Source organism: Xyrauchen texanus, chromosome 18 (assembly GCF_025860055.1).
Source record: "Xyrauchen texanus isolate HMW12.3.18 chromosome 18, RBS_HiC_50CHRs, whole genome shotgun sequence".
In the NCBI taxonomy this organism is placed as follows: domain Eukaryota; kingdom Metazoa; phylum Chordata; class Actinopteri; order Cypriniformes; family Catostomidae; genus Xyrauchen; species Xyrauchen texanus.
The window spans coordinates 28,933,852-29,005,940 of record NC_068293.1 but is presented as its reverse complement, the minus strand read 5'-3'; the positions used below and the strand labels follow the sequence as shown (position 1 = coordinate 29,005,940).

Sequence of the window (72,089 nt, the reverse complement as noted above, 5' to 3'; positions counted from 1 at the left end):
GTCTGCTCACCGAGGGCATCCTCCTGTGGTTAAGAAACGTGCAGCTCCGCCTCAACCCGGGCCCAGCTCTCAGCCCCTGCATCGAGCGCCCTGCAGGAAGCGCACACCCCCCCATCATTTCATTTTCATTTTATTGTTTATTTTTACAGGGACAATGCACAATTAAAAGTAATTGCGCCAGAATTAGCTAATAGCTAGTTTACATCTGCTGTCCCTGGGCAGGTAAACAAACAAAATAACATGCATTACATATACCCCACATAAAACATCACAATACATACATGTACAGAATATAAAATTTAAAACCAGAATATAAAACAGATAATGTACAACACAGTCATTAGTGGTTGCAGATCTGTTGTGATAGTAGCCAGTACTTAAGCTTATTTTTAAAAATTAAGAAGCTATTGAGGCTTCGAATGTTTGTAGGTAGGGAGTCTCACGGACCCGGAAGGCTCCCAGGCCCTCCTGAGATGATCGACCCAGAGACCAAGACGTTGGTAAGCAGACCACTCCGTCCCTCGGTGGAGGGCCGGGAGGAGAATCCTTGTTTGAATTTATTTCATTTGCCCACATTCTCAATAAAACAGCTATTTCCTTTGTCTCTGGGTCACCTGGCCCGCAAATGCCGTTCTCACTTCACTCTGCTGCCGCACCTCAACAGTCCCGGTATGCTGGACGCGGACCCCCCGCCTTCAGCCCCACGACTGTTCCCCGGCCGGCTGGTTCTGATGAGTCTAGAGGACGCCTCCACCGGACCTCCTCCACTCCACCGGACCTCCTCCTCAGCATGTGACCTAAAAGCCCATGTGGTGTATATTTCTTGTTTGAGAAAGCCACTTTTGAAACAGAATACAAAAAGAAAAGGTTAGCATGGGCAAAGAAATACAGACTTTGGACAACAGATAATTGAAAAATAGTGATATGGAAAAGAGCATTTGTAGGATCAGCTAGACTGTAAGGTGCATGAGAAGTGCCTGACAAGACGGACACATCTATGGCAAGTGCTACAGGAAGCGTGGGGTGAAATGCCACCAGAATGTCTGGATAAACTGACAGCTGGAATGCCAAGGATCTGCAAAGCTATCATTGATGCTCGTGGAGGATTTTTTGATGAGAACTCTTTGAAATAGTTTAAGAAGTTCTGTTTTTTTTTTTGTTTTTTTTTATTGTAATAGTAAGTTTTCATGTTATGTCACATGTATACTGACTATACATTGTGATGCCACTTTAGTGAATAAAAGTACCAATTTCTTTCCATAAGAGCAAAATCTGTACATTATACAAAACCTTTGGCCACCAGTGTATATATGTGTGTATGTGTGTGTGTGTGTGTGTGTGTGTGTGTGTGTGTGTGAGCGTGTATTTATGACTGTGGGGACCAAATGTCCCCATAAGGATAGTAAAACCCGAAATTTTTGACCTTGTGGGGACATTTTGTCGGTCCCCATGAGGAAAACAGCTTATAAATCATACTAAATTATGTTTTTTGAAAATGTAAAAATGCAGAAAGTTTTCTGTGAGGGTTAGGTTTAGGGGTAGGGTTAGGTTTAGGGGATAGAATAAAAAGTTTGTACAGTATAAAAACCATTATGTCTATGGAAAGTCCCCATAAAACATGGAAACACAATGTGTGTGTGTGTGTGTGTGTGTGTGTGTGTGTGTGTGTGTGTGTGTGTGTGTGTGTGTGTGTATGTTAGTTAATAAAAATGCATTTGTTCATTAGTTAGTTAGTTTGTGTCAGTTCATAGTGCATTAAGTACTGTTAACAAATACAACTTTTGATTTAAAATAAAGTATTAGTATATGTTGAAATGAACATTAACCAAAATTCAGAAATGCTGTAAATATGGTTCATTGTTAGTTCATGTTAACTAATGTTGTTCACAAATTTTAACAAATGGAACCTTTTTGTAAAGTGTTACCAGGACAAGAGATGGATGTTATTACATCTGCTCCCTCAGTTGATGCTTATATGTCTGCTTTAAATTATATATTTTCTTACAGCTGTTGGGCTCATCACCATTCAAAGGTTTGCAAGACAAGATAAGAAAGGACTAGGAAGGAACACTGGCCAATATCAGGCCTTCTTATTCACAAAACAGAACTTTTCATTATGATGTTTTCATTATGAGTCTTCGCCTTTTACTTTATTGCCTTTGTTTACAAAACAAAAGTTCATCTAAAGACACTATATTATATCAAAGGAAAGAAGTCGACCATTTGTGATCTAAATTAGAACAGTGGATGTCCTGAGAGTGCCTAAGGAGGATAATCTTGACACTCAACTCTGACAGTGTAAAATCGAACAGACAGTCTCCTCTCAACAGACTTGTTATTTGATTTGACCTTGTGTTTTAATATTCATCAAATGAGCTTGGAGTAGGACTCCTGTGTCCAGAAAATGCTGCACATACTGATGATAATAGTCTTTGTGACTTTGTGTGTTGCAAATGGGGGTGGAAATGCCATTAACCCACTGACAGAACCTTGCGGCCCCTCTAGGCAGAGCTCCTGACACTCAGGGCTGGCACATTTGCAGGGATCCTGAGAGAAAGTAGAAAGCAAAGGAAACATTAACTATTAAATAAAACACAGGAAGCAAGGTTAACTGCCACTCTTTGGACCTAAAGCCATTGGCAGGGTCTATTTTTTGCCCAATTATCCTTGGTTAACAGGATTAATTACAGCTACCTCTTTGATTTACACTCCCTCTAAGCCAACGACTAATAAATCCACAACTAGCTCTCACAGACTGGCAAGGCCATCATAATTAGCCTAACAAGTCACAAAATCATTACAGCCCTAAATTGCTTACAGAGACGATCAACATCTAAGGCCAACAGGATGTAGTATGGAGATTTTTGGAGGGGAGGGAACAGGGGCTTGCTTAATTGAATAAAAATGTTGTGGTGGTCCTAACATGGTCTAAGCCACAATAGGAGGTGGGACAAGCTAAATGATTGACACAGAGAATTCCGGGGGTACTCAGTTGTCAGCCACACCCACTTTAGAAAAGAGACTCTATTAGCAGAAGATGGAGTGAGTGTGCACACATGAGAGAGCGAGAAAGAGAGAGTTTGTATGTGTGTGTGCCAAAATTTGGAATAAAAAAATTTGTGTGCTGTTTCAGAGACAACATGACTAAACGAGGACTGATATAGCACAGTGCCATACATAATTATTCTGCCTAAATTAACAATAAGCAGCACTTGTTTTACACAGTTGTAAATGCTGCATTGCAATTTCTTCCTCTGGATTGCAATTGTTTCATTAAAAATTAAACTTAAAAGTAATTGAACAAAAAAAATCTTAAAATTTTAGCTTCATACACTATTTAGGAGTGATTTTGGTTTATTCTTTCAGGCTATACTGCCACGTTTTCATGTTGAAAATGCAGCCCCATAGTATGATGCCAGCACATCACTGCAGGTGTGGTATGACTTCTGGTGTGGGCAATGTTGGATGTGCACTACATATTAGGTTGAGACCTTATTGTTATAATTAACAATGAATCATTGTAATTGTAAAAATTAATATTCCAACCATCAGAGCAATTCATGCTTGAAGTACCACCTGTTTTCTCCAGGGGGTAGAAAGTGAATCTCCAGCTATTTAGGCAATGCGCATCTTATACAGAAAACAAACCGCATTTACCCACAGCATACAGCACAAGATGAGTCTCATTCTTGCATTCAAACACAGCTTGATGAATAACAAATCTGAATGACAAATGCAGATGTGTTTTTCTTAGTTTCAAACAACGTTAAAATAGACACAGCGACCTAAACATTTTATGTTTGTGACGCAATGCACCCAAAGTGAGATGCTCCAAAATCGGCTATCTGACACATGTGTTTATTGGCATGTTCTTAGACAAGCCATCATAATAAATATATTTCTGAAAGATTGACGAATTTAATTGCAAAATGGATTGCTGTGAACTGGTGACTTATGTCCAATAATATGGGAATAAAAAATATATTTGATTCTAAAGCCAATTTTTGTATTGTCTTATTAATTATTTACTTCGGGCTCTTCGGCGACACCGTCGACGACTTCACCCAGCAGTTCTCCGCAGTGAAAAAGTAGATGGAGGCCATCTCACACATCCTGCCCTGCAGGATTTATAATTTTTTATAATAAATATATTTTATATATAATTATTTAAATATAACTATAATTATTTAATCATTATTTATTGAATTATTGTTAATTCAGGGGCTTTCTCATCTAATTTTTTATATATGCGATTAATTGTGATTAATTTGATTAATTAATCGACACACCATGTAATAAAAAATGTCATCTATTTACAACCCTAATTTTAATATGTACCTTGATGTTCACTTATAATATTATTTTAAAAAAATGCAAAAAATAAAACAAAAAACAATCATATGTTTGTAAAACATGATCATTTTCCCCCCTCATTCTGACCCTCTGTCAGAAACGCTCAGTTTAGCTGCTTCTCCTTTAAGACAGTAAATGCCCACTGTTGTAATGGGCTCTCTGATCTTGACTGCCTGCTCTCTCCTTGTCATCTCAGCTACTGAAGTAATAAGGTTAAGTATTCATTGATGTGTTGTGGTAGTGTTGGTCATTGTGTGGTGACATCACAATGTGGAGGCAGTAGACAACGAGTTGTTTTGGCAGCTTGGTTTCATTAAATGCTCTTTTTACAGTGAGGAGAAAGTATTGAGATCTGAAACTTACAGTATGTTTTTTTTTTTTTTTTGTTTAGTACATTGACCTCAAAAGATCAAGGTCATTTTGATTCCTCGTGTCACAACCCCTTAAACCTCCTGAGTCTTGAGCATGACTGCTGTGTGCATTTTCCATTTCTCTTTTGGATTTGTAACTATCAGCACCTAATAAATAAGCAAAAAAAAATGTAAGTCCACATATGTGGACAGTAGGACTAAGTTGTGAAATTTTAAATAATAGCAAGCTATAGAAAGTCTGAAATTTTCATCAAATAATTTATTATATTTCCAGGAGTGTTGGTTATTCATATTTTTGAGAGAGTACGGTCATTTCATCTTATTTTCTGTAAAGCAGAATAAATAATTCAGATTAAATGTAATGGCCAGCATCATCCAATCACTGCCAACCATGTTAAAATAAAATTTTGCTTTAAACATTCTGAATCTTTGTACTTATTACCATTTTCATTTGTCTGCCAAACATATATAGTGGTCCAAACATCATCTGCATCCTGAACCAGAACTTTTGGTCAGATTTTAGGAGTGAATATACTGCATAGAAAGCTGTAGGGTGCATCCCTTGCTCCCTATTTAGTGAATGACTTCTCTGAACTTGTCTCAGAACAGTTTGAAATACACCTTACTTTAATTTAACAGAATTTATATTATAATGATGCGGAATGACCCACCGATGTGTTAATGTTGAAAGTTAACTAGCATTTATTCAAAATAACTAGCATGTTTTTTTTTTTACTTTTGAGGGAATAAGGTCCCAATTTCCACATGTGTAGACTTCATGATTATGAGCACACTGAAGGGCAAAATAATTGATGATTTTTTTAAAGAGGCATATTAAATGAAACTAGAGACACTACTCTTTACACCCAAACAGGTTTCAGTGAAAAAAACATGGAGTTTTTTTACCAGAGGCACTTTTGTTCGCTGTGCCCACAGAACCGTTTCACAGAAATTGACATCACGCTGTTGTGTCACTTGACACGGTGCCCCAGCAGTTTAACACTTAAGTGACAGTGTAGAGTCTTATGAACAATATTCAGTCAGTTTAAAATCATTTCAATTATGCCTTGCATATAGCGATGCCAAAATACAACATCCACACATGAAGGCATGGGGTCTCACAAAGAGGCCAGCATATTTTAGAGGCCTTAAAATAGTTGAAAATTTTAATTCTTTCATAATTTACTCACACATTTGATGACTTTCTTTTATAAGCTTAACACACCTAAAGATATTTTCAAGGACATATTTACATTTACATTTATGCATTTGGCAGTTGCTTTTATCCAAAGTGACTTACAGTGCATTATTACAGGGACAATCGCCCCGGAGCAACCTGGAGTTAAGTGCCTTGCTCAAGGACACAATGGTGGTGGTGGTGGGGAGAGAACCAGCAACCTTCTGATTACCAGTTATGTGCTTTAGCCCACTACGCCGCCACCACCACAACATATGTTGTTTAAATCCATACAATGCAAGTCAATGGGGTCCATATGGTAATCCATATAAGTGAGAAAAAGAGCAAGATCAAAGATCAAAATGTAACTCCTTTTTCACAATTCGTGAGATCTGCAGTCTCCTTGGTGCATTCATGAGAGAAGATCAATTACACTTCTTTGCGCTTGCTTCCTTGAGTTTATAGATTGCATAAGGGAGAGTAAGTGATGAGAATTATAATTTTTGGAGTAAGTGAGTGAACTATAATATGAATGACGACTATACCTCTCGTTTGTCAGCAAATTAACTACTTCAAAGTCACAGCTGCATCAAAAGTAAAGTTAAACACACCACAACTGATGCAAAAATGTCTGATGAGTGATGTGCTTGTCAGTAACTTGGAATAATGGAGTTGATATCAGGGAACTGGAACACTCTGACACTTTGGTTTGGGTTTTAAAACTAAAATATCACAGAGAATTGCAGTGTAGAATTTTTGGTTCCGAAGCTGATGGCAAAACAATTTTCAGTTTATTATTTAAAATATTTAGAAGTAAATGAATATATAACTCTTGACTTTAAGAGATAAATGTAAAATTATACAAGGCTGCTTGATAACACTTTCCCCTAGATGCCTAATTATAAATCTTGTACAACATTCTAATTTAAAAAAAATTATATTTTTGGAAACTGTTGTCCTTTACCATCAATTTATAGTCATTATTTTTGAGAAAATTATTCATGAAATGTATCAATTAGGAGAATGATTAAAAATAAACAATCTTATCACATGAAGAAACATATAGAAATTGGTATTATTAAGTGGAAGAGAAGAATAAATGCTTTTGTTCTTTTAGGTAAGGAAGCACTGCTTTTGATGGCACAGTGGCATGTTTCCATCTATATTTTTAATAGTTCAGATTTGTATGTCCATTGCAGTCCTGGTAGTCTGAAAGCTTCAATCTTGCACTGACCATGTTTGGCTATAAAAGCTTATGACTCTATGAAGCCTCTAATTAAGCCAGTCAGCTGGCCATTAATTTCCCTTATAATATTTTTATAGTTTATAAAAATATGTTGAGACCTCTCGAGGCCAAGGGATTTGCCTGGGTAAGTAGCTAACTGGAAAAAAAAATAAAAAATACAAGTTAAAAGAGAGCCCAGTTCATGCTGCCTCTCATGTAAGCGCACTGACATGTTCAAATTAAAGCAAAACCAATGAAGCTTATGATAAGTATTCTCTTGTAAACAAATCGAGCTGCACTTCCGGTTGTATTGCGTCAGTTCTCATGTGAACATGCCAACTTGCTTACATCACATAAGAGGCTGCATGAACTGGGTCCTCCCATGCATTGGAGAGAAACCTGAAGTTGGCCTAAACAATTATAGTTAAAATGACTTAAATATTGATCTGTTTCTCACCAAAAGTGATCATATTGCTTTTTTTTTTTTTTATTGCAAATTAACAAAAGAGTAACACATACAAGGGAGTGAGACACATATACAACAGCCCAACACAGTCATCGATAAAGTGGTGTATGTAGACAGATGAGATCCTTTCTGTGACGCAAGTATAGATAGGGGCAGTCCGGTAGTATCAGTATATTTTTAGTGAGGGTATTAATCACCCCAACAATCACAACAACAACAGCAATATATTAATATTAGTGGTGATAGTATCAATGAAATATTTATAATGATAATTCATGACAATAATAGGAGCATTAGCTCTAGCAATCTATAATAATAATAGTGACAATAGTACTAATAACAATACATTTAGGTCAGTCAATAATGTCACCGTACCTGTTCTAAACTCTAGGTCAGGGTGCTGATCCACTACTGCCAGTGAGCTCCACACAGATACCGACACCTCTCCTCTATTCAATATTCCGATTCCCCTCACACGCCAGCGACACCCAACCCCCGTAGTTAAGCTTCTAGGCTCCATTGAGGTGTCCTCTTTAAAAAAAAAAAAAAAAGAAAGTACGCCGGGCACCATAACAGGCACCTCCAAACCAAGCTCCCTTAGTCTGTTTGTGACCTGACGTAACCAAATGTTATGGGTGGTTGGCCCTCTTACCCCCTTCCTTTTTTTTTTTTCTTTTTTTTCCCTTTCCTTTCTAATCTTTTTTTTTTTCCTTCTTTTTTTTTTCCTTTTTTCTTCTTCTCCTTTCCCCCTTTCCTTTCCCCTTTTTTCTTTTTCCCTTCCATGGCTTTGAGCAAGATGTGCACTGGTTAGCTCCCCAGCCAGAGACACCACATCCAACCCAGGTATCAAATCAATGATTCTTTAACACGAGGGAGGGATCTGGCCAGAGGCAGTGAAAGGGAAGGGCCAGTCAGTCCAATCACTGATTCTGTAATGATTATGCCAACAGGATATGCCAGTTGCACCCACCAACAGCACCTAGAACAGACGCCTGACCCAGACCATTTATATTTTTAACAAAATTTTATACATATTTATACGTAATATTTTCTGAATTGTCATTTATATAGAAAGAGAGAGGAAGGGAAGACTAATCATTCTATAATAATAATAATAATAATAATAGTATCAATATCATCATCCCTACTACCACCATCTTTGATAAAAAAAAAAAAAAAAAATACAAAATAAAAAAAAATAAAATAAAAAAAAAAAATAGCAATAGTATGCAGATTTTAAATAAAATAAAAGTACAGCTTATCGAACATTATACATATACATGTATACATACATACATATGCACACACATACACATACACATACATGCATGTATACATACACACATACCTACATATACTTACACACGCATACATACAAATAGATACATATACATATATATATATATATAAAGGGCATCTATACTGAATAATTGTAGTACTGTACAGTAATGATATTACTGTAATATCATCAGTAGTGTGGTTGGGAGAATGCGTTGGTCCGGTTCCAGGTTATTGATTTATATGAAGATGAGTTAGGAATGGTTTCCAGATATCAAGAAATGTAGATATAATATTCTTGTTAGTGTATGTTAGTTTTTCTAATGTGATGTACTCTATTAGAAGATTATTCCAGTGATTGATATGTATACAGTTTTTGGACTTCCAGTTTTGCAAAATTACTTTCTTGGCGATAGTTAGAGAGATGAGGAGGGGGTTTTTGTATTTGATTGGGAAATTATCAACTTCCATGCAGTTATTAAGTAAACAGAGTGACGGAGATGGAGGGATTCCACAACCCATGATAACGGAGAGTTTTGTGGTCACTGATATCCAAAATGAGTGAACTGATTGACAGGTCCATAGGGCATGAAAATAGTCATCTGTGCTCCCCAGTGTGCACTGTGAACAAATGTCTGTGTCCCTCAAGCCCATTATAAACATCTTTCTTTCTGTGATGTGAATCCTGTGAATAATCTTGAACTGTATGACCTGGAGGTTAGTATTATTAGTCATCGAGAATGTGTTGTTACAGATTTCCTTCCAGAGGTCGGTGTTGGGTGAGAAGGCTAAGTCTTTTTCCCATTTATTCATGGGTATTATAATTGTTGTAATTGTTATTTAATATAAGTTTATGTAGTTTGGATATTAGTTTGTTGGTATTAGTGATTTTCATTAAATCTTCCATTAACTGAGAGGGATGAAGTGGGTTATTAATTATGTTAATCTTGGATTTAACTATGGATTTAATTTGTTGATATTGTAGAAACTGTTCTCCCCCAAGACCGTACCTCTGGACTAATATTTTAAATGATACGAATTGGTTGTTTTCAAATAAGTGATGGAGATGAGTGATTCCTTTTTGTTTCCAAGATGGAAAATTGATCGGTTTATTGCATAATTGAAAATCAGGGTTGAACCAAATGGGGGTGTATCTACATGATGTTAGTGGTGAATTATTAATTTTGTTTACTTTCCACCAGGCTGTCAGAGTTGATGCAATTGTAATATTATTAAAATAGAGCATTTTCTTAATTGATTTTGGTAGAAAGGCAAGGTCTGAAACTGAAGTATCTTTGCAATGGTTTTGTTCTAATTCCATCCATGAATTATTATGATTATTTTTATGAATCCATTTATATAAATATTGTAGCTGGTTTGCTAAAAGTAATATTGAAAATTTGGAGATTCTAGGCCGCCATGTGATTTTGTCTTTTGTAATTTTTCCAGTGAAATTTTAGGTGTTTTATTTTTCCAATAGAAGTGAGAGGTTAATGAATCCAGTGATTTGAACCATTTATCGGTGGGTGTTGTTGGAAGCATTGAGAACAGATAGTTGACTTGTGGTAAAGTTTTCATTTTAACTGTAGCAATGCGACCGATAAGTGATAGTGGTAGGTTAGTCCAGCGTTTTAAATCATCTCCAATTTTTTTTAAAAGTGGGGTATAGTTGAGATTAAACAACTCTGACAGTCTGGAGGAAATGTTGATACCCAAGTATGTAATGTTGCCAGTGTGGAGTGGAAGAGAAGAATCATGAGCTGTGGAATCCCAGGCACCCTCTGAAAGTGGTAATATTGTTGATTTATTCCAGTTTATTGTATAATCAGAAAGTTTTGAGAAAATATTGATAATTTTAAAGGTTTCTTTCAATGACTTATAAGGGTTTTGTAAACATAACAACAAATCATCTGCATAAAGACAGATCTTATGTTGTGTATTGACGTTTTGTATTCCTTTGATATTATCATTTTGTCGTATTGCTGCTGCAAGTGGTTCTATAAATAGGGCAAATAAAGAGGGAGAAAGTGGGCATCCTTGTCTGGTCCCTCTGTGAAGTGTGAAATTTTGTGATGTAATCCCATTTGTTGTTATTGTGGCCCTAGGTGAAGTATATAATATTTTTATGGATTCAGTGGATGAATGACTCTCCAAAGCCAAATCTATGTAGAGTATTAAAAAGAAATGTCCAGTTAACTTTGTCAAATGCTTTTTCGGCATCAAGTGATACAATTATTGTTTTGGTATGATTTTGTTGGGCAAGGTTAATTAGGTTGAATAATCTACGCATATTATCGGAAGCATTCCTGTGTTTAATAAAACCTGTTTGATCATGGTGAATTAACATCGGGATAACTGTTTCTATTCTAGTAGCTAATGCTTTGGTAATGATTTTTAAATCTGTGTTTATTAATGAAAGAGGGCGGTAACTAGAAGGGTGCATTGGATCTTTGTTTGGTTTTAGCAAAAGTGTCATAAGCGCCGTATTCATGTGTGTTGGTATTGTCGAAGTAATTTTTATCATATTGCTTTTGAAGACATTCACTTAACCAGTGGAGTCGTATGGATTACTTTTACTACGACTGTCTGTGATTTTTGGATTGAATGGATCTAAAGATCTAAAATATTCTTCTAAAAATCTTTTTTTGTGTTTTGCTGAAGAAAGAAAGTCATACACATCTGGGATGGCATTAGGGTGTGTAATTTATACAAATTAGAGAATTTTCATTTTTGGGTGAAGAATTCTTTTAAATTTTATAAAAAAAAATGTTTTTAGTATATTATGTTATTTTCAATTTTCATTTGAAATTAAGTTTTATTTTCAGTGTTTTTTGTTTTATTTTTTAATCATTTTTACTAATCAAAAATAATTCTATTTAAATATTATTTATTATTTGAGATTTAGGTTTAGTAATTTTAGTTTTATTCACTAATATGAAGTAATTCAGCTGACTGACTGAAAATGGAATACAAATTAATTTATGACACAGTTAAATTCTGGTGATACTCTTAAATTTACAGAAATAGCTCATTTCTTTAACAGAGATAGTGTAATAATTATGCAAATATACAGATATAAAACTTTCAAAAGGCAGTATCATTGAAAAAATCTTGCAGACATGCCCGAGGCGTGATCTTTCAAGACATGATGATAACATTTGCTGTGTCTTTTGTTTAGTTTGTGTAATGCTTTTCATCATTATCTCGTTTCTGTTGTCTTTGCCATAGTCTAGAAATGCCTGGTGAACATCTCTGTAAGAGCACAGGAGCGACTTTAAATTAATAGTGTTTTTACCCTTTATTTCGCTGCAACAGACAGTATTGTGTGACACAATGATGCATTTGCTTTTTTGAGTCATTGCATTCAAAGCACTACTACACAACACATGTTTGCTTTCTGCCAATCCCCATCACGATAGTATACGCTGTTAAATATATCTTGCACATTGACCATTCAAAAACTGCAGATGATTTCATATTGCTCCTTGATATTCACATAATTTCGGAGATAAAAAAAATTATGAAAATTACAAATTATTAAATATAGTTTCTGAATATAATATTTTATTTTAGTTATCAAAAAAAATGTTTTATTGGTTTTAGTTTTCATTAAAGATAATAACCTTGATCTTTACCCACATGGTTGTATTCTTGAGTAAAATAAAAAATAAATGTTTTAAAATGAGTTTGTACATGATCAGACAAAAGCATGGCAGCCCTCTCCACCAGTACTGGTATTCCTTTTGTGACAGACTGGTTTGTCTGCGGCTGAGCTGATTGCAGGCGACCCGTGCCAAATCTAACACTCCTAAGTCTGGGAGAAGACACCATGCAGCCAGCAGCTGCCAACCAGTTCATCATTCTCCACCTTTCGCCTGCTTTCACTAACCTGTCCTGACAAGTAACCAAATTAACTTAGTCTTCCATCAGTGCAGTAGAGCAGAAAGAACAGATGGATCTCCCTGTATATCTCTCCCCCTTGGCTTCAAGCTCACCACCACAATGCTTAGCTCGTACAATGGCAGAGGCCCGGCCCCGCCACAATCAATGTGCTATGAGTTAATTGTTGCTTACAGCTTTGCATAATGCTGTTCGGGGAATACCGATCTCAGTCTTCATATTCCCCTACACTCTCTCTTCTCCCCACAAACCACAAGCACATCGCAAACTTGGGAAATTGGCAAATGCATTTAGCCACACGCCCACCTCCTTAAAGGAGATCGGAGACCTGAATGATTAGGAAAAGTTTGACAATTTCAGATCTTTGAATTAAAGCTGTTAAATATGTGTGTGTGTGTGTGTGTGTGTGTTTGTAAGAGTGTACATGCCAGCCCTCGTTATATAAATATATATATATATATATATATATATATATATATATATATATTATTTTTTTTTTTTATCCAGTTTTTCTTCCAAATTTGGAATGCCCAATTCCCACTACTTAGTAGGTCCTCATGGTGGTGCGGTTTTTCACCTCAATCTGGGTGGCGGAGGACAAGTCTCAGTTGCCTCCGCTTTTGAGACTGTCAATCCATTTTATCAATTAAATACATCTTATCACGTGGCTCGCTGTGCATGACACTGCAGAGACTCACATCACTGGAGGCTCATGCTATTCTCCGCAATGCACTCACAACTTACCACACGCCCCATTGAGTGCGAGAACCACTCATCGCGACCACAAGGAGGTTACCCCTTGTGACTCTACCTCCCCTAGCAACCGGGCCAATTTGGTTGCTTAGGAGACCTGGCTGGAGTCATTCAGCACACCCTGGATTTGAACTCGCAATTCCAGGGGTGGAAGTCAGTGTCAATACTTGCTGAGCTACCCAGGCCCCCATGCCAGCCCTCATTAAGGCTGAGTACCAACAGATATACACATATAGCAAATGAGACACAGCAATGCTAATTACATAATTGAATGAATAATGTCAGAGTTGGAAATAGAGAGGAAAAGAGAGCAGACGGAGAAAACAAACAGCAATTTATAACACTTGTCATCTGACGGGAAAAACTGAGCTTGTCTTTTTACAGTTTCTCTGGTATGTATCAGTAAGTTTGCTCAAGTGAGCAGATGGGTGCACTAATTAGCTCAGTTCATGCTGCAAGTTTGTTTGTAAAGAGAGTATGGGAAGCAGACATTTTGACACATTTTATTAACATGTCACGCCTTAAAGCTCTGCCTCCTGATACCCAGAAGGCTTTTTGTTGTTTTCACTGTATGCATACACACACACACACACACACACACACACACACACACACACACACACACACACACACACACACACATGTTGTGTTTCCATGTTTTATGGGGACTTTCCATAGACATAATGGTTTTTATACTGTACAAACTTTATATTCTATCCCCTAAACCTAACCCTACCCCTAAACCTAACCCTCACAGAAAACTTTCTGCATTTTTACATTTTCAAAAAACATAATTTAGTATGATTTATAAGCTGTTTTCCTCATGGGGACCGACAAAATGTCCCCACAAGGTCAAACATTTCGGGTTTTACTATCCTTATGGGGACATTTGGTCCCCACAAAGTGATAAATACACGCTCACACACACACACACACACAGACACACACACACACACGTTGGGTTTCCATGTTTAATGTACAGAATGGTTTTATACTGTACAAACTATATATTCTATCTCCTAAGCCTACCCCTAAACCTAACCCTCACAGAAAACTTTCTGCATTTTTACATTTTCAAAAAACATAATTTATTATGATTTATAAGCTGTTTTCCTCATGGAGACCGACAAAATGTCCCCACAAGGTCAAATATTTCGTTTTTTCTATCCTTATGGGGACATTTGGTCCCCAAAAAGCAATAAATACACGCTCACACATACACACACACATTCATATATGCAGACAATGGAAAAAGGAGGAATACAGGTCTTGCAGCTATAGCCTTTATTATTCAGCTTCATAACAAATAAAACATATTTGTGCATCCCTCTTCATGTTTATTCTTTATGTTTACATTTATGCACTTGGCAAACACTTTTACCCACGTCCTTGCCGTTGCTAGCACCTAGATCTAACAGTTGAGTGTTTGTTCTTGGGCATTTGTTCATGGCTATAGTTTTTAATGTCTTGTTTTTGTTCCCTTGATACACACTGAAGGAAGTTGATGGTTCTAACACAACAAAATTGTGCAACATAATTGTATTTTTATTTTTCATTTTACCTGGGATTTTTAAACCCTCAATTGCTCTAATTCACTCAAGGAATATCAGCCAAAAATATTCTCAAATATTCACATATTTTAATCTTTTCAACACAAATAAGCAGTGAAAATTTAAATTAATGTTGATTAAAAAATACACAGGCAATATTTTATGCTGAAATTCCTATCCTATGAACAATACTTTTGCTATTATATACACAGTAGTAATCATGGAAACATTTAGATTTAGAATAAGCTGCAATTTGCGTAGAGTACTCACTTCAAGGGATGTGCCCTTTGGAGTTATTTGGGCATATTGTTGTTGACTTTAGAAATAACAACTGTTAATCTTTCTCATCTCTCTCCACTCTGCATGTACACATGGAAGAGATTATGTCACCAGCAGAAGAGTGTGTCTCTCTGCAAGCCTGGGGGATTCCTGCACACTGTCATATCTATGTCACCCAGAATCCCCACTGTGTATCACTTGCATGCTCTAGCTCTGACCAGCCTGCTATGACAAAACTAACAAGCATCATCTCACCCCTAGAGGTTTGTACATTTATTGCAGTTACAGAAACCATTGGAACAAGTCCAGACATAGAAGGATTTTATGATCTGACACAATAAACACTGAAAAATAGCTGTAGATATTCATGTCTACGTTCATTCATAGAAATACATTTTAAAATGTTGTTTTTTCTAAAGAAAATTTGTATGAATTCAGTACATGTTAATCATCATTAGCTTGAGATATTGTATAGCAGAGAAACAAATTATTAAAAAGAGATTTATCTGTTTATCAGGACACTTCCTTGATCAGCTGCATTTGCTGGTCACGTAAATTTACTGATCATGATGACACATGATGATGCTGACCAATCAGAGAGCAGCATCATCATAATTGTACTGTGAGAGGTGAAGTCAGGGTCATAGGCATAGTATATATCAACCTGATTTATCATCCTCTGTTCGGAATCAACCCATTTATTTGTTTAGGAAGGATGTGAAAACATTGAGCTTAGCAGAAATGATTATGGGCTTTTAAACAGCAGGGTATTCAAATTATTTAAAAAGAGTGTGAGTGTGTGGGGCCGTAATTGGTGAAAAATACTTTGTGTAGTCTACATTAACAAAGAATAAACATAATAATAATGATAATAATTGGAGGATGAGATACTTTGAAATCATGGGAACTTATTATTTCCTGAAAGGGAAACATTTATTTTTTATCTTGGTTAAAAACGTCATGGTTACTTATGTATCCTCCGTTCCCTAATGGAGGGAACAAGACGTTGTCTCGATATAGTGACACTAGGGGTCGCTCCTGGGAGCCCCAGACATTTCTGATCTTTGAGAAAGGGCCAATGAAAAGTGGCGAGAGGAATTTGCATGCCACTCCCCTGGACATACCCCCCCTGGGTATATAAGGAGCTGGAATGCAACAACTCATTCAGGTTTCGCACTGAGGAGCCGAGTCAAGGTTCCTATGGGGAGCTCCATTTGAGCCCCTAAAGTCAGCTGAGTTAAAGGCGCTCTCCTTGAAGACAAGAGTGTAGGGGACCTGCCGGTGTTCTCTGTTAGCGAACTGTGCCTGGAGTTTGGTCCGGGTTACTCTCACATCATCCTGAGATCCAGACTTGGGCACATGCCCAAGGTTCCCATGACTCCGTTCAGGGATCAGGTGAACCTGTAAGTGCTGCCTCAGGAGAAGGCAGACCCAGCCTTGGTGGGGACACAGACTGGACGCAGGACGTGAAAGACTTAAGTGGCCTTCCACCGGCAGTGGTACACACGATCACTCAGGCCAAGGCTTCCTCGATGAGGCGCCTGTATGACCAGAAGTGGTGTCTGTTTGCTAAGTGGTGTTCTTCCCAACGTGAAGACCCCTAGAGATGTGCAGTCAGATAACATTAAAAGTGTATGTTGCCGCTATATTGGCACATCACTATGCAGTAGGCAGTAAGTATTTAGGGAAGCACGACGTGATCGTCAGGTTCTTGAGAGGTACGTGGTCGTACTTCAGGTCGTACAGGCACCTCATCGAGGGAGCCCTGGCCTGAGTGATCGTGTGTACCACTGCCGGTGGTAGGCCTCTTAAGGCTTCCACGTTCCGTCCAAGGGCCAGACATGGAGATTCTAGAGGTCGCGAGGAGCGTGAGGTCCGAGAACCATGTCCGGGTGTGCCAATAAGGTGCCACTAGGATGACCTGCTCCTGGTCCTCCCTGAACTTGCACAATGTCTGTGCAAGTAGGCTCACTGGGGGAAACACATACTTGTGGAGCCCCAGGGGCCAGCTGTGTGCCAGCATATCTGTGCCGAGGGCAGCCTCGGTCAGAGAATTCCAGTGCGGGCAGTGGAAGGATTCCCAGGACGCGAACAGGTCCACATGCGCTTGACCGAATTGACTCCAAATCAATGAGCGTGACCTGCTGTGACAGCACGTCTGCTGCGCTGTTGAGGTTGCCCTGGATATGAGTGGATCGAAATCACTTGAGTCACTGCTGACCAAAGGAGAAGACGAGTTGCGACATCTGACGAGAGCCTATGAACCTATGGGCTCTTTAGTAAAACACCATTGCACTTACATGCTACTGTGGACTGAGCCATCATTACAAAGAACTTGAACACACATCTTATAACATTTGGTTTAAGTAGTGGGATGTAGGGGTGTGCAGTGCAGCCATTACCTGTATTTGCATCTGTTACTATTGCAAAATTATCAGTAACTGTCTCTGTATTTGAAGAAAACTGAATATGGGCAGGGCTTCAACCAGAATTGTGACAAAACAAAATGAAACACCCATTTTTTTTAATTTTACTCTATTACATGTTAAGTTTCTCTAAAATAATCACAACCCTAGTGTAAAGGGGTTAAGGGAAAGCGGCACCACCGTCCGTAGTCGGCTTTTATCCCTCTCGGAGGATTGATTAGCCTGATAAGGGACTGGGTGTGTAGAATCACGTCCCGTTCCCGCCCTCCACCCTGTCACATTCCTCCCTTGTTCTTTTAGGTGAGGTCCTGAACAGTTCTGATTAACAGTAATGTGCTTTAGCCCACTACGCCACCACCACCCTCCACTATCCCTCCTCTTTCCCGGGTTTCTTTTTTGCTAGGATGTGGACAGGGCCCTGGATATAGATAGAGAGAGGACTCCATTCACTGAGAGATATACACTTGTAAACCTTGAAGTAGAAGGAGTGTGTATAGAGAGAGACAAAATATTGTGGGAGTTTGTTGTAAATATATATATTTATTTACCTTTGTTTTGTTTTGTTTTTTATGGGGGGGTTGTATATATGTCTGCACTTTGTAAATAGTTTTACACCCCTTGGATATTTTCACTGAGCACTTAATAAAACACCATTGCATTTATATGCGTAGCCTACGTGTTTCCCAGTTGGAATACCTCGTGTTTCATTGCACATATCCTAGCAGGAAGTTGGAAAATCTGACTTTCTGAATTTAATGGAATTTAGCATAAGATAAGTTGAGGATGTGATGGTCCTTTATACTTGTTTTAGAAAGCATAATAATTGCTGGTACTTCTCGCCAGCCAATGTAATGCATATCAGCAGTGAAGAAATCAAAACTTTTCTGTAGCGAGCTAGTGAGCTATTCTAACTATCGTTAGCCAGTTCACTATCGTTAGCTAGATCACTAGTTAACAAACTAAAATGGAACATCATTCAGATTTGCCTTCTGTTAACAAGAAGGAATAAAAGAGCACTGGAAGGGGGACAGCATTAGCACTAGCACTGGACATTAGTGCGAGTTAGTCAGTCTTGCTAGCTAATTGTTTTTTGGTGATAGCAACTGCTTTTACTAGCTAGTCAAGTGTGTAAAGTATTACTCCTTGCTAGATAGCAAGAATAGAACCCACTATTTTACACGTGATTTATTTAATAGGGTTCGCCACAAGTAACAGCAGGCTGTAGTGTAATCTGAACAGAAATATTTATAGATATGGCTGTTATTTGGCATTATGCATTATGTAAGTTTGTAATCATGTACATGTTCATATATAATTGTCTTTAATCGGTTGAAGAGGTAGGTAAAAAGAAAACAAATATTTATTAGCAGTTGTTCTTTGCTTTCAGAATAGATCCATAGATTTCAGCCTAGTTGTGATACTTCATTGAAATATTCAGTATATATTTAAATATTCACAGGACTCCAGTTGAGGGGGGATGCAAGGGGATGCCATCCCCCTTGTTGCAAGACATACCAAAAAGTATCCCCCTCATAAAACCACCACCATCCATCCTTACCATGCCCTGTAGATCAATTGTGTCAAATATTTCATTTTTATTTTTAAAGTTTGATAAATAAGACTTCATGTTATTAGATTTCATGTGAGGTTGCCAGATTTCTATATGTGAAACCCCCCAATCAGATCTGGACACTTCTACACTGCCCTACAAAGGCAAAACGCCGTAACATCATGTTTGGTCAAAAATGAGTTAATGTCATTTTTGGGGTATTCAAGACCTCCTTTATCATGTGAATAAATATCGTGAGTCAATTTGATTGTTTTAACGAGAAATTAAAGGGCTATGACAACCGTAACATCCAAAACCATACGAGAAACCACAGCAGAACGCCGTAACAGTTGTTACGGCTCTTAGCCTTTGTTCCGGCACGCTGAATTTGAGTTTAAGGTGTTCTGACTTTGTTTCGCCTGGCATCAAGAGAGATGTTACGGTGCCGCTGTGATGTTACTGTACTCTGGCTTTGTCATACTGTCAAAGATTACCGCTCTTTTATTGTCACCAAACCGCGTAACATACACACGACACATCTTTGAAATAAAGTGTAGACTGCCGACTGCTTGTTTGTATTATTACTCTGTGATAGCGATGTGATAGGGCGATGGTTCAGATCTGTCAATGTCAGTGACAGCCCGGAGCTAGCTAAATTTAATCGGTGTCACGTAAATTAGCGCTAACGTTGACGCTGACACTCGCCTCACATCAGATGCTGAAAACCAAATATTAAATACAGAGGCATCCTACCTTTCCATGCAATCCGATATAATCCATAGAAGATATAATCCATAGCAATGCACGTCATCTGCTGTATCCACAACAATCCATACGTGTTTGAGCCATTCCTTCTTGCAGGTGTTCACGTCAGATTTTACAGCTCGTTATCGCTAACGTCCGTACAAAGTAGGCTAACCTAAATAGTAAAAGTACTTCCAACTTTTTTTCGGTATACTCTGTCTATATTATCTCAGAATTAAAAAGTAGTAATCCAAGTCAAGTTCGTTGACTGAGCATCTTGAGCAGTTTGGACTTCAAAGTTTAACCCTTTAACTGTCACCCCTCCCCCTTTTTTCGCATAGACATGAAAATCACTATCCAAACTTAAATGGTTGTATTTCAAGAATGCTTTGTCATATATACCTATTGACAAGTTGTGTTCCAAATTTTAGGTTGATATCTCAAAAAATTAGCTTTCAGTAAGATTTTATTTAGGCGCAGTAAAAAACTTGGAATGAGCAGTCTCTAATCTCTAATGTATTGGTCTAATGTTTAATTAATTATTTCTCTATATCTTGCATTTAAATACATATACCTTTGTATTCAATTATAATTAAATTATCTTTATTGTGAAAATATGTATTGTATTTATTCATACTGCACATACTGTACTGCAAAGTAACTTATCTGTTATACTGTTTAACTGTGTTAGTGTTGCCGCACTATCCTGATCATTATAGCACTAAATAGTCTTCTATATAATTTAAAACAAATACCATGATGACTAGACCTTGGTTAGGTGTTCTTATAATGGATGTAAGTATGGTGAACAGCAAGTAAATATTGATTATATGTCAGTTACGGCCTTTTGCCTTTGCATGACTCCTGATTTTTGGCACATGATACAAAGGCAGAGTACATTAACTGCCAAACAAGGGTCAAAGGTCAATTTTGAGCTCAAGATTTTTTGCATAAAAACATTTCTTCTGTATAGCAACTAGTTGTGAAATTTTGGGAGTCCTACCTATAATACTTTTGTCTGGACAAAACAGAAACTTTAAAGTCATTTTTCTCAGTTTCACACTCTAGTGAGTTAAGGTCTTTTGCTTTTGCAGGGCAGTACAGATATGCCACAATTTTAAAATGTTTCACACACATTCAAACATGGTCAAGTAGTAGATTGGAGTAAATAGAATGTGTGTCGGCAGTGGGCAAGTGATCTAGAAAAACAAAACCTGTTTCGTGATCATAAAGTGGATTCTTTTTACAAGATTCATCATAAAATAAAATAACAGAGGGTAACAGGTGCTTATTATGGCCATGTGTCCTAAGAGTTAATGAAGTGATGCTCATTTTTGTCCAAATCTATTAAATTCAAAATACATAAAACATTTTTTACATCTCTCTTATATATATATACATCTCTCTATATATATATATATATATATATATATATATATATATATATATGACTTTAAAGAGCAAGGTATATATATGACTTGGTAAGACCAAGGAGCTTGTAGTGGACTTCAGGAGGAAAGACAGAGGACACAGCCCCATCACCATTAATGGAGCATCGGTGGAGAGAGTCAGCAGCTTTATTAATATTTTCTAAACCCAACAAAATTTGTGTATCAATGAAAAGAGTGTATCAATGAAATCAAAGACTGGATGACCAGAAATTTACTTAACTAAATTCCGACAAAACAGAGGTACAAATGATTGGACTAAAAACCTCTAAAGATAAGCCGCTAAAATATAATTTGACTCTCATTTTGTCATTTGGTTGTACTGTTATGTCATCTTCTTCAGCAAAGAACTTAGGTGTTATATTTGAGACCAATCTGTCCTTTTAAAATCACATTTCCAATGTTTGTATAACAGCATTCTTCCACCTGAGAAGTATTGCTAAATTACAAGATAAGCTCTCTATTGCTGAAGCAGAAAAATTCATTCATGTTCTCTTACGAGAGGTTCTCTCGTATTGCATAAGCTAGCTTATGCTACGGGAAAGATTCATCTTTTCTGAGATATTGAAGCCAAAAAATTATCCTTAATTTTGTATCCATTGTCAACGCAGTGCGGCAGCTGCAGACCTTGAGCGGGCTAGCTAGCGAGCTCATTGGTTGCTCTGCGGCAACTGCTGCAGCCTATAGACGAGCTTGGGCGAACTCGCATCCAATGAGAGGCGTCCGCGTGCTCACTGCATCAAAGCCCGCCAAAAAGGGCGTGACTAGAGTGCATATAAGCGTAGTTCGTAGGCTGGAACCCTGATTTTCATCTCTTCAGCGAAGCTCTTCGCATCACTGAACCGAAGCCGCGTCGCCATTCGAGGGGCATCAAGCAAGCGTGGACAGCGCCGAAGAAGCCGGCCGTCTTCGCCACCTTCAGCCGTCCTGCGAGCTACGCCATCCGGCGACGTATCCTTTTAAAAGCAAGCTAGTTCTTAAAGAACTTCACAAAAGAGTACGAGCGTCTTTTTAAGATGCCTCGCTCCACTTGCGCCTCATGCCACGCTCCTCTCAGCACCGGAGACCGCCACATCTTCTGGCGCTCTCTGCCTGGGACTGGGGCATGCAGAGCTCGCCCTCGCCAGGCGGATGCGATCTCTGCGAGGAGCTGCCGATGTCGACCCTGCGGGCTCGACTCGAGCGCCAGGACCGAGCCGCCGCACCGCCTTCCGCTCAGCCGCGCAGAAAAAGCGCCGCCTCAAAGGCTGCCGGAAACAGTGGTAGAAGCGATTGCCTCGCCGGAGCCCATCCCTCGAAAGCATCGCCTTCACCCTCCCCGCCCACCCGGACGCGCAGTTGCCGCCGAGCGGCTGCTCTGCTGCCATCTCGGACGAAGAAGCGGAGGATAAGGGCTGTTCCATCATGGCTTCGACAGCGAGGAGTGGTCAGGCTCACACGCCTCCTCCTCGCCCAGGAATCCAGCAGGACCCGCGCCGGAGTCGAAGGGGAACTAACACGCCTCCTCACACAGGCCGTCGACCGCCTCGGGCTCGAGTGGTCACCGCCCCTTGAGCAGGCACCCAACAGACTTGACGGCTGCTTTCTACAGAGCCGCGCAGCACCCGCTACCCGGGCCGCTCCCTTCCTGCCGGAACTCCACGCCGAGCTTTCCAAATCATGGAACGCGCCTTTCTCGGCCAGGGTCCGATCCCACGTCTCCACCTCTCTTGCTTCGGTGGACGGCGCCACTGAGAAGGGCTACGCTTCCATCCCTCCGGTTGAGGATGCGATAGCAGCACACCTTTGCCCGCCCTCCGCGAGATGCCGGTCTAAACCAGTGCTCCCGTCTAAGGCCTGCAGAACAACTTCCGCCTGTGTTGGCCGCGCCTATTCCGCCGCTGGCCAAGCTGCATCTGCTCTGCACTCTATGGCCGTCCTACAGATCCTCCAAGCGGACCTTCTGCGGGAGTGGGATGAGGAAAGCAGGCATCAAGAGGCGGTTGCAGACATACGGAGTGCTACAGACCTCGCCCTCCGTGCTGCCAAAGCTGCAGCCCAAGCTATAGGGAAGTGCATGGCCGCGCTGACTGTGACCGAGAGACATCTGTGGCTAATGCTAGCCGACATGGGAGAAGCAGAGCGCTCTACGTTCCTCAACGCACCGCTCTCTCCATCCGGTCTCTTCGGCTCCGCGGTGAGTGGTATCATTGACCGGTTTTCAGAGGTCCAAAAAGCCACACAAGCCATGAATCTCTTTCTGCCTCATCGCGCTAGCTCCTCTGCAGGCCTCCCACGTGAGCCTCCTGCACGAGCCTCTTCACAGTGCCCAGCTCAACAAAGCCAGACTTCTCAGCGTCGACAGGGCGGCCGCCATCGATCGCGCTCAGACAGCCGCCGCAGACCGCCACCCCCCCGCGGGCCTCAGACTAGAATTGCGCTGAAACCTGAACAACCGAAGTCCTCCTAGCTTTGTTGACAAAACGACGGATCAGTCCCGCTGCGGCTGGACCACCGTCAAAGCTTCGCCCCCTGTCAGTCCCCTTCATTCAGGCTACTACAGTGGTAGATTCAGCAGCCAACAAGCCGGTGTTAACGCCCGCTTGCCTGCGCTCAAACGCCGTTTTCACGGCGACCCAAATAAATCTGGTAAAGAGCAAGCATGCCATATGTGTAGAAAATGTGCCCACAACCCAGTGTTCAGGCCGCCCACATATCACTTAACAGACGTGACTCTTTCCCCATTCACCTCAATCGGGAAGTCACTCACAGAACAGCCTGTCCATGCTGTCTGCGAGCAGTCCAGCATAAGCACAGTAAGCGCGCTCACACATTCTGTTCAGTGCGCTGTGTGTGGCAATCAGAGCGATTTGGCCACACACCCTCTAACATTACGCTTCAAAGCGTGGGAAGATATTCCAGGGATATCCGAATGGGTGTTAAGCACAATAAAACAGGGCTATTTGCTACAGTTCGATCGCCGTCCTCCTCGCTTCAGAGCGTGGCTCGAAACTACTGTGAACACGGAAGCAGCGTGCATGCTTCGTTCAGAAATAGCAAACCTTATGTGCAAAAGGGCCATAGAGAGAGTGCCGCCTCCCCTGAGCGAGTCGGGGTTTTACAGCCGTTATTTTCTTGTCCCCAAGAAAGACGGCGGCCTCAGACCAATATTAGACCTCAGGGTTTTGAACAAAGCGCTTGCAAAAAGACCGTTCAAAATGCTTACAACCAGCAAACTCCTCGCGCATGTGCACCAGGGGGACTGGTTTATTTCTCTCGATCTGAAAGATGCATACTTTCAGATTCAGATAAATCCCCGTCACAGGCCATTCTTGAGATTCGCCTTCGACGGCCAGGTTTATCAATACACCGTCCTTCCGTTCGGCCTGTCCTTAGCACCCCGTACTTTCACAAAGTGCATGGATGCGGCGCTCGCACCCCTGCGGAGTCAGGGTTTGCGAATTCTGAACTATTTGGACGATTGGCTGATTTTGGCACAATCACATACGGAGCTTCTGTCTCACAGGACAGTTCTCCTCAGTCATCTGAACAGTTTGGGCCTTGCAGTCAATTGGACCAAGAGCTCACTACAGCCCAGTCAGACAATTTCCTTCCTTGGAATAGAACTAGACTCAGTGGCAATGACGGCTCGCTTATCTACACAGCGCGCGCCGTGTGCAGCGACTAGCCGCGTCATTTCAGATGAACAGCCTCACACCTCTGAAGAACTTTCAGAGAGTGCTAGGCTACAAGGCCTCAGCCGCAGCAGTACTTCAACTGGGTTTACTGCGCATGCGCCCGCTTCAGCATTGGCTAAACACCCGCGCGTCTCGCCGGGCTTGGGCCACAGGCGTCTCGCCGGGCTTGGGCCGCCAGCCAATCAGAGTGACTCAGACCTGTATTTCAGCTCTGCAGCCCTGGACAGTGGCCGAGTGGTATCAGCGGGGAGTGATGATGGGAGCTGTATCTCGCCGAAAAGTCATCTCGACAGACGCGTCCAACACGGGTTGGGGCGCGGTCTGCGAGGGCTCTCCGGTTTTTGGCCTATGGTCAGTTCAGGAAAAGCTCCTTCACATAAATTGTCTGGAAATGATAGCGGTCGAGTACGCGCTCGTGCGCTTCCTCCCGATCATTCAGGGTCACCACGTCCTGGTCCGCTCGGACAACAGGTCTGTGGTATCCTATCTAAACTGTCAGGGCGGTGTCAGATCCAGGAACCTCTTCCATCTGACGAAACGCATACTGAGTTGGTCCCAGCGCCACCTGCGCTCGCTGAGGGCGACGCACGTGCCAGGCCACCTGAACGACGGCCCAGACAGACTGTCCAGAGACAATATTCCCCCAGGGGAATGGTCCCTGCACGCTCAAACAGTCCAGACGTTATGGCGCATATTCGGCAGAGCAGAGATAGACCTCTTTGCGTCAGAAGAGAACTCTCACTGCCCAATATTTTTCTCGAAAGCGAGGACGCGCTGGCCCAGGACTGGCCCAACCGCCCGCTTTACGCCTTCCCTCCCGTCTCGCTATTGCCACAGGTAATGCAGAGGATATGGGAAACGCGCCACTCGGTGCTCCTCATAGCCCCGCGCTGGGAGAATCAAACATGGTTCCCGGAGCTTACGCGGCTGTCACTGACAGCGCCGTGGCCCATCCCAGTGAGAGCAGATCTCCTCTCGCAAGCTCGCGGAACGATCTGGCATCCCCACCCAGAGCGCTGGGCGCTACACGCGTGGGTGATCAACGACTACCCGTCGCTTTGCCAGAAGGAGTAATAAACACCATCATACACACTAGAGCCCCCTCGACGAGAAGAATCTATGCGTCAAAATGGTCTGTGTTTTCAAAATGGTGCACCGACAGAGACCTGGACCCACGGACATGTGGGGTGTTGCTGCTGCTCGTGTTTTTACAAGAGATGCTGGATAAGGGCAGATCCCCATCCACGCTCAAAGTGTACGTGGCAGCCGTCGCGGCGTTCGCTGAACGCCTGCACGGCCAGTCACAGGGTAAAAACGAGCTGGTCATCCGCTTCCTCAGGGGAGCTAGAAGGATGAACCCTCCGCGCCCCCATCGGTTCCTATCTGGGACCTTTCTATAGTTCTCGAAGCTATGAAAGCCCCCCCTTTCGAACCGCTTCAATCCGTGGATGTGAAACACCTCTCACTTAAAACCGTTTTTCTAACTGCCCTATCATCAGTTAAACGGGTGGGAGACCTTCACGCGCTATCTGTCAGCGCTGCGTGTCTTGAGTTTGGACCAAGTGACTCCAAGGTCATTTTAAAGCCTAGACACGGCTACGTCCCCAAGGTGGTCGGTACTCCTTTCAGAGCACAGATCATTTCCTTGTCGGCGCTACCAGCATCTGATAGCGAACGCGATGCCAATCTCCTTTGCCCAGTCAGAGCACTGAGATTGTATACTGCGCGCTCCGCATCTTTCAGAAGCTCCAAGCAGCTTTTCGTTTCGTTTGGAGGGCGCACCAAAGGTCTCGCCGCCTCTAAACAGACACTGTCCAGATGGATAGTGGACGCTATTGCTGCCGCGTACGAGTCAAAAGACCTACCATGCCCATTAGGCATTAAGGCTCACTCCACTAGAGGCATGGCCTCCTCGTGGGCATGGTCCAGCGGGATTTCCATTCACGACATATGTGTGGCAGCGGGCTGGGCTTCCCCCTCCACCTTTGTCAGATTTTACAATCTGGAAGTACCCGCTCTGCAGGCTAAACTGCTAGCGGTTTAATACGCTACAGCTCCCCTGGTGAGCTGCATTAATGGGACACAGTCCACACAGACCGGCACCGCCGCTCTGTCTATGTGCTTATGTACTACACACACACTGGCCCGCACTCTTGCCGGCCAAATATTAATTCCCCACTCACAAGGGCTCCCCCGGGTCCCCCTTAATTCCCTGGGGCTCATGCAGTGGATGCTTGGCGCGCACGGCGTTGACAAAGGGTTCCCGTAGCGTAAGCTAGCTTACGCAATACGAGAGAACCTCTCGTAAGAGAACGAATCGGTTACTAACATAACCTCGGTTCTCTCTAGATGAGGGAACGAGTATTGCGTAACCGGCCGTGCTCGCGCCACGAGCGATTTTTCGCTTCATTCAATGAAAACCAGGGTTCCAGCCTACCAACTACGCTTATATGCACTCTAGTCACGCCCTTTTTGGCGGGTTTTGATGCAGTGAGCGCGCGGACGCCTCTCATTGGATGCGAGTTCGCCCAAGCTCGTCTATAGGCTGCTGCAGTTGCCGCAGAGCAACCAATGAGCTCGCTAGCTAGCCCGCTCAAGGTCTGCAGCTGCCGCACTGCGTTGACAATGGATACAAAATTAAGGATAATTTTTTGGCTTCAGTATCTCAGAAAAGATGAATCTTTCCCGTAGCGTAAGCTAGCTTACGCAATACTCGTTCCCTCATCTAGAGAGAACCGAGGTTACGTTAGTAACCGATTCGTTTTCATGACCTTAAAACTATATTATTGTAATGCATAATTGGGAGGATGTAAAAGCAAGTTCAATAAATACATTTCAATTGGTTCAAAATGCATCTGCCTGAATGCTGACTAGAACCAAGAAATATTATCATTTTAAGCCCAATTTTATTGTCGTTACATTGGCTACCTGTTAAATGTTGTATTCATTTTAACATTCTATTAAGTACTTACAAAGCTTTGAATGGTCTAGCTCCACAGTACTTAGGTGACCTTATGACATTCTATATTCTGTCATATTCATTCGATCACAAAATACTGGCTTGTTAATAATTTCAAGAATATCAAAATACACAAAAGGAGGTAGATCCTTTTCATACATGGCTCCTAAACTATGGAACAGACTGCCAGATCCAGCTCCATTCCTGCTTGGTGTCGGACTCCACTGCTATGCCTCGGTGAGAGGTGACGACAACCTAAAGCTGGCGCTAACCACTTGACTTCAGAGGATGAACTGATGCCAACTACAACTGTATGACATTGGATACGTCATATGCCACTGCCTGAACCTTGGATTTAGGATGGACCACACCGAACCTCACAAAAATGACCTGCAGGATGAACTGCAAATCACCTCAATAATCTCTGCCTTCCTCACCTTGGTCTATTGATGGACTACACACTTGAAACAGAATACACAGACTATCATAATTTTACTGCCAACAAAACCTTCATCAGCCAACTAACAAAGGACAATGCATCTATCTAAACTTCTGCAGTTAATCCAGAATGGACTTCAAAGACATTAGTCATTAATCTTAAAGTTCATAAAAAAAACATTTATTTTTAGTTTTAAAACACTGGACCATAACGTCGGCTTTATTTACAAATGTAAAACTATAAATTGCACTGCACACAAATAACTAATATTGCCATTATATTCATGTTGTTTTGCCAGAGGGGAACAGGCCCTCACGGTGAGCCTGGTTTCTCCCAAGGTTATCTTTCTCCATTCGCCAACATCTTATGGAGTTTTGTGTTCCTTGCCACAGACGCCTTTAGCTTGCTCACATGGGTTCTAAATACAATTATTATTTCATTATTTAATTTCTATACACATTTTACAATCATATTTAATCAAACTAAACAATGATTCTTGTAAGACATTATAGATATAGACAGTTCAATGAAGGGTGAGAAAGGAAGACACAGGGAACTTGGGATTTCAACTCAAAGGTAGAACTTTAATTAAACCAACAAGTGGCTTTTCAGCAATGCATTCATCAGATCAGGTCACACTTTTAACACAGTCTTTTCTCTCAAGTAGCTCTCTCTCTTTATCGCTCTCCCCAGTTCTTACTGCAATCAGAAATAGGTGTTTGACATTATAGCGCTCAGGTTTGTGCACCCTTACTGCATTCTCTCTCTCCGGACAAATGCTTGACCATGCCCCCGCCACACATAGTTTCATTTTTTGTTTTGGTTAATGCATGATTTCCTGTAAAGCTGCTTTGAAATGACATGTGTTGTGAAAAGCGCTATACAAATAAAAATTACTTGACTTGGACACAAATATTACATTTCTGAGAACATGACACAATTGTTTAAACTAGATTTTTTCAAGACTTCTCATTATTATACTTAAACACTCCTTCAGGTATGGTTATGGGAAAGGATGAATGATATGCTTCAGGTAGGCTTTTATTTATTTGCCTTCCACACTCTCTGTGTGTACTTCACAGTGTGTTTCTTATTTCAAACATTTCAGTGTAACAAAACTCTCAGTCAACATAAACTTCTTGAAATCTTCATAATACTAAAAACATTAGAACACTCAAAATAAGACACGACAGTCGCTTCACTCTTGTGTCCCTCACTCTCTGGTGTGTTTCGGCTGCTTTTGAGGCCTCTCCCCTTCTATCACTGTAAAAAGAAACAGCTGTTAGAGATCATGTCACCAGCTTGACAAGCCACACAACTCCCTCTCTCCCGCAAACAGACACATGACCATGCCCACATCACCACATACCCCCACTGCCCAACTCAGGCTGGGTCAACATCTGGCCTGCCATCCGATGCATCCATCTGCAAAAAAAGAGAGAGAAGTTTTGAGCATGTAAGAACAGTCCCCCACAAAGTGCCAATTTCACTTTTCGAAAAGCCTGTTGGCACGAATCCGTCCACTGGACCGGATCGGGGGCCCCCTTTCTGTTGAAATCAGTCTGCGTGCTGGTGACTTCAGAGAAACTATCCACAAACCTTCGGTAGTAGCCAGCCAGCCCCAGAAACTGTCTCACCTCCTTTTTTTGTCTTGGGCGCTGGGCAGGCCGCGATTGCTGTGGTTTTGTTCATTTGGGGACAAACCTGCCCATGGCCCATGTGAAACTCCAGATACCGAACTTCCACCCATCCAATTTCACACTTCTTTGGGTTGGTTGGTAGCCCCACCCGTCGCAGCGATCTCATGATGGCTCTCAGATGTTGCATTTACTGCCACAAATCGTTATTATAAATTATGATATTATCTAGATAAGTGGCGGCATATGCCTTTGTCATACGGCATATGTGTCCTGTGAATTTGTCCATGAGATGGCAGGGGCCCCGAACAGAAGGGTCATAAATTGATGTAAACAGAATGGTGTGGAAAATGCCGTTTTTCTCGGGAGATTGGAGTTAATTTGAATAAAATTGAGCTGCGACCAACCGATAAAGAAAAACGTAAATCCGGGGCATTGGGTTCATGTCAAATTTGGACACAACGTTCAATTTTCGATAGTCCACACAGAATCGGACCGTCCCGTCACTCTTAGGTACCAGAACCACAGGGTTGGCCCAATCGCTGTGCAACACTTCTATTAAGCCCATCTCGAGCATTGTCTCAAATTCTTCCTGAAAAACCTTTTTTTGTGTTCATGTAGGCGATAGGGGCGGCTACAAACCACCACCCCCATGGTGGTATCAATTCTTGCAAATTGGCTAACTCTGAGATGCGACGGTGAGATGTGGTCTCCAATGAATGAATTAGAATGAATTAGATTTTATTCACCTCCGGCCTGAGCTCCACCCTCTCAGGGACTACTGTCGCTAAGGTCACAGGGACTGCCTCCCTGCTTGATTTTAGGAGATTGAGGTGGTAAACTTGACGTGATCCGCCCCATCCATTCGCTTAACCTCATAATTGAGATCTCCAAATCACTCTGTGACCTCAAAGGGCCTTTGCCACTTGGCGAGTAATTTAGAGCTTGAGGTGGACAGTAATACAAGCACTTATTCTCATAGTCGAGTACCCCTTTCATACAGTTGGCTTTGACATTCCTGAGCTTAGAGCAAATTCCCATGTGTTATTTGACCCAAAGTGTGGAGTTTTTCTCTAAGATAAAGAACATACTGAATTTACTGTTTGAAGGTCCCTTCAAAGCTGCCCATACAGCAGCTCGGATGGGGAAAACCCTGTGGAGGCTTGTGGGACCTCTCGCATCCTTGTGTACAAACTTATGAATCATATTTTTCAGGGCTTTATTAAATCGTTCCAACAACCCATCTGTTTGTGTGTGGTAAACACTGGTGTGAATCTATTTAATACCTAATCATTTGTGCAGTTTGCATGGTATTCGTGACATATATCTAGTGCCTTGATCAGTGAGGATTTCTTTTGGAATCCCCACTTCGGAAATTATTATGAAGAGTGCCTCTGAAACACTATGTGCTGAGATGTCGTGCATGGGCTCTATTTCCGAATATCCCGTTGCATAGTACACCTGAACTAATGCAAAGTTATTCCTGCATGCAGAAAATATGTGGGATGGGTCCTGTGAAACAATGCCTTGTGTGTGACGTGCGATGCTATGGCTGGTGAGGCGGTGCTTGGGACTGGGCACAGGTCCACCCAGGAATAGGAGTGGCAGAAGTGGGGTTTGGTTGTAGGAGAAAGAGAAGAAGACAGAGAGAGAGAGATTCCGAATCACTGCATCCCGGAAACGCCATCAAGTAGTCCTCGGCCAGCTGGATCTCTTCCTCTACTGGATTCCCCCCCCCACACACACTTTTTTATCTTTGACTACACCATCCCCCTTGAATGTTTTTTACAAATCGATCGCTACATATTCATATATTTATACAAATTAAGTTCTTGTGAATATGTAAAGGACCAATGGCATACACACGGTTAACTTGTGATGACAGACTTTCAAAAGAGAAACTGTAATTATTGCTATGGTTACAGAGCAGCAGTGGGAATAAGATATATTTGTTTCTGCACTTTTGATGTTGTTTAGGCTTTTGAGAGCAACAACTGTGAAGGTATTCTAAATTCTAGGGAAGCATTATATAGAGAACAGAAAATATGAAATATGCAAAGCTCTCCTTATATTGAAATACTTAAAAATGACATTTTGTACACATCCAATCTGCCAAAACTATTTACATTAACAGAGCTGTTCATGTTCAGCTGTTATAAATTATAAACGCAGTCATATACAAACATCTGCTGGTCATGTGAGAAGTGTAGCATGATAGCTAATATGGCAGAGATCATAGATTTAAAGACGCGCATTCGAACATTAGTGAAGATTTATAGAATTTTACACAGTCACTAGATGTTGTGTCGGATGTGGTTAGTGTAGCAAATCATTCTCAAAGCTCGTAGACCCTCTGTAGAGAAGTAGAGCCTCTGTAGAAAGTCTTTGACAGTTAGAGAAAACAAGAGACACTTTGGAAGAGGTGTGTGAGCTCGCAAAAAACAATGTCAAACACTGTAATCTGCTCTGATAAAACATGTTGACAAGAATTACAGTATGTTATCGTCACTTGCTGGCTGCCTAAGTCATGTCCAGAGAATAGCATTGGTTTTATAGGTAATTACAATAGATTATGGGGCATACCTGGACAGTTGAAGAGAGGCAGGGCAGAGGTCAGGAAGCAGATAGACTGTCTGGTTACACTGACATATATTCATATGACAGAGACCAACACTATTCTGATGTGCATTTCTTAGGAATCAAATCAATGACCTCTGCATTGCAAAAAGATAAGCTACAGGAACAACTGTATAGTACCTTACTCCTCAAAAGGCTTTATACCTAATATACCACAACATCTCAGAGAAATCCTTAAATGCATAGATGTTTCATCAAACATTATTACATACTTTAGTATGACCCACAGATATCTATCAAACATGGATCTACAAAATGCCCAGATAGAGTGACCCCCCTCAAAAAAAAAAAAACGATTCAAGACAATTAGAAAATAATAGCATAGAATACATTCTGATGTATTTCAATGTGGTATTTTTCATTTATCAAAAAGATGATGCAATAAATCTAGATTAATTTTCCAATCCACCCTGAAATTCCATGAGATGCAACTAGCTATCAAACAAAAATTGAGCTACACTTATCACATAAGCTACACACTATTTTCAAGGCAAAATAGATGCACAATTTACAGAATTTCAATAGTACAACCATATGACAATAGCCAAATCATACTGTTCATGTGTTACACTTGCTATAGTTTACTTCTCTTTGCTTCTTCGTGAAATAGCATTGCCAAATGTAATCAAGTCAATTACTGAACAAAAGCACCACCTTGAGTAAGAATTACCATGGATAAGATGTATGCGTACACGCATATGGAATACTGATAATTTCCCATGACACACAGAAAATCAATGTTATACAGTAGTCATTTATATGGATATTTGTATAGTACTGTTATGACTTCTGGAAGTAGGAGAAGGCAGACGGGAGTGTGGATCCAAAAGCGGGCTTTATTGGGACAGAAAGAACAGAATAAACAAAACACTGCAACAAAGCAAATATCCACGATGGGAAAAAGGGTGAACTAAACACTAGAAAATGCCGAGGAAATCCTCGAACGAGTCAAACAGGCAGGGGCACGAGAACAGCAGGGTAACCTCGGACGGACCGACAGATAGCAGGGTAACCTCGGACGGACCGACAGATAGCAGGGTAACCTCGGACGGACCGACAGATAGCAGGGTAACCACGGATGAGTAGACAGAATGACAGGGAACACGAACAGAGAGCGTTCTACCAGACATCAGAGGAGACACGGAACGTTAACGATCGACAGGGGAAGGAGAAAACAGCGGGGTTTAAATGGACAGACACGGTGATAACAAAATTACGAACAGGTGTGGAAAATAAAGCTGTGACGGGGCCGGAAAGGACGGGAAGAAGGGAAGTGTAGTTTCTTGACAGAGACAGTGAAACACGGGCGGACAACCAGGAAGACATGACAGGAAGCGTGAGCGGTGAGACAGAAAACACGGAGCGGACAAGGGAGCGTGATGTGGACGTGACTAGTGACGGTGAAACAGAAAACACGGTACGGACGACAAGGGATCATAACAAGTACTCAACTATCTTGTAATAAACAAATAAATATACAGGATACATTCTGTGATCGTAATATAGCTATGAAATAATCATCAAAATATGATTTCTGAAAGCACAAAAAAGCAACACGTTTACATATCTTAGGTCTTTAATGACCCTATATATGTTTGGTGATTAATCAGTTCATAAAAAAATATGTTTTGCACTTTTGTCATTTTTTTATTTGATTTTAATTTTTTACATTATTCAGTAGACAAAGGTTGACGGATATCAAAGATGTGTGGGCATAACACATGTATAAGGTACAGGGGGTGGAATGAGATCCTGCGTCAATAAAGACAAGAGGTATTCATTTAATCAAAGTACACAACGATCACTCTAAGACTTTATAGATATTATAGTTTCATTTTTTGCTAATGCATGATTTTCTGAAAAGCTGCTTTGAAACAATGTGTGTTGTGAAAAGCGCTACACAAATAAAAATAAATGTATCTATATATATCATGGGTCTGTTGAATGCTTGATTCTGATTGGCTGATAGGTGTTCAAAGGTGTAGTAAACGCACAGCTATGAAGTCAAGTCTTGACCGCATAATGGTTCCATATCACCTCGCTAAATGTATTTTGTTTCTTTTGCAGTACAGGCTACCACAACAAAATAACCCAATAAAACAAAGACACTTGCTAAATACATTGGATAAGAATGACAAACAATGTCTATAAGATCCTACATTTATTACAATTTTGGTTGAAAAGTGCCTTTGCACTCCCTCTCTTTCGCTTTGGTCTCACACCCACTCACACGCTCGGACACACATACAGGCAAGTACACACTCTCTCTCACACACACACACACACACACACACAGAGAGAGAGACTCGAGTTGCGACCAACAAACAGAGCCGCATTCCAGTTACTTGGTCAATACAACAGTTTCTATATTATTCTAAATCACTTTTAATATGTGCGATTGTTTGAATGTATTTCACCCATATTGGAAAGCACCCTCACGCTCCCTTTTCCCCTCTCTTTCGATCTCACACAAACTCTCTCACACCCTGTGACTCAGTGGGGTTGTAAAAAGCAGCGGACACTAGCTGATGTTGAGAAATATTCTGAAACTTACATCTTGGCAATTTGAAACGATGTTATTGCTGAGCAGCATCAAGCACAGGCATTCCACATGCAATCTCTGTTTTCTTTCTTTCTCGCTCACACACACACACACACACACACACACACACACACGCACACACAGAGACACACACACAGAGACACACACACACACACACACACACACACTACCTTGTTTTTGTTACTCCAATGCTGAAAAGCAGTGCATTCTCCGTTGCTAGTTCTACAGTAACGTTTTCGAACTAGCAATGAAGCCATGGGCTGAATCAAAGCTAGATGCTGCATCTGTGGCAGAGGAAAGTAGTTCCACTAACAAGAGCATTTTAGGGTTGAAATCCAAAAATGTCTTGATATAATCCCTTAACGATGTCCTAAATTGTGGTAACCATGGTATAAGTGTAATAATTCATTCGAGTGCATTGAATTATTGAAACAATTATGCACACCCGAGGTGTAATTAGTACTCTGCTGTGCGTCAAGGCTGCATTACCACCTCAGGGTGTGCATTGTTTTTCAATAGTTCAATGATACATCGTCAGTGATTCCTTACATATATATATATATATATATATATATATATATATATATATATATATATATATATATTAGGGCTGTCAAGTCGAATAACATTTTTAATCGAATTAATTACATGGTGTCACGATTAATTAATATACTAATAAATATTTGCAGAGAAAGCCCCTCATAGAACAATAATTCAATATATAATGATGAAATAATTATACATAGATTAACAAATGATATATACATATATAAAATAAAACAATATTCAGATAATTACAATGCATTACATTCTTGTGGCAGAAGAGTTAATCATTGATAAGACCATTCAAAAACCGGTACTACACAATACTACAGATACATTTTACAATAATGCAGAGACATTATATTCATTACATAGTGTAATGGTTTTCAATGCTTTGGAGGTGTTGGAGGTACAAAGAGTATTTAAATAATATTAATTTTTATAATACAATAAGTATTTACAAAAAAGTGCAAATAGGGGATTTATAGACATAAATGTACACTTATGTACAACAAAATTGGCAAGTAAAATAAACAGATTCATCAGAAAATATTAACTTAAGTTATCAAAATTGTGAAAACCAAATAAAACGTCTTTATGAAGCAAAGAAAAACTAGTTAAAATAGGGGTACGTACAAACAAACAAAAATTTCTCCAAAATACTACAGCATGGACACATTCCCAAAAAAGGTGAGGGGCAGATTCATCTACAACATTACAGAAGGAGCAAAGTGGATCTATTTCAGGGAGCATGTTTCTTAACTAAAGATTGACTGGGTAAAAACAGTGTAATAGTTTAAAGGACACCTCCTTAACCTTGTTGGTAATTAAATATTTGTGAGGTAAAGACCATACGACCTGCGTCAGACAGGTCTTGCGTCAGACAGGTCTCGTGTTTTGGGTGTGCTGCGTCATAAAAATTTAATGTTTAGGTACTGTGTCAAGTTAAATATAGTTTAATACTCAATCTTTAAACACATCTTGAGATCCCTTGGTTCACATTTGCGCTCCTTCAAGTGTTTTGAACGCAAGAACGTAACGCACGCTTGTGTTGTGTGTCCACTGAAAGGTTGTTAATGTTTTGTTCACTGTAATAAACTGTGTGTTGCTCACACAGCTGAAATTTCACTTACTGCCCTCTGGAGTAAACAGGTGGTACTACAAGCTTGCATTTCTCAGGAATTTCTCAGGAAAGCATTGCCATTAATTGTGTTAAATTAATTTTTTGAACGCGTTAATTTTTGTAAAATTAATCACACTTTATTAACGCGTTAAATCGACAATAAATAATATATATATATATACACACACACACAACTACAGGACTAAATTCATATACTAAACATGTTAGTAGTTCTTCTTGTTTGTAGCTTGCAGTGTACTGCTATTTCAAAGGGTAGCTTGACTGTAGTGTAAATTGTGAGTAACTTGGAGAAAATACAGATTCATAGGAGCTTCCCCAACACTAAATATTTATTCCATAATGTGAATACAGAATGTACACTGTTAAATTGAGCTTTGTAAACCAGATGCAACTGATCGCTCTGCATATTCTCTTTCTATGGCCCTTTACTTACTGAGCTGGACATCCCGTTGCTGGAGCCAGAGAAAAAAAGATGCAGAGGTCTGTGGAGAAGCCAGCCGTAACAACCCTGAAGGCATGGCGCTGTTCCAAACCCTACACTGCTTAAGTGTGAGCCTGGGGGAGAGTGCTCGAGGTGTGTAATCTACGATTTCAACTCTCCCTTCACATGCCAAAGCTATATCACAAATATGATTACATATGCCCTGTTCCAACCACTGCCATGGATTGCATTAGATCTTAAATGGTCAAAATGCACCCTACACTTGAAATATATTGACACAAACACGTACAAACATTCAGGGCTTTAAAGAGCCCTCCTGCTGTGCCCCTCCCCTTCAAAGCTATAGTGAATTCACATAAACCAAAAACACTGATCCTTCACAAAAGCACTGGGCAGAGGGAAAGGTCATCCACAACAGGCTGGTAAAATGCATACCATCATGGCTTTCCCTCTAATATCATAAATCCGCCTCTCATTCCGACCTAACCTATGTACCTTTCCTCTAATGCAGTGGTTCCCAACCCAGTTCCTGGAAGCAAAATCATGCATTAACAGAAAATTAAACTGTAATATCTATTCTTAAGTCTTAGAGTCATCATTGTGCAGTTTGATTAAATATGATTGTAAATTGTGTATAAAAATAAATCATTACACTATAAATGTAATGATTGTAAAATAAGAGGAGACAGCTAAAATATGATGTAAGGATATCTGTCCTCAGCCAATCAGCTACTGCTTAAAAAAAGTTTTTTTTTGTTATTGTTAAAAAATATTGTCAGATGTACTTATACTGCAAGAGTGAAAACTGTGCTTTCACATGTTCAGACCTAGCTTTTATATATTTTTTCACCCACATTACTAAGTCCAGTATGTTAAGGTACAAACAGACATAAAACATACAATTTTATCCCACCCAGCACCTCAAATCCCACCCAGCAAAACAAACTGTGTTAATAATCTCTGCAGAAACAACCTTTCACATCATGTGTGAAAGCCTCATCATCCCAGGCTGGGGCTTTGGAAAAATAAATAAATAAAAAAACAAAATAAAGGGGGAAGAGAGGGTAGAGAATTAGAAAGTGAGAAAGAGAGAGTAGTAGAACAGAGACAGAAAATGGACAGACCGCTGTTCGACAAATATTTTGAGATGTGGTGCGGTTTTCATTGCTGACATCAACATAAATTTGTACAATGGGGCCCAAGATGATCAGCATGTTTCATTTCTGTGAAAGAAGAAGAGAGAGAAGAAGAAGGTTGTAGAAGATATGAGAGAGGTTTCGAGGCTGGGAGTGGAATGAGAGGTGGAAAAGAACAACCTTTGCCCCTCTGAACTGTGTTCTGTCTCCCTCAGAGAAGCACTGGGTCATCTGTTCACAACCCTCGGCCTTACCTTCTCACACCACAGTGCCAGCCTTCTGTAGTCATGTCATCTGCCAAATCTGCAAAATCCACTTCAAACCACAGTCCTGACCACAGGACACACATACTACGTGCAGAAAGAAAAAAAGGAAAAACACCCACAACTCCACAGGAAGTATTGGTTCACTTTCTGAGTGGCTCTAACTACACATTCACACTGGCAAATAAATACATACACACACACACACACACACACACACACACACACACACACACACACATATATATATATATATATATATATATATATATATATATATATATATATATATATTATAGCTTAATAACATCATGACTTTCAGCTGAAGGATAGTGTTGAACAAAATTATATTTATTTAACCAAGTGAACAGATGAGGCACTATCATTATTTAGTGATAGTTGACCTTATCAGTCTTAGAGTCAAAAGTAATGCTGTATGTCCTTATAATGATTTCAGAGTTATGGTATATTCAGCAATCAACACTGTAATAACTATATAAGTACAGTATACTGTACATTCATATATGCAATATATTTATTGAAGGAATGCTTCAGGTGTAATACAAGATTGATTAGCTCTATTACCACTAAAAATAACTTAGACTTAGACTTATTTAAATCAATTTATACAAAAAATATCACATTTGCAGTAATGATGTTACCATAGCAGTCTATGGGGCAAGGCATTGCACAGAGATAAATGTTAAATACTGTTTGAAAGTATAGACACAAGACTTAAACATTGTACTGTTAAAAGTTAACTCTTATCATGACTATGTAAAGCCAGTAACGTTTGCATAATATATGCAAGGATCCCTTGTAAGTGCATTACTTTAAGTCAAAGCATTACTATTACTAAGCATTACTATTACAAGTCAAATTATCTGTGTAAAGCCCAAATTATAATTCTGTTTTGATGCAAACTCTTTTTGCAGGAAACCGATCCTTCTCATTCAGCCAGCATGGGAGGTGGGTGCGCTAACAAGGATGCTAAAGGCTAGTCTCTAGTGCACCTCAATTCAGGGAATGAGGTTTACACATACCATACTGCTATCACGTGCCAGCTGGCTCCCATTACACTCACCCCCCTAAACCTCACTCAAATCCAGGTCACGGCACCACTGTAACCGGTCCTGCTGGAATTCGAACTGGCCTCAGCCATCTTGGGAGGCAGGCATGCTAATGAGGAGGCTAAAGGCTACAGCCTCTATTGTCAGTCGCTAGTGCACCTTTTGAGGCGAGGGGAGTGAGGATTACACATACTGCACAGGACTGTTTTTCTTCAGAAATTTAGGCCCATAAAGATGTTTTTTTTTTATTTCTTCAGACACACGATATACAATTGCATCTCCTGACCTCCTCACACATGCGCTCTTGACATTCAACACCGAATGCTGTTGTTTCTCCTGATGTTTAGAGGTGATTACATCCTCTTCTAGAATTACATTGTGACAGCAAAGGCTAAATTGCGAGTTTTGCAACCTTGTGGACACATTATTTAGTGCAAATAATTCCAGGCACGTGCACTTTCCATGCATTCAGTGTACATGCCATAAGTGTTCAGTGATCAAGCACCCTGCCAGTGATGAAATTTACGTCATGTGTCCTGTACACAAGTGTCTGAACACGAACGCAAAGTGTACTTTGGGCTTAAGTCTAGGGTGGTCAAAGGCATGCCTCAGAAGCTGCTGATAGGGCTTAATTTATTTTAAACCCATAATATCCCTTTACTGTAGCATCATCAGCAAATTCATAGCATTTATGGCAATTTGGTTAGATTTTCAAAAACAATTATGTTCCTACTACCACAAGCTAAGGATAGATTTTATTGAGATGATATCACATTTACTATTCAGTGTTTCTCTCTGGCCAAAACTCTCTCTCAAGTCTGAGTGGAGAATGTTTCTAACACTGTGTCCACACACATTATTTATTCAGCCATCTTGTCCAAGTCCCTGGACATTTCCTAGGTCAGGACTTCCTGGGCAGCAGTGCTGAGTCAGCCACCAATCAAACAGCCCCATTGGGGCTTGCCATGTTCACAGGCATGCTTCCTGTTTTTGTCAGCACTTGTCAGGAGCCACCTGGCCAGTGCCGACCAAAAAGGGTCAGTTTCCTTGGAGATCTGTCCCAGAAGGGAGTTCAGTGGGTTGGGAAGAGGGGGAAAGCAACCCAGAATGACACCCAACACACCCATAATGCCACTCATGAAGTGTAACCTCCTTAGCTACAGCATAGACGAGACAACAGCATAGACGGCTTGATCCAATTAGTGCCAACAATACCAATCCAATACAAACTGTAAACAAGCTTAATTTGTACTATAGCAAGTACATACTCAATAGTATCCCTGTACTGGTCACATCTCCAAGAATCAAGACTGAAACAAGTCAGGCTTTCATTCACAGTTGCATCAGTCAATCACTCACAAAGCCTTGATTTCACCACAAAAGCGCAGAGAGAAACGGTGCAGTAAAAAACACAGTAATTAGCCCAGGTTGTGGCAGCGGATAATAACTGTTCTTGCTCTGGGTCACCCTACTCCTATGTGCATGCACAGAATTGTGGTTTAAGTGCCTGCTGCCCAGAGCGGTCTGAACCTTTTCCACTTCACCTACTCCTAAAAGATGCCCCACAATGGCCTCCGACTTTAATGAGTTTGGCTTCTCGCTTGGACACTAGCACGGCAAACAGGTGTGACTGGGATTGGAGGCATGGGGAGAATGTGAAGAGGTCTCCGACCAGCATTGCAATCTTAAATTCTTTCAGGGAGAAGGTGAAAGACTCTGCAGCTGGACGGGTTGAATGAAGCATGCCACACTCCACCAAACTCTCTAATGAGTGAGACCTTGGCACAGGCTATTCAAACGACAAAACAAAAAGCCACTGTAGAGATAAAATAAGAAAGAAAAGAAGAAAGACAAGCCACCCTGGTCATTATAGGGATGTTCTGATGTTAAGACATTGTGATGGCTTGTTCAGGATGTATGCACTGCTTGTTGCAATTAAAAAGCTTTTTGGGGGATTTTCTGGGAGAAGAAACTGTTCCTGCTCACTCAACCACTGAGGAGCATATCAGTGAGTCTGAACCAAGTCAAGAGACAATGGGCATAAATGAATGGATGGGGTGCCTATTTTCAGGGAACTCTAATGGACTTGATGCACACTAGATGAGTGTGTGTTGGAGTAGCAGACATGACAGGTTGGCCAAATGCAAAATGTTTATTGAAATACATTTATGTACGTTTTGATAGACACTGAAATAATATCAAAGTATTGAGTCTCCAGTCTTCAGATGATTCAAAAACATTTCAACATCTTTGAAGTTGTGCGCACAAAGTGTTCATGATTTAGATGCTGCCAATATATTGGTTTTGTACATTTCAGTGTCTTATGTAAAAATGAATGTGTGGCCTATACTTTATGCAAAAATATAACTCTGGACCACTTGAATTGTATAGTATTTCCATTAGATATATATTTATAGTGATACGACACCCACAGTAAAATTTTTGTAAGAATAAAGCTTTTCTCATCCACACAAGGATCAACATTAGCCTTCTGTCTGCTGATGAAGAACTGGAAATTCAGTTTCACTTTTATTCTATTGTGCATGCAGTGCTCCGTGAACAAATAAGCACAGGTTGAAGGGAGGAAAGGCTTCTCTCTACCTTACAAAGACCTCCTTAGTGGCTATGGAGACCAAACAAACAGTGAATTAGCATTATGCTACACAGCTCAGGACTTAAAGAACATGAAAGCCAGCAAAGCCCTGGTGAGGTGGCCTTCAGCAGTCAACAGCTAGGAAAATCGATGGGAGGTGGGCAACCAGGGCAAGACTACTTGAGTCAGTGTTCATTCCTTAAAAGAAGAAAAGTTGGACCACACAGATCTCGCACACAGACAGAGAACCTCCCTCTCCCTAAAACGTTATGTTGTAACACTACGTCATTGAGAAAAAGAATTAACTGCATTTAATAAAAACAAATAGTTATGGCTCTAAAATCTTATTGGATAGGCCATGTTCAAAGCTATTGTAAAATAACTCATTCAGGCACAGCGGTGACCAAAGATCAATTAAATTCAGTAATGTGCAAAGAAGTTCCAGTTTTTGGAAGATTCATTTTCAGAAAGTTATTATTCATAAATGTATTTGTTTATTATTTATGATAAAAAAAGGTTTGTATATTTGATCATATTACTGTTTATATAAACAATAAGCCACTAGAGTGTAAGCAATGCAATGCAACTATGTTCGCCATACATCCCAGGAATTACTTTTCCTGGGATTTATGGCTGCCCCATCCATTAATAACAGCTTTTGTTTTTTGGCAAAATCTGCATTGCATTGTGACAGGTTCACAAAACAATCGACGCTGAAATGTGGCGCACAAACTGTTCGGATCAGAGACATTTTAAAAATAAACTTCAGCACGTCCTTCTAACATTGAGAGTCTTCAGAAACTTATGCAGAGCAGAAAGTGCCACACACAGCCAGGAACAGAACAAGGTTTGACAGACTTTGCCTCATAGTACTCCTATTATTATGTCTTCTGATTTTTAGGAAAAATAGAATTGACTTACTTGTTACATCACTGTGACTGGGCATGCCAATTTTCTGAACACTGAATAGATGTCATTGAAGTATAAATGTGGATGATCATGTCTTCAGATGTATCTGTCTTACGTCAGATAGTTGTGGAAGTGCAGAATTGAATTTTTTAATTTTTGCTGTGTATTTTCTATCAATGGTCTTAATGGCCAGTAAAAAAAATATTCATTGTTGTTATCTGTTACAAATTGCAAATAAATGTGCCTCACTGTGATTAAATGTCTCCAGTTAATCCTTTATTAGCTGCTGGTCACAAGTGGAGGATGTGAAGAATGTATCTTGAGCTCAAACTCTTCCCTCTACTGAACTGCAAATAAGCAGATTTGAGTTTTTTGACAGTTCTCCGCTCTACAGTTGCATGGCCCAGCTATTGAGACAAGTGCACAGCATAGGAATGAGGGACACCCACTGACATGCCTACTGCACCAAACATTTCTACACCTTCTTGCGGCAGATCCCGTCAAAATGACCTTAATCAATCATGTTAACAGACCACAGACACCAGTCATGTCAACACTACAGGCCACATATAAGACGGGCTATTATTCAAAAGTTACCATTACTGTCTAGATGGTTGGATTGAATCATTTTGTGTGTGTGTGTGTGTGTGTGTGTGTGTGTGTGTGTGTGTGTGTGTGTGTGTGTGTGTTACATGCTTGGCCATTACCACAGAACAAAAATCCTGAGGGGAGCTTTGATCACAGCATGGTAAAGGCTACACAAAATTGCTGAGTGAGACCAGATTGAGGTATTGGTGGGAAGGGCAGAGGGCTGCAGTGGCTTTAAAATACAGTAGGTATGTGCCCAACTACATATTGCCATCAATCAGTTGGTGTGTTGCTTGAATGACTAGTTGACGAATCAGTTCTTAAGAAAGATCTGAATAATTATGCTGGAACCACACACATTACTTAGGGGGCATTCACACAGAACAAGCTCTTATGTTTAAACAGCTGGATTTAGACTAGTTTTAACTTTACATGTGTTCTTCAAAAACTAAACAGTCATGAGGCAAGATGCTCACAAATCAGCGCTGGCCATGATGCCAAAGATGTCCAAAAGAATTCAGAGGATAAATGGGGATGAATTTAAAGGCACAATATTTTACCATGCAAACTGTCTAACAGCTAAAGTACATCTCACTGTCATTATGCTAATTACAAGATTATTCCAGGGTTCAATAAATGTTAAGCTCATGTTCTTTAGAAAAGAAAGTCGAGGTTAAAGTGAGGCACTTACAATGGAAGTGAATGGGGCCAACTTTTAGAGGGCTTAAAAGCTGAAATGTGAAGATTATAATTTCATAAAAGCACTTAGATTAATTATTTTTTTTAAACTTGTGTATTATTGGAGGGGTAACATTTTTAAACTGTAATTTGTACAGTCATTTTAGGGTTCGGTGACGTTACATCATCATGTATAAATCATCAAGTTGTAAAATTGGCTATAACTGCCTTTCCCCTTCTGTCGCTCTCTCCACGCTGTGTCGGAGAAGCGACACTAGGGGTCTCTCTTGAGCGCCGATATTCACCTCTGACCTATTGAAAAGGGCCAATGAGAGTTGGCAGTCAGTATTTGCATACCCCGCCCCCGCATACGGGTATTTAAGCGGGGCAAATACGGAAGTTTAGTCAGAAAATTTCTTCGGAGCCGATGGTCTGTTTGCAGTCTACTGCGAGAATACACACCCTGAACGTTCCTGTATCTCTGACGATCTGCTTGCTGTTGGATTTGACGGCGCACAACAGCGGCTTTCTCTGTACTTTGCACGGCGTGCATTGTTGCCCCTGAGCGCTTCGACAGCGCAGACACACACACACACACTGTGTATTAAAAGAGTGATTTCCTTTAAAAGAGCAAATTTCTCTAAAAGAGCAAACACAGCGGCGTTGAACGACCTTTTAAGGACGCGTCTTTTTCAAGATGCCTTTCCGCCCCTGTGTCGTTCCTGGATGCGGTAGAAGTCTCTCCGCTTCAGACGGCCACAGGCGCTGTCTCGTGTGTTTGGGCCGCGATCACACCGAGGCGGCGTTTGTGGATGGTTCATGTTCTCACTGCGAGAACATGACCATGACCACGTTGCGGTCGCGGCTTGCTTTTCAATAGAAAGCAAGCCACCCCAGACACACCCCGCATTGCTCCTTCTTCCCACGGGATTGAGGACGATGCGGTTAGCGCTGGGGGCGATTTGGGGGCAGCAGCGGGTGCGGTTTCGCCGGGTAGCCCCCCACGAACCTCCCGTTCCCTGACACGCTCGCTGGTCCCCGTCCAAGCTTCGCCTCACGCTCGCCTCACGGCCTGGCCGTCTATCCTCCCGAGTCCGAAGCAGATGAGCTCGCCGCTGCATCGGAGAGTGCGGTGTCTGATGCCGAGGACTCCCCTGGACTGCCGCCTTCGGGCCAGCAGGCCCAGGCTGAGGCCGACGCTCAGATGTCCGACATGCTTTCCCGGGCCGCCGTGAGCGTGGGGTTGGATTGGAACCCTCCATCCTCCCCACAGCCTTCACGGTTGGATGATTGGTTCCTGGGGGCAGCGCGCCGTTCGCGGCCTCGCATCCCCCCGGTCCCGTTTTTCCCGGAGGTGCATGATGAGCTGACGTCTACGTGGAGAGCCCCGCTCTCCGCTCGTCTAGGTGCCACCCGCTCCACTCTCTCCACCCTCGACGGCGGAGAGCGCCACGGATACGAGGCGATTCCCCAGGTCGATAGGGCAGTTGCGCACCATCTATGCCCCGGTAGCCCTACCTCCTGGCGCGGTCGCCCCGTACTCCCATCCAAGCCCTGTAGGACAACATCCTCGCTCAACGCGAGAGCCTACAGTGTGGCTGGACGTGCTGCCTCCGCCCTGCATGCGATGGCCCTCCTGCAAGTCCACCGGGCCAAAGCTCTCAGAAGCATGCATGGGGGTGGACCTGATCCTGATGTGCTGCAGGAACTGCGCTCAGCGACCGACCTCGCCCTGAGAGCGACGAAGGTCACAGCGCAGGCACTCAGACAGACGATGGCCACCCTAGTTGTCCAGGAACGCCATCTTTGGCTCAATCTGGTCGAGATGCGTGAGGCCGACAAGAACCGCTTCCTGGATGCACCTGTCTCCCAGATTGGACTTTTCGGCGACACCGTCGAGGACTTCGCCCAACAGTTCTCCGCGGTGAAGAAGCAGACGGCGGCCATCTCCCATATCATGCCCCGCCGCAGACCTGCCGCTACGGGCCCTGCCCCGTCTGCCCGCCGAGGGCATCCCCCTGTGAAGAAACCAGCTCCTGCTCCGCCTCAACCCGGGCCCAGCTCTCAGCCCCAGCGTCGAGCACCCCGCAGGCGGCGCACGCCCCCTGTCTCACGAACCCCCTCTAGGACCCGGAAGGCTCCCAAGCGTTCCTGAGACAGCCAACCCAGAGCCCAAGACGTTAGCTCCGGAGGTGGTAAGACCGCTCCGTCCCCCGGTGGAGGGCCGGGAGGAGAATCCTTTGTTTTTCATTTGCCACACCCCCTGACGGGGGCTGTGGTACCCACATTCTCAATAAAAGAGCTATTTCCTTTGCCTCTGGGTCACCTGGCCCGCAAATGCCGTTCTCACGGCAATCTGCTTTCAGATTACGACAGTCCCGATACACCGGACGCGGCTATCCTGCCTTCCGCCTGCCTACGACTGCCCCCCGGCCGGCCGGTTCAGACGAGTCCAGAGGACCCCAGCAGACCTCCTCCTCAGTCACGAACCCGCCCCCTGCCGGGTGTGCGGAGCAAGGTAAGTGCTTTGAGTCTATTCTCAGCACCCCAGCCTCAGACCGCAACGAAGCCGCCCGACGCTGCATTACCTGTTCCGCCCCGCTGCGAGGCCCCGCCAGGTATGTCCAAAATACTCGTCCCTTTGGTGCTCCTAGCGCAGAGCTGGGAAGCGTGGTTTTCGCTTCCCAACGCATCACGCTGGCTGCACCGGACCATTCGACTCGGTTACGCAATTCAGTTTGCCCGGCTCCCGCCCCCCTTCAGGGGCGTCCGCTTTTCCGCAGTACACGGCGAGCATGCGAGTTCCCTGCGCACGGAAATCGCGACCCTCTTAGCCAAGGGCGCGGTAGAGCCCGTCCCTCCAACTGAAATGAGGAAGGGTTTCTACAGCCCTTACTTCATTGTACCCAAGAAAGGCGGCGGCTTATGACCAATCCTGGACCTGCGAGTTTTCAATCGGGCCTTGTTAAAACTCCCGTTCAAAATGCTCATGCAGAGAAATATTCTGGCTGGCGTTCAGCATCTAGATTGGTTCGCAGCGGTAGACCTGAAGGACGCGTACTTCCACGTCTCAACTCTGCCATGACACCGACCCTTCTTACGGTTCGCGTTCGACGGCCAGGTGTTTCAGTACAAAGTCCTCCCCTTCGGCCTGTCTCTGTCCCCTCGCGTCTTCACGAAGGTCGCAGAGGCGGCTCTTGCCCCGCTACGAGTAGCCGGCATCCGCATTCTCAACTACCTCGATGACTGGCTTATCCTAGCACACTCTCGAGAGTTACTATGCACACACAGAGACCAGGTGCTCCGGCACCTCAGCCGCTTGGGGCTTCAGGTCAACTGGGAAAAGAGCAAGCTCACTCCGGTTCAGAGCATCTCTTTTCTCGGGTTGGAGTTAGACTCAGTCTCAATGACAGCACGTCTCACGAGCGAGCGTGCTCAGTCGGTGCTGGATTGCCTCGCTTCCTTCAAGCCAGGCACAGTGGTCCCTCTAAAACTTTTCCAGAGGCTCCTGGGGCATATGGCGTCCTCCGCGGCGGTCGCGCCACTGGGGTTGATGCATATGAGACCACTCCAGCACTGGCTCCAGACTCGAGTCCCGAGACAAGCATGGCACCACGTCACGCATCGGGAAAGGATCACCCCCGCCTGCCTCAAAACACTCCGACCCTGGACAGACCTCTGCTTTTTATGGCCAGGAGTGCCCCTGCAGCAGGTGTCCCGACGCGTTCTGGTCACAACCGACGCCTCCCGGTCCGGGTGGGGTGCCGTGTGCAGCGGGCACGCAGCAGCGGGCCATTGGAAAGGGGCCCCGCTGCGTTGGCACATCAACTGCCTGGAGTTGCTGACTGTCCTTCTCGCCCTCAGGAAGTTCCTCCCGTTAGTTCGGGACAAACACGTCCTCGTGAGATCGGACAGCACCACGGTGGTGGCGTACATAAATCGCCAAGGCGGCGTACGCTCCCGCCACATGTCACAACTCGCCCGCCGTCTCCTCCTATGGAGCCAGCAGCGACTCAGGTCGCTGCGTGCCACTCACATCCCCGGCAAGCTCAACGTCATAGCGGACGCGCTATCACGACAACGCCTGCCCGGCGGGGAGTGGAGGCTTCACCCCCAGTCGGTCCAGCTGATTTGAGAATGGTTTGGCAAGGCCCAGGTAGACCTGTTTGCCTCCCAGGAAACCTCCCACTGCCTGCTCTGGTACGCCCTAACAGAGGCTCCCCTCGGGACAGACGCGCTGGCACACAGCTGGCCCTCGGGGCTGCGCAAGTACGCATTTCCCCCAGTGAGCCTTCTTGCACCAGTGCTGTGCAAGGTCAGGGAGGACGAGGAGCGAGTCACGTTAGTGGCCCCCTACTGGCCCACTCAGACTTGGTTCTCGGAACTCAGACTTCACGCGACAGCTCCTCCCTGGCGAATTCCCCTGAGAAAGGACCTCCTCTCTCAGGGACGGGGCACGCTCTGGCACCCACGCCCAGACCTCTGGAACCTCCACGTCTGGTCCCTGGACGGGATGCGGAAGAGCTTACCGGTGACCGTTGTGAATACAATTAACCAAGCCAGAGCCCCCTCTACCAGGCACCTTTACGCCCTAAAGTGGCGCTTGTTCGCAGATTGGTGTTCTTCCCGAACTGAAGACCCGCAGAGATGAGCGATTAGGTCAGTGCTCCTGTTCCTACTGGAGAGGCTGGACAGGAGGCTGTCCCCGTCCACCCTCAAGGTGTATGTTGCCGCCATTGCCGCCCACCACGATCCTGTAGACGGCAAGTCTTTGGGTAAGCACGACCTGATCCTCAGGTTCCTGAGAGGTGCCCGGAGGTTGAATCCCTCCCGGCCAGGCCTAGTTCCCTCCTGGGATCTCTCGGTAGTCTTGGCAGGACTCCAGAGACCCCCCTTCGAGCCGCTTGAATCAACTGGACTCAGGGCCCTCTCTCTTAAGACGGCCCTGCTGATCGCGCTCGCCTCTATCAAGAGGGTCGGGGACCTGCAAGCGTTCTCTGTCAGCGACACTTGCCTGGAGTTCGGTCCGGCAGATATGTCTGTGATCCTAAGACCGCGACCGGGCTATGTGCCCAAGGTTCCTACCACACCATTCCGAGATCAGGTAGTGAACCTGCAAGCGCTGCCCCGGGAGGAGGCAGACCCAGCCCTTTCGTTACTATGTCCAGTGCGCGCCCTGCGCATTTACCTGGACAGCACACAGAGCACCAGACGCTCTGAGCTGCTCTTTGTCTGCTTTGGGGGACGGCAGAAAGGGAATGCCGTCTCCAAACAGAGGCTCGCCCACTGGGTTGTCGACGCCATCACACTGGCTTATCACACCCAGGCCGTGCCCCTACCCTTGCGGGTCCGAGCTCACTCAACAAGGGGTGTTGCGTCCTCGTGGGCACTGGCCAAGGGCACCTCCCTAGCAGACATCTGTAGAGCCGCGGGTTGGGCAACACCCAACACCTTCGCGAGGTTTTACAACCTCCGCGTTGAGTCGGTTGCGTCTCGTGTTTTGTCAGGTCCGAGCCCGTAGAACTCAGTAACACGTAGACCGACCGGCCGGGTGGATCGCTTGCGCCCAGCGCCCTTTTCCTGACGTCAAGGTTAAGTAGTGCGCCTTTTTTCCCAGGGTGCCCCACTCCGAGACGGGACCCTGGTCGATTCCTCCCCAGCCCTCCGGGTCTGCGGTTCAGCGGAGGAACTCGCCGACCCAAGCCACTGCGGGTACCCTGATGTCTACCCTGTACTGGTATAGGTGCTCCACAGGTAAGGCCTCCTGCTCGGACTCCCCCTGTGTGTATTTCCACGGTTCTGTCCCCTTACGAGCAGACCCCCGTGTCTCCCTTAGGCAGTTACAGCTGCCCCGGTCGCCGTGCTGTAGCAACTCCCCCCTTTCGAGGCTGGATCTACCACCGCACCATACTTTCCACACGAGCCCTAAGACGGCCATGTGACGTGTCTACCACTTTTCCTCCCCAAGAAAAAGGGCAGGTGTGGTCTCCGCAGGGTCTGGGTAAGACCCCCTTCCCTATATGTAAGGGCCCCGGCCGTGATTGCTCTATGCGAGAAACATAGAGAGAAAAGAGGCCCAGCCAGGCTGGCCCGTTCCCATGTTGGCAAACATCGCCTTGTTCCCCTCTCAGGGTAACTAGAAGGATCCCGATGTTCGTATGGGGCATTGGGGAAGGGTACGTGCAGCTGGGTACAGACGATGCGTGGCACTGGATGAATCCCTGCCCGCCTCTGTATCGGCAGTTCACGTACACGGTTCAGCACATGGCAAGATTGGAATGGGTCCCCTAGTGTCGCTTCTCCGACACAACGTGGAGAGAGCGACAGAAGGGGAACGTTTGGTTACGTATGTAACCTCCGTTCCCCGAGGGAGGGAACGACACGTTGTCTTTCCTCTGCCATGTCGCTGAACCGAGCCACTGTTGTGGCCGGACCATTTCCGGCTCCTCAGAAAAATCCTGACTAAACTTCCGTATTTGCCCCGCTTAAATACCCGTATGCGGGGGCGGGGTATGCAAATACTGACTGCCAACACTCATTGGCCCTTTTCAATAGGTCAGAGGTGAATATCGGCCCTCAAGAGAGACACCTAGTGTCGCTTCTCCGACACTATTTTTTCTTTTAAGAAAAAAAAGTAGGGGCAAATCAAAATGTATATTATGGTTATCAATATTATGCCAAAAATTATGTTGATTGAGCTTAACTTTTATTGAACATGGAATATCCTTTTAATGCATCATGATAAAACAAAGTATGTATGCATTTACAATGTATTAACACATATGACAAAGTAGAGTTTGGGTCAGACTAAAGACAAAGAAAAGCAAACAGGAGAAAAAAAATGATATTGGAGATTTTGAGATGATCAGAAGCCCTTTCCTCAGAGGCATTCAGTTCCACTTGGTTCCACACAGACAAGACAGGAATTTTAACACACTCAAGCGTGGGCTAATTAAAACCCAGCACTCTGTGTTGCCAGAACAGGAATCAATATGCTTATTTCATTAATCTATACATCACACAAGCACACACACGATCGGCCCCAAACCAGCTTGGCTAAGGAAAAAAGACAGTAAAGTCCATTCATGTTTAACACGTGCAATGTTCAGAATGAATGTTTGAAACCGCTGAAGTTTGTTAATGATTCCTTGAGGGCTTACAAAGTAAATTACACAGAGCAACACACTGTATACTGTGCAAACAAGTCACAAACACGGGCCTTTTTCCACTAATTGAATCAAGTTCAATAGCATTAACAAAATAATTTAATTATCTAGACTTCTCCAAATGCTTTGCCCTCTGGAACACTTTTCCACTTTCACTGCTCAGAAAACGCAGCTCTGTAAAGCAGGTCCCAGGCCTGTGAGAAGTGCTAATTTGTAAACGTGTCTGTGAAAGGAAACAGAAGGTTATTAATAATTCCCCAGACCTTGTTTGAGTCAGATATCAAAATGAAGGTTAATATTTACTTCAATTATTGATTTACTCAGACTCAGTTGCCTGCCTCTTGAACAGAGAGTTCAAAAGCAAGGCCTTAAATTAATGCTGATTTTAAACAAGCTTTTTAATTAAACTGGTTAAGATTAAAAATGGAATGTGAGATTACTTTTCTTGAGGCCTGGATTTTATACAGTATTCAAAAGTGCAGTTTTTGGCAAATTGCATGGAAAGCCCCTGAGGAGACTTGAGGGGGTGTTCTAAATTTTGTGCCACTATTAAAATGAAAAATGTTTCAGTTATATATAGGTGTGTTAATGGGGAAAGGCAGGCATACATCTGTCACAGCCAAATTTATATTTTAACTGCACATCCCTAGAAACCAAGCAATGTTCTGCTCTCTCTTTGCCTGAATAACAAAGAAGTATTAATGTAATATCTTTCTGAAAGTATGTTATATAGTTTTGTACTATTATATTGTATTTGTATATTTTTTAAGTTAACAGTTATTTTCATTTATTATTAGGGTCTAAGCACTGAAAGTGTGGAGACCCTATTGTTCTTCTAAGGATTCTTCTTATTATTATTATTTAGGGCCCAAGCACTGAAAGTGCAGAGGTCCTACTGTTCTTCAAAGGATTATTCTTAATTAGGGCCTATGCACTGAAAGTGCAGAGCCCCTATTGTTCTTCTTATGATTATTATTATTGTTAGGGCCCAATCACTGAAAGTGCAGAGGCCCTATTGTTCTTCTATGAATTCTTTTTTATTCTTATTCAAATTTTTTTCAAGGTTTTTTGTATTTTGGGGGTACCAAAACTTTCATACTGACAGTAATAAGCTGCACCCAACATCTTACGTCTGCCATTTTGAATGGTTTGAGAAATGCATGCTCTGGAATTTGAAATACTCATCCTAGAGATTTCATATTACAGGTACCAAATGTGGGTTATCATGCCAAGACATGAACGATACTAAATTACGAACGGATTTCTGATATTTCGAATGGTGTTGCCATGGCAACACGATAAAATAATGTCAAAAATTTTAAAAAGGAAGTATCTCATATCTTCTATGTGCATTGTGTGATTTACATAAACATTTAGCCATATATTTGGCCTTGGGCCGATCACATTGATGTGTGTATTGTGGACCACATTCATAGTGCCACCAACTGGCAGAAGGAAGAATGGCATGTTTAACAGACTTTTAAATATCCCTCTTATTTTTACCGGAATTGCTTCAAATATTTTTAGAATAATATCTTAAATACTGTTGCTATGGCAATGCATTAAATGTTATTATTCCTTTTTATGTATATTCACATGATTTTTAGTTTTGGCCATTAAGCCTGGGCAAAAGTAAAGTCATGTCAAGTCAATTTTATTTGTATAGCGCCTTTCACAACACACATCATTTCAAAGCAGCTTTATAGAAGATCAGGAACTAACAGAAGATAAAACTGTAATGTCTATAATATCGATGAATCGTCATTGTGTAATTAGATAAAATACGATTGTTAATCCTGTTTAAAAATAAGTAAATAAATAATAAATGTATGCATAACCCCAGTGAGCAAGCTGAAGGCGACTGTTGCAAGGAACACAAAACTCCATAAGATGTCATAACATGGGTGTGGATGGGGAGCTCTGTAGCACCACCTTTTGACAAAAGTGGTGGGTCAGTTTAATCTATGGTCACCAAACTTGCTACATATATTTTCCTAATGAAGTCAGACAATTTTCTAAATTACAGTCATTATCTTCAACCAACAAGAAGTCGGCCATTTTGGATTTAATGTGCATTTGTGAAAACTGCAGGCCCTGAACTATTGAATACTCCTCCTAGGGTATTCATGTGACTGGCACTAAACTTAGACAATATTATTCCAAGATATTTAAGATGTTAAATTGTGAACCAAGTTTTGATATATTTAAGTGTTTCTATGGCGACACAATACGTTATGTGTAAAAATGTTAAACAGAAAGTTCCTTTTATCTTCTGTGTGCATTGTATGATTTTTATGAAAATCCAGCTCTATGTTTGATAATGGGGGCTGATCACATTGTTATGGCTATTTTGGGTCAAGGTCATTGTGCCACCAATTGGAACCAGGAAGTAAGGCAATTTTATCAGACTATGAAATAGCCCTCTTGTGTTTACATGAATTGCTTCAAAATTCTTTAAAATAATGTCAAGTCACTGCTGATATAAAAGGATATTTGATATCTCAAATACTGTTGCCATTGCAATTTATTGTGCAAATGAAAGAAGTTTTTAAATTTAAATAAAAAACCTATAGAAGTCTAAGTTTATTGTAATGAAAATTTACTGCACACACTTTTTATTTTTTATATAAATAAAATATAATAAAAATATCAACTGAAATGTTGAAATACTACAAAATCAAGCCAGTTCTGTTCCAAATTTTAGATAGAGTGGTAAAGTGCTCAGATGCACTTCCAGAAATTTCCAACAGAGGACAGCCAAGCTCCATTGGTCAGCGGACAGCCAAGCTCCAAAAGGTCCTCACTGCAGCCTGTAGCATGATTACGTACAGAATTAGATCCAATATGTACTGGATGTTGTAGCTGGCATGCGCAGGAGTGGATTTTGGTTAAGTCATGATTGTTTGACACTTATATCACCGATTAACTGTTATTCTGCACCTGCACAACATCGGCTGGACTTCCTGTTCCTGTTGCTGATCGCAAGCTGCACGAGTGTCAAGTAATTTTTATTTATTTAGTGTAGGGCTGTCAATTTAACGTGTTAATTCAGTGCGATTAATTTTATTAAAAATATTAACGCAATTAATCGCAATGTCCCCAGACCATAATAAGGAAGATTCCTGAGAAATGCAAGCTTTTAGTACCACCTGTTTACTCCAGAGGGCAGTAATTGAAATTTCAGCTGTGTGGCAACGTGCATTTTATACAGTGAAGAAAACAACCATCCAGCAGACAGAACAAAACAGACATTCGTTACGTTCTTGCGTTCAAAACATTTGATGGAGCGCAAATTCAAATTAAGGGATCTCAGGATCTGTTCTAAGTATTAAATTATATTTAACTTGACACAGTGACCTAAAAAGTTTATGTTTATGACGCAATGCACCCAAGATGCTACACAAGCATGTCTGACACTTGTTGAAATTGACGGACCCTTAAACAAGCCCTCATAATAAATCTCGAACTGATTGACAAACTCACCTGCGGAATGGATTGCTGTGAACTGTATGCCAATGATTGGCTTATTTCAATAATATGGTAGTAAACAACCCATTGTATTCTAAAGCCGTTTTTTTTTATTGTCTTATCAATGATTACCTCTTCTGCCACAAGAATGTAATGCATTTTAATTATCTGAATATATATAAATATATATTAATATATAATTTTTTAATATTTAAAGATAACTATGTATAATTATTTCATCATTATATATTGAATTATTGTTATATGAGGGGCTTTCTCAGCAAATATTTGTATATGCGATTAAATGCGATTAATCGTGATAAATTAATCAGGACATCATGTAATTAATTCGATTAAAATGTTTCATCGATTGACAGCCCTAGTTTAGTGCCTTTCACAACAAATATCGTTTCAAAGATGCTTTACAGAAAATCATGCATTAAAAGAAAATGAAACCGTGAAGTTTATCATTAAACTATTATTCATATCGTCAAGCCGGTTCTCGCCTCCTCCTTTCCATTGAATACGTTACACTGGTGCCGAAACCCGGGACCAGTGTAAAGAGATCAATGGAAAGGAGGAGGCAAGAACCGGCTTGACGATATAAATAATAGTTTAATGATAAACTTAAAAGACAACATAAAGACACACATGACGGACATATCCGTTAACGATCTCTCTCCCACACGATCCTCTGCAGTCGACCTTTATCCTTACGGAGGCATAATTAGCCTAATACGGGACCGGGTGTGTAGGATCACGACCTGGCCCCGCCCTCCGCCCTGCCACAGTAATTAAATAATTATTGTATTTAGAAACCCTGTGAGCAAGCCGAAGGTGACTGTAGCAAGTGTTTGTAGCCTGCTTGCCTGCTTGGAATTGCTTATTCATATTCTCATACGTTCATTGTTTTATCCTTTGTTATTTTACCACGTGTTTCGGATTTTCTACTGTTTTATCTGTTTGTATTTTAACTGTTGCTGCTGGCACCTAGCTTGAGTTGGCATTGCTTAGCTATCTGTTTTCAGCTTTTAATCCTTAACATCTGCCGTTTTTCAGCGCATTGTATTTTCCCCCGCATTATTCTCTTATCGCGATTCAACTGCGTGCATTTTCAGCGTGCATCCAAGTTCTATTTTTATTGTGATTAAACTACATGCATTTTACAGCGCCCCCGTTTTTCACCTCTGTGTTACATGGATTATTGCATTGATCTCAAAGCACAACTTATCAAGAACAACCATAACAACATACAAGAGTGAGAGATTCACATCGATCTCAAGCACCCACCGTTCAGGAACAACCAACAACAAACAATTGCGGTAAGTCATGGCATCCGCTCATATTATTTCATCCTGCATTGCATGTCATATGTTTACTATAGCTTCTTCCATCAGCAGTGAGGGATTCACATGTGATAGATGTAAGAAAATAGTCAGGCTGAGGGAGAAGGTTAATGGGTTAGAGACACGCATCCAAACACTAGTGGTGGTCAGTGAGAAAGAGAAGCTGGTAGATATTGTTTCGGATGTGGGTACAACAAGCAACACACCCACTTTGGTTCCGGCTCTAGAGCCCCTGCAGCAGGGCGTTTGGGTGATGTGAATACATTTTGGTGAGTTTTTAAATTTTTATCAGGTCTTGTACTTACTGTAGATAGAGCTTGATTGTTGGTGACGTCAACATTCATGACACATTGGGATTAGCATTTATCAATATTCTCAACTCTCTTGGAATCAGACAAAATGTGACAGGACCAACTCATCGACATAATCATACGCTAGATTTAACTCTGTCATAAGGAATTGATGTTACTACAATAGAAATTATTTCACAAAGCGATGACATCTCAGATCATTACCTCGTCTCTTGTATGCTGCGATCAGCTAATGTTACTCAATTTACACCACGCTCTTTTTCAGGTAGAACTATTCTTTCGACCACTAAAGATAGTTTCATTAATAAACATCCAGATCTATCTCATACACTCAACTTGATGAAATAACAGAAAATATAAATAGTCTTATCTTGCACTCTTTAAAGTGTTGTGCTCACTGGAGTATTTTTGACATACATGGTCATGCTATTGTATGGTAGCGCAACCACCTGGCAGCAGGAAGTGTGGCTCTTACAACAGACTTTAAATTAGTCCTCTTATATTTAGCGAAATTGCTTAAATTGTTTTAGAATAATGTCAAATACCAAATGCATGTGTCCACCTTGCATTGTTTTCTGAAAGCCACAAGGTGGAAATTAACCCATGGTGCCTGTCATCACTGTTTTCAGCTATATTTAATAATCTTTTCTTTCCTAAAAAATATTTTTTGGAAAACAGTTTTAAATACATGAAACATCCAAAGTTAATGCACTAATGAACTTCAAACAAAACTGCAGACGTGATTCACAGTTCCATCTCTTCATCTGCATCAGCAATCCCATTGGTTCCTCTGTTTGTTTTGACATCATGGAAAAATCTTGATGAATCTTGACATTGACAGTGCCCTTTCTCTCTCTCTCATGCCCAGCATTGACTATAGTTCACTCCCCTTTTACTGTTTGCAATTAAATCGATCCCTCTTTTATCTACCACTAGTTTTTATATTTTCCCATTTGTTTTTAGCCTAGAAATTTAATTAGGCTTCTTCTGAAATGGCAGCAGTGTGAGAACTTTATCCATTCATGAGCAAAGATAACTAAACTAATTAAGACTAGGTTCCTCTCTGAAGCTTGTTTGAATGTGCAAATTAAAAATGCAGACGTAGCTTAGATTGTATTAGATAGCCCATGTAAATAATGGGAGGACTTTATTTACAGTATAAATGCCACTTAATTGTTTTCTGCTCCGTATCTCGGCACCCGGTTTTTACACCTCCCTCTCACAGACACTTTTAATGATTCCACTGCTTAGAGAGGGAGGGAGAGAGAGGGCAGAAACAGTGAGAGATCTGGAAAGCAGGGCCATCTGGGCACACTGGCTGGGTGTTAGTAGTGCCAAACAGGAGTGAATGAAGGTTGGGGTGATTTTCAGCAACATGTGAAGAAATGCTGGTTGTTTGTCTGATGGCCCCCTCTCCAGCAGAGTAAACACAAACACTAGGCCTGCTGAGTCCTGTTTACTCCAGTTAGCTGCCCTCTCTGGCCAACAAGACCACCCTGTGCTCTCTTACACAGCCAAATGCTGCAACCAGGCCCAAATAAGATGATCCTCTTGAGAGTGGACACTGTACCCTAAATAAATGGCCAATTAATTAATAGTTCCATTATGCAGCAGTGACCCAAACTTTTGTTAGAGTGAAACAGAGAGAGATCATCAGGAGAATAACCAACAACCTAGAGTAAACACAGGGGCACCATATGGTCACAAACATCAATGTGACAAAATACAAACATGCATAGAGAAAGATTTAAAATCTCATCTGTAATAGCAAGACTAAAAATGTTAATGTGCATTTATAACAGCTATATAAATGTACTAAAAACAACATAACAACAAAATAAAGAAGTGACTTTATATTTAAAAAGACACACACATTAAATATCACCACACAACACTATGTACCAAAAGCCAAACCTGTCAGCAGAGAGCAATTTAAGTTCAAGCATTGATCATGAGGTATTATGTTTGATCACTACCCATGTTTAGTATCATGTACTATACATACTACCACAGTAAAGAGACCTAAAATAAAAAATATTCAAAGCCCTCATACATGATCAGTAATATGAAGACTATATAGGTTGGCAGACATGCAAGGGAATCATGCATTTCAGAGGCATGTGATTGAGTTCCAGGCTACTAGATTACAAGGTGATTACAGTCATTATGTTGGCATGCTTAAACCTTTCTAATAGTAAATTAAATTAAGCAAGCATCAATATGTGTTAAGTTAACATGCAAACAAAGAGATACAGAGCCTGAACACAGCATAAATGTAGTAACAAGCCTCCTGCATATGTACCATGTTCCCTTGATATGGAACCGTGTGGTTAAAACCCAGATCACTTCTCTGTCTCGCCATGAGCCTTTACAGGCCTGATGTATAGACCTCTGGACTCTCCTATTTTAGCCACTGTCAAATGAGAATTATCAGGATCATTAAAGACATATTTCACCCAAAATTAAAATTCTACCATCATTTAAGCCATAATATTGTTTCAAAAGTTATGGATTGACAGCCTCAATCATCATTCACATTTATTGTATGAAAAAGGGTGCAATGTAAGTGAATGGAGACTTAGTGTAACATTCTGCTTAACATCTCTTTTAGTGTCCACTAAAGAAAATCATACAAGTTTGAAACAACAAACATATACAGTGTTTAAATGTAGATGGTGGCTTGTTCTCCTGGAAGTGGTGAGGTAAGAGGAAGTTAAAGCATGAGACAGTCAGCAGGGGGAGCAGCTCTTCTATTGATTGTAGTCAGTGATACATGAGGCTTCAGCCCTGCTGTGGGGTGGCTGGGTGAGAGGAACAACATATCCAATTATGGCTTCACTTCAGCTGGCACTGGAGGGGCCATCTTCCCTATCCTCCTTTCTAACTCTGTCTCCCCACTGCTCTGATGTGGAAATCATTGGCTTTGTTGTTATGCAGGGAACTGATATGGTGTTGTAAATAAACTTCACCCACACATGCCACTTTCTAAAATGGTTACAATTTGAGTCAAGAATGTATACCTGGCCTGAGAACAGTAATTCAGGACTAATAATTCAATATTTTTGACAATTTAAAGACTGTAAAGACTAACATGGATGTGCATTAAAGCGATGCACTGAGGCCTCTGATCACAGATAAAACCTGACTCTTTCCTAAAATAATGAAACATTACAGTAGAAAAGATGTATCAGTTTACTTGATAATAAAAATAAAAGCAAATATTTGCATTTTTTAATTGCAAAGTAAAATAAATCTAAACACACACACACACACATCACACACACACACACACACACACACACACACACACACACACACACACACACACACACACACACACACACACACTCATGTTGTGTTTCCATGTTTTATGGGGACTTTCCATAGACATAATGGTTTTTATACTGTACAAACTTTATATTCTATCCCCTAAACCTAACCCTACCCCTAAACCTAACCCTCACAGAAAACTTTCTGCATTTTTACATTTTCAAAAAACATAATTTAGTATGATTTATAAGCTGTTTTCCTCATGGGGACCGACAAAATGTCCCCACAAGGTCAAAAATTTCGGGTTTTACTATCCTTATGGGGACATTTGGTCCACACAAAGTGATAAATACATGCTCACACACACACACACACACACACACACACACACACACACACACACACACACACACACTCTCACACACATAAATGGCCGAATGGAAGGAGGAAATTGGCAGAAAAGGTAATTTCCTTTCATTAACTCTTCTGCTCTGGTAAGTGCTTGTTAAATTTAGAGTTCACCAGATCACACTGAGGTGTGTGTGTGTTGTGGCCAAAAACATCTGCTAATGAGCGATTCCTGATGGAAAATTGGCTGGCAGACAGAACTAGGCACAGCTAAAATCCCAAAATTTCTCGGTGGGAGAAGTTACATGTCTTGGCATGTTTTCTGTCACTATAGACTTAGAATATGTGTGTGTTTGTTCTATAGTTTGTGTGTGTATGTGGGGAGGACTTTCTTTTGTTGCCATGCTTTTTTAGTTATGCAAGGACATTCGAGTGAGGCCACTCAAGTCAGGAAGTGTTAAACTGCAAAGGTGCCAAATGCAGACAATTACACTAGCGACCAAAGTTTGGAATAATGTACAGATTTTTCTCTTATGTAAAGAAAAAGTTGTATTCATCAAAATAACATTCAGCTGATCACAATGTATAGTCAGGACATTAATAATGTGAAAATGTATTATTATAATTTGAAGAAAATGTTAATAACTTCTTAAACTACTTAAAAGAGTTATCCACGTGCAGCAATGACAGCTTTGCAGATCCTTGGCATTCTAGATATCAGTTTGTCCAGATACTCAGGTAACATTTCACCCCACGCTTCCTGTAGCACTTGCCATAGATGTGGCTGTGATTTCGGGCAATTCTCACACACCTTACAGTCTAGCTGATCCCACTTAAGCTCAATGGGTTAAGATCCATAACACCTAATATTTTCCAATTTTCTTTTAGTCAATATCTGTGTTTCATTGCCCACTCTAACCTTTTATTTTTGTTTTTCTGTTTCCAAAGTGGCTTTGTCTTTGCAATTCTTCCCATAAGGCCTGATTCTTCTCTTTACCTTTCCTTCTCCTTCTCTGTGGTCCCCACATGCTATAAAACGTCCACCATTGTGCCTGTACCAAAGCAATCCAAAATCACTTGCTTAAATAACTGGATTCCTGTTGCTCTAAACCCCCATCATCATCAAATGGTTGAGAGACTAATCAGAGATTGCATCTGTTCTGTGCAGCCTGCCTCACTAGACTCACTGCAGTTTTTATACAGCAACAACCGCTCCACTGATGATGCCATTGCATCTTCACTACACAATGCTCTCTCCCACCTGGAAAAAAAGGAACACATATGTGAGATGTGGTTTATAGACTACAGCTCAGCATTCAACACCATGGTGCCCTCCAAACTTGATGTGAAACCCCAGGATCTGGTCTTAAACAGCTCGCTGTGCAGCTGGATCCTGGACTTCCTATCAAGCAGATGACAGAAGTTAGAATGGGCAGCAATCTCCTCAACACTGGAGCCCCATAGAGCTGTGCTCTCAGCCCACTGCTGTGTTCCTTGTACACATGACTGTGTGGCACACATGGCTCCAATGCCATCATTAATTTAGCTGATGATATGATGGTGGTAAGTCTGATCACTGACAATGATGAAACATCCTACAGACACACTGGTTTCAGAAGCACAACCTCTCCCTCAACATCAGTAAAACCAAGGAGCTTGTTGTGGACTTCAGGAGAAAAGACAGAGAACACAGCCCCATCACCATCAATGGAGCACCAGTGGAGAGAGCCAGCAGCTTCAAGTTCCTCAGTGTCCACATCACAGAGGAACTCACATAGACCATCCACACTGAGGCCATTGTGAAGCAGGCTCACTAGCACCTCTTCTTCCTGAGATAGCTGATGAAGTTTGGAATGAACCACCACATCCTCAAACGGTTCTATACAAGCACTGTAGATAACATCCTGACTGGCTGCATCACTGCCCGGTACGGCAACATCACTGCCCTCAAGTGCAAAGCCCTGCAAAGGGTGGTGCTAACTGTCAGACACACTCCAGGACATATATACCAGGTGGTTTATGAAAAATGCTCGGAGGATCATCAGAGACTCCAGTCACCCAAGCCATGTGCTGCTCTCACTGCTACCATCAGGCAGGTGATATTGCAGCATAAGTGCCCACACCAGCTGACTTCATGTCAGCTTCTTTCCCCAAGCAATCAGACTTTTGGACTCTTGATATTTCACCATCAATATACATCAGCACTGCACTTTATTAATCTTATACTGGACTGTCATAAATTATATTCTCTTTTAACAACTCCCTGGCAACTGACTATAAACAGACAGCCTGAATGTCAATACAGCACAATACAACCTACTGTGTATTTTATATATACTATTGTGGCAGTGGGGGTATGGTCGAGTGTCCGTCGGGAGAGAGAGGGTGGAAAGGGTGCATACACCTGAGCCAAATAATGACTAACACCTGTCTCTAATTGTAGTGAGCGGCATTAAAGGACCACGCCATTGCCAGATCGAGAGAGAGAGACTGGGTCGAGAGCCTTACTGTGAAGTTGATGTTTTATTGTGAAGCTGATGGGTTATTGTGAAGCTGAAAACAAGAGAAGTGGTTAATTAAAAGTTCCCTACCTGTGTTTGAAGAATCCAGCTCCTACAAGTCCTTCTTTGTAACACTGGTACCAAAACCCTGGAAATTGATAAACCGGCACAAGCGAGGATCCGGATTCGGTGATGGATTTCCACGCCTTCGGGGTGCAGGAACAGGGCCTGGAGAGAGTACAGAGTGAGAAGGGAGAGGGGAGTGGGAAGAGATGGGAGAAAACACAGGGGGAGGGGAGAGAAAGAGAGAGGGCTCCTCCTTCTGGAAGCCAGCGGATCAGCTGTTCCAACACCACTTGGTCGACCACTTCCTCGACGTCGCAGTTCCCCGCCAGTAGCCATTTCCGACAGGTGTTACGGAGACATTGAGAGAAGGCAAATGGGCGGCCAGTCCTCTCCAACCCTTTCGACAGGCAGTTCTGGCAGTATTGTTCTGGCTCCGACCAACCCTCTGCAGGATGTTTTTTTTCAAGACGTCGTAGGCCAGGAGACTATCCGCCGGCAGTTTTGAGCTGTGAGCTGGGCCTCCCCAGACAACAAAGGGATAAGCCAGGGCTGCCCACTGAGCACGTGGCCAATGTCAGATATCGGCGGTCCGCTCAAACAGGTCAAGGAAGGCTTCGGGTCATCGTCCACACCCATCTTCATGAGTGAGGGCAGGTACAAGGGACTAGTGTTGTTCTGGGTCGCAGCCGGGGCTTTCTCCTGGTGGAGGAGGCTTCGGATCGCCCGCCGGTCCTCTGCTTGCGCCCCTAGGATCTAAAAAAAGTGGCGATCCTAGTCCTAACAGAGAGATCACTGCCAAGCAGAGCCTGTTGGTGGGAGTGATGTAGGTCAGAGAGGGACTTCATGATGTCGTACAGTGGGAAGGACTCAATGGGGCATGCAGTCTTCAAATCAGGTCTCGCGTTTTGGAACCAGTGTAACAAAGAAGGACACCTGGAGCTGGATTCTTCAAACACAGGTAGGGAACTTTTAATTAACCACTTCTCTGGTTTACAGCTTCACAATAACTCATCAGCTTCACCATAACACATCAGCTTTAAAATAACACATCAACTTCACAGTAAGCCTCTCGACCCAGTCTCTCTCTCGCAATCTGGTGCTGGTGTGGTCCTTTTTTGCGGCTCTCACCAATCTCACTACAATTAGAGACAGATTTTAGTCATAATTTGGCTCAGGTGTCTTGACCATGCCCCCGCTGCCACAACTATTCTTATTGTATACTCTGTATTCTATATTGTGTGTATGTGTATTCTATACTGTACATGATATACACTCACCTAAAGGATTATTAGGAACACCTGTTCAATTTCTCATTAATGCAATTATCTAATCAACCAATCACATGGCAGTTGCTTCAATGCGTTTAGGGGTGTGGTCCTGGTCAAGACATTCTCCTGAACTCCAAACTGAATGTCAGAATGGGAAAGAAAGGTGATTTAAGCAATTTTGAGCGTGGCATGGTTGTTGGTGCCAGATGGGCCGGTCTGAGTATTTCACAATCTGCTCAGTTACTGGGATTTTCACGCACAACCATTTCTAGAGTTTACAAAGAATTGTGTGAAAAGGGAAAAACATCCAGTATGCGGCAGTCCTGTGGGCGAAAATGCCTTGTTGATGCTAGAGGTCAGAGGAGAATGGGCCGACTGATTCAAGCTGATAGAAGAGCAACTTTGCCTGAAATAACCACTCGTTACAACCGAGGTATGCAGCAAAGCATTTGTGAAGCCACAACACGCACAACCTTGAGGCGGATGGGCTACAACAGCAGAAGACCCCACCGGGTACCACTCATCTCCACTACAAATAGGAAAAAGAGGCTACAATTTGCAAGAGCTCACCAAAATTGGACAGTTGAAGACTGGAAAAATGTTGCCTGGTCTGATGAGTCTCGATTTCTGTTGAGACATTCAGATGGTAGAGTCAGAATGTGGCGTAAACAGAATGAGAACATGGATCCATCATGCCTTGTTACCACTGTGCAGGCTGGTGGTGGTGGTGTAATGGTGTGGGGGATGTTTTCTTGGCACACTTTAGGCCCCTTAGTGCCAATTGGGCATCGTTTAAATGCCACGGCCTACCTGAGCATTGTTTCTGACCATGTCCATCCCTTTATGGCCACCATGTACCCATCCTCTGATGGCTACTTCCAGCAGGATAATGCACCATGTCACAAAGCTCAAATCATTTCAAATTGGTTTCTTGAACATGACAATGAGTTCACTGTACTAAAATGGCCCCCACAGTCACCAGATCTCAACCCAATAGAGCTTCTTTGGGATGTGGTGGAACGGGAGCTTCGTGCCCTGGATGTGCATCCCACAAATCTCCATCAACTGCAAGATGCTATCCTATCAATATGGGCAGAATGCTTTCAGCACCTTGTTGAATCAATGCCACGTAGAATTAAGGCAGTTCTGAAGGCAAAAGGGGGTCAAACACAGTATTAGTATGGTGTTCCTAATAATCCTTTAGGTGAGTGTATTGTTATTTGTATATTGTTTTGTGTGTAATTATGTGTATATTAGATATGTAAATTGTGATGTGTAAATCTGATGTTTATTGTATATTGTATTTGTCTCATCACTGTCATGACTGCTATGTTGCTCCAAACTGCACCCAAGACTTCCACCCAGTGTTGTACTTGTTTATATAGTTGAGTGACAAAAAAGGGATTTAATTTTATTTTATTTTGATTTACTGTTGTACATGAAACTGGTGTTGAATGGGTAGAATTCAATGAAGCTGTCAGCTGAGGACATGTGAGGCATCTATTTCTCAAACTAGAAACTCTGATGTACTTATCTTGTTTAGTTGTACATCTGGCCTTCCACGTCTCTTTCCGTCCTTGTTAGAGCCAGTCCTTTGTCTTTGAAGACTGTAGTGTACACCTTTGTATGAATAAATTTTTTTTTTTGCCATTTCAAGCATTATATAGACTTCATTTTTCAAAACAAATTATTGACTGACAAGTTTCAAGAGAAAGCTGTTTCTTTCTTTTTTGCCAATTTTTGACCTAATATTGACCTTAAGACATGCCAGTCTATTGCATACTGCGGCGACTCAAAACCAAACACCAAGACAGCGATAAGCTTCATTTAAAGAACCATATAGCTTTCAGCAGTGTTTAATATAATGGCAAGTGATTTTCTAGTACCAAATTTGCAATTTAGCATGACTACTCAAGGATAAGGTGTTGGAGTGATGTGCTGCTGGAAATGGGGCCTGTCTAGATTTGCCAAAAATTATTTTTTTCAAATAGTAATGGCACTGTTTTTTACATAAGTAATGTCCTGGCTATACTTTGTGATCGGTTGAATGCCACTTTGGTGAATTAAAGTATCAATTTTCTTCTGAAACAGCAAACTCTGTGATTATTATTCCAAACTTTTGGCCGCCAGTGTAAGTGCTCTCAAGACAAAATGGAAAAATTTGAGAACTCACTGTGCTTCTATTAAAGAAGATATAATTCTTCCTACTTTCAGAAACACACACACACACACACACACACACACATAGACTACAGGGTTGTTCACCTCCTTGTCTTTGCGTTAGCCTCTAACCCTAATATTTTTACAACAGGAATGTGGGACTTAAATTGGGTGAAACAATTTTTCCACAGCCTCCAACCATCTTAAACCATGGCTGCCGGAAGAGGCTTTACCTTTGCAGCAGCATCATTAGGGCTTTAAATGTTTTCAAAACATCCCTCATTAGCAACTGCACTTCCACCACACACGCACACACATTCACAAGTTCCTGGATTTCATTCCATGGGAGGTATTTGTAACATTGGCATCGTATCAAAAATCAAATCTGTTATTTCCAGACCTGAAAGTTGACTGACAACACCTGGTCTTAATAAACATATACATCACTCCTGATGCCATTGTGATAAATTCACATATATGTGAGTCATTTCGGGTGCATGCCTGAAAGAACATATGCACTTGTGTGTGCCTGTGCAACTGTCCTTACCTTGACCAGCCCACGCACATGGGGCCACGGCACTGACCTTGGCATCTTGGCGATTAATTTTCCCCTGATCTTGTCTCCCATGGTTTGAGTAGCATGTGTGTCAGGACCGAAGAAGGTGACAGCTTCTGCTGCCTGCCAAGATAATAAAGGCTTTACCGGTACTGCTCAAGCCTATCAGGCAGAAGCCAATCATGTTCACTCTCGTGTAAATAAGCGTGTGAGTGAAAAGGGGTAGGTGGGCAAAAAAAAAGCTATATATATTCCCACCCATTTTCTGAGCAGTGAAACTCATCATTATTTAAGCAAGGTTTTATTTGCTGGACATGTAGACGTATTCGCGGAGTGCAACGGAAACAGTGTGGTGGGCAACACAGCAGACCTCTGGGGCCTCTTAGCTCTGAGAACCCTATGCGCCCTCTTAGCACTGAGAACTCCTCAGTGGTAGCTAAGGGTATTGTTAATTACAGCCTGACACCTCAAGGAGACCTGGGGTTGAGAGGGAAGGCATTTATGCACGATTCACCCAACACTCTCACATTCCTAGTGCATTTTGGTAATAATCCATTTGGACTGAAGGGAAGTTATACTGTAGATGTACATTTCAAATTTGCAAATACTTTAAAAAAGACAAATACTTGGACAAGTATCAGAACTTACTCTACAGAAACAACCATCAACAGTAATACATTAATACTGTATATTATAGTGCAACAGTCTGTTCCAGAAATTAAGATCCCATTAATTTTGTCCATTTAATAATATATTATTTTAAATAATTTATAAACCTATCGTGAGCTTCGAGGTTGTAAATCGATGGTACTTGCTTCTATTAAAGCCATTATTCCTTGCTATTTCAACTGAATTTTTTTGTAAAAATATAGTTTAATTGCATAATTCCTGGTAGATAACTATACTATTACCCTGATTGCAAAAATTCACAAATCAGCGAATCACGGATAATGCTCAAACAAGCCCTGTAGGGAATGTCCACTCGACCACACTATACACTGTGAATTTCGCACTCAAGTCGATCTCCCAACACTCTCAAAAATATTTGTAAATACCTGAATATGTTACAATAGAATTAAAAACATTGTTTCTATACTTAAAATCTATACATTTAAATCAATATTGTTAAATTGTTCCATATTTTTTTAACACAAATACATATGCTTCATTTCAGTGCTTCATGAGATTGTATTTCATGAAAGACAGGAAGTACACAGTTAATCTTTTTATTCGATTTTCAAATATTTTAACCAAGACAGCCAGGGCTGGACTGGGAAGAGAAATCGGCCTGGGATTTTACACAGCAACTGGCCCAACAGTTGGGGGGTTTGGGGGTGTTCGCTGTCCTTTTCTGCGTATCGCGGCACCATTTTGTGGTCCGTTTTGCATAATGCGATGGCTCAATTCAGCTTATCGTGGGCAATGATATTTATGTTATGCCACAAATTAAAAAGAGTTCAAACAATAACAGCTGTAAAAAATGTGTTACAATTATTGAAAAAAAAAAAAAAAAGAAGAAATATATATATATATATATATATATATATATATATATATATATATATATATATATTAATGAGACAGAAAATCACAATCTCCTCTGCTTCCCAGGTTAACAGCACAGACTTAAGCCAACAGTGAGCTCTGTTGTGACATTTAACAAATTAAACACAATTAAAAGTTCGAGCTCTCCCAAATGTCACTCACTTTCCCTTCACAGGTCTCTATTTACCAAAAGCAAACCAAAAAGAGGGGCTGGAGGTGGTGACAGGGGCTGTTCTTCAGCTGAAAACAGGTGTTCCACAACTAATAGCCATGAAAAACCTCATTGCAGCATGCCCTGACATTTGTGTGTAAATGTGTGTGTAAACTGTCCAGTATCACTCTTTTATCGTGCCATTGAGGCCCTGTGGAGAAGGATACGTGCCCCCTCCCCGACACACAACCTTTACTTTACCTCACTTTTCCCTCCATCACCATTTGCTACACACTCTTAGCATAATAATGGGAACCTGGAGGACTAATCCTCAGAAATCTGCTTCCCTCTCTCGCCTGTTCCTTCAGGCAATACAGCACTAGAAAACACTTCATTTGAATTCTTAAACTGTACAAACAGTGAATGAGTTCCTTTTAGCTGCAAATGTCATTACATCTCCATTTCCAGGGGAGAGCAGTAGGGGAAAAGAAGCTCTCTCACATGCATGACAAACCCTTTTAAATAAGGCACAATGGGGCAGGTGGGGGCTGATGAAGCAGGGTGGAACTCTTCTCTGTGCCTAATTTCATCGTGAATATAATGAAGCCCACCCCTATCCACATCCTTTATGAGTAAATATTTGCTCATTTACCTAATACTTAAAGTTGCATATATATATATATATATATATATATATATATATATATATATATATATATATATATATATACATGCACAATAACAATATATATAAACTTAGCAAAAAAGAAACATCCTCTCATTTTCAACTGCTTTTATTATAACTTAACATGTGAAAATATTTGTATGAGCATTAAAAGATTCAAAAGTGATAGTCAGTATCTGGTGTGGCTACCAGCTGCATTAAGTACTGCAGTGCATCTCCTCCTCATGGACTGCACCAGATTTGCCACTTCTTGCTGTGAAATGTTACCCCACTCTTCCACTAAGGCACTTGCAAGTTCCCTGACATTTCTGGGGGGAATGGCACCAATACAACAGGTGCCAAACGTGCTCAACATAATTGAGATTTACATTTACATTTAAGCATTTGGCAGACGCTTTTATCCAAAGCGACTTACAGTGCACTTATTACAGGGACAATCCCCCTGGAGCAACCTGGAGTTAAGTGCCTTGCTCAAGGGCCCAACAGTGGCATCTTGATGGTGCTGGGGCTTGAACCCCCAACCTTCTGGTCAGTAACCCTGAGCCTCAACCACTGAGCCACCACTGCCCGTGATCAGGGCTCTTCGCTGGCCACGGCAAAACACTGACATTACTGTCTTGCAGGAAACCACGCACAGGACGAGCAGTATGGCAGGTGGCATTGTCATGCTGGAGGGTCATGTCAGGATGAGCCTGCTGGAAGCGTACCACATGAGGGAGGAGGATGTCTTCCCTGTAACACACCATGTTGAGATTGCCTGCAATGACAACAAGCTCAGTCCGATGATGCTGTGACACACCGCCCCAGACCATGACAGACCCTCCAACTCCAAATCGATCCCGCTCCAGAGTACAGGCCTTGGTGTAAAGCTCATTCCTTCGACAATAAACGCAAGTCCAACCATCACCCCTGGTAAGACAAAACCTTGACTCGTCAGTGCAGAGCACTTTTTGCCAGTCCTGTCTGGTCCATCGAAGGTGGGTTTGTGCCCATAGGTAACGTTGTTGCCGGTGATGTCTGGTAAGGACCTGCCTTACAACAGGTCTACAAGCCCTCAGTCCAGCCTCTCTCAGCTTATTGTGGATAGTCTGAGCACTGATGGAGGGATTGTGCATTCCTGGTGTAACTCTAAGTTGTTGTTGCCATCCTTTACCTGTCCCGTAGGTGTGATATTCGGATGTACCAATCCTGTGCAGGTGTTGTTACACATGGTATGCCACTGTGAGGACAATCAGCTGTCCATCCTGTCTCCCTGTAGCACTGTCTTAGGCATCTCACAGTACAGACATTGCAGTTTATTGCCCTGGCCACAACTGCAGTCCTCATGCCTCCATGCAGCATGCCTAAGGCATGTTCATGCAGATGAGCAGGGACCCTGGGCATCTTTTTTTTTTGTGTGTGTGTATTTCAGAGTTAGTATAAAGGTCTCTTTATTGTCCTTAGGTTTTATAACTCTGACCTTAATTACCTACCGTCTGTAAGCTGTTAGTGTCTTAACGACCGTTCCACAGGTGCATGTTCATTAATTGTTTATGGTTCATTGAACAAGCATGGAAACCTTTGTTTAAACACTTTACAATAAAGATCTGTAAAGTTATTTGGATTTTTACCAAAAAAAAAAAAAAATAATATATATATATATATATATATATATATATATATATATATATATATATATATATATATATATATATATTTTTTTTTACAATAATTATTAAGTTTTTGTACCAAAAAGTTTACCTACTTGTGTTTACATACTGATGCAATTTTAATGGGGTTGTCTCTGTGTTGTGTTGAATAAAGAACTCGACTGACACCGTCTCATGCCTTTGGTGGATTTTATTCTGTTTAAACTCATTGTAAAGTGGTGGTCAGTCCCTATAATAATTCTCACGCAAGTTCCACCACAATTAATCTCTCGGCTGGCACAAATCATAATATTTATCTATGAACAATATAGGACAGGTATACAATAATTAAACATATTATTTAATATATAAAGTCTGTACCTGTTTAAACACGTTGCAAAGTGGTGGTCAGTCCCAATAATCATGCTCACGCATTTTGTATATTGAGGATGAACATTAAAACAAATATTACTACATATAAAACATGGTAACTTTGGAAGAGAGCATCAAATACACTTTTATACCTGACAAAACAAAATAGATTATGATGTTAAACCTAAAAAAATAAGATAAATTCATAAAAATATTTTTTCTGGGGAGCACTTACCTACCATAACCACACTCACAGCTAGCGTAAATCTAAATGACCCAACCAGAACCAGTTCGCTACACAGCACCAGCCAGTGGGTGGAGAGTGCAGCTTAAATATAATTAAAGAGTTATAAACTAAATTAAGCAAAGCAAGCGGAAGCACCTTTTTTACCCTGTTAAACAATGAAATATTAAATGGCCATAACAATATATACAATAAATTAAAATAAGG

The 72,089-nt window shown here is 41.8% G+C and overlaps 1 long non-coding RNA gene across 1 annotated transcript; it reads right to left on the bottom strand.

The window, feature by feature from the left end:
* Positions 1-29,216: 29,216 nt before the first annotated feature.
* Positions 29,217-35,574, bottom strand: LOC127658674 (uncharacterized). Its single transcript, XR_007972441.1, has 3 exons — positions 35,423-35,574; positions 29,964-30,019; positions 29,217-29,857 (listed from the first exon to the last, which is right to left on the bottom strand). It is a non-coding gene; the product is annotated as an uncharacterized LOC127658674 (long non-coding RNA).
* Positions 35,575-72,089: the final 36,515 nt, after the last annotated feature.